This window comes from Rhineura floridana, chromosome 4 (genome assembly GCF_030035675.1).
Source record: "Rhineura floridana isolate rRhiFlo1 chromosome 4, rRhiFlo1.hap2, whole genome shotgun sequence".
Taxonomy (NCBI): Eukaryota; Metazoa; Chordata; class Lepidosauria; order Squamata; family Rhineuridae; genus Rhineura; species Rhineura floridana.
In genome coordinates this window covers 191,284,512-191,356,600 of record NC_084483.1, presented here as the reverse complement: position 1 = coordinate 191,356,600, position 72,089 = coordinate 191,284,512, and the positions used below count along the sequence as shown (strand labels likewise).

The following is a 72,089-nucleotide window of genomic DNA, read 5'->3' as shown; positions in this document are numbered from 1 at the left end:
TCAGAGTTGGCTTCTAGCCAGCAAGCTTCTTTAATTAAAATCTCAGGGGCCTCATAATGCTACAGTGACATCACTACCTCCCCTCCCCATTTCCTCTCTCCACTTAGGGCATTTTTCTACACAATAAACTGCTTTAACAGCTATTCCCTCTCCAGATGCAACTCTGGGAGCTGCAGTACTCAAGGGAGGAGGGAGGCATCAGAAAGTACTCTGCAAATTGTCTCACCCCCTTATATACGCAGTCAATCACTGCGCTTTGCAGATGAGGGCCTCCTGCAGATGCCATCTCATCAGGAGGTCCGTTCCACACAATAACACAGGAAGAGGACCTTTAGTGCTGTGGCACCTACCCTTTGGAATTCACTCCTCACTTCACATCTCTGTTGTCTTTTTGGTGCCTACTGAAAATGTTTTAAAGATGTTTCTAGTGTTCTGTTGCTCGTTTGCCACCCTGGGCTCCTTTTGGGAGGAAGGGTGTGATATAAATTTAACAATAAATAAAATTACAAATCTTTAGGAGGAAACTCTGGGTCACTTCCAGACAATCATTCATTCCGATTTGTCTGTGGAGAGGATAGATGACGTTGTGTCAAGAAAAGGGTATCTCACACTTTCCAGTGCATTTTCCGATTACTTTCCTTATCACAAAAGTCTGACTTTGTGGGGGGGAAGCAGGGTTGTCGTGCAAGACCGCCCAGTCAACTATAATCATGCAACCTGAATTTGCCAGTATGTGATTGAATCCCACCCAAACATATCTACAAGTCTGGAAGCAGTCTATGGTAGCACATCTTGAGAAAACCAGTTTTTAGTACCATTGCTACCCTTAAAGCTATCGACAGCCACCTTTCATATTGTAAAATTCTTGTAGTCCTCCTTACACACACCCCTGCCACCAACACTGTTCAGGTATGTGCCTGTTATCCTTACCAGATGCTGTCTGCAGGGTCACTCCAGCAGGTACTTGGATAGGGCAGGCAAGGCCAGAAGGCAAGGTAAGGATTGCACCACCAGCCCTGGAAGAACTCTGGAGCGAAAGGAAACTCATCAGGAAAATGCAGTTATTTTCTGCACCCAGAGTTGTATGGATTTTGTACAGAGCGGCCCAAGCCCTATTCCACTGAAAGCTGAATTCCGCAACCTGAACCATTTCTGAAAATCAAGGCTGGGCCTCGGCTCAGTGACTCTGCATGCAGAAGGTCCCAGGTTCAGTCCCTGGCTTCTCTAGGTAGGGCTGGGAATAGCCCAGCCTGGCACCATGGAGACCCACTGCCAGTCAGTGTAGACAATATTGAGTTTGACAGACCAAGGATCTAACCCAATATAAGGCATCTTCCTATTCTTGTTGTTTTACACAACAGGAGGAAGAAAAAGCTATTAAGGGCACTGATGCCTTGTCCCTGTGGCCCAGAGAAAATTGTGCTCCCTTTGGTTTTCTGTAACTTCCATCAAGCATTTCCAACATACTTCCAAGGGTACCTTCACAGCTCCATAAGGACTAGAGTCATACGGGGCTTTCTAAATGCAAGCAGAAACTCTGAGGACACAAAGGAGGGAGAGGCGAGACAGCAGCCCTCCCTCCATTGGCTCAGCTTGGACCATCTGTCATTTGACTCCTCCTCCTCTCAGACTTCTCATGCAGTGGCCATGAACCCTGAATTTCCTTGTTTTTCTCTTCCCTTTATCACCCTTCTATATTGTGTCTATTAAATTGTAAGCAGTCACTTTAAATAATGTGTTAAATAATGTTACTTTAAACATTGTGTCTATTAAATTGTAAACTGTTACTTTTTTATAATTGGGGGTGGGCACCCTCAGGCCTGGAGGCTGAATTTGGCCCTGCAGGCTCTCAACATGGCCCAGGCCACACTCCTCACTGGACCGGCTTTGCACCCTGAGTATTTTTGCTTGGCTGAAATTAACTCCAATAACACCTCTTGCTTGTCTGGATGGAGGACAGACACGGGCATGTGAGCATGTGTAGAAACTACCCCACTGTACAAAAGTAAGATTTACATTTATTGCTCTGCCACTTTGGCCTCTGGTCCTGCCACCACTGACATGTGCCCCCCAGAAGGTTGCTCAGAAGAAAATGTGGCCCTCAGGCTGAAAAAGATTCCCCACTCTGCTACTGCGAATGGTCCTGGGAACATTAGCAGAGAACAGGTTGTGTCTAGACTTGCCCATCTATGACCCGAAAGCTTCATCCATTCATGCAGAGAACCAGGATCCAAAAGAGGCACTCTGATTTTCACCTAACCCCTCTTCCCTCTGCAACCTCCCATGCTATTCCAGTGGGTCCCCCAACCCTCCAAGAGCTGCAGAGGGAAGACAGAACCTGTGAAAATCACTGCCTCCTGTCCGCGTCTAGAGCAGAGGTTCATGGACCCCAAGGGCTTCAGGGGGTCCATGAAATGAGTGCCAAAAAAAAAAAAATCAATTTCCAATGCAATAGAATAAACTGTATTGTAAATTTTTGTGTTCACGTGCATTTTTTCTGGGAAGCTTTCATCAGGTTCTCAAAGGGGTCCTGACTCAAAAAAGATGAAGAACTACTGTTCTAGAGCAAGCGGAACCCTGTGATGTGACCTAATCCATGGTATAGATAAGTGTCACAAAAACATTAATTCAATACATAAACACAGTCCAATAAAATGCAAGTTGCTTTCAAACGCTTTCAGCAGACAAGCAATTAAATTAATACAATAAATGAAACAAATATCAAATGGACCAAGAGAGTCCCACATCTACAAATGTGTTTAGAATGGCAGACAAAGTGGCATAATGGTCACCCCATCCCAAATCAACACTAAACTCTTTTAAAACTGACTAGTCATCTCTGCAATTACTGGTGCTTGCAATATGAATGGCTATTGCTGGATTACAGCTGGCATTTTGCAAGGCTCTTTATAACTACCAAAATTTGTTGAACAGGGAAAAACTTTGCCTTTTATGGAATCATAAAAATTACAAGGCCATGCTAAAACTACATACCAATTCTGCAGTTGCTGATGATGATGCTGTTGCAGTAAAATGTCTAATTCCTCTGCTAGCAGCAACACCTAAAGGGATATTGTTTAAATAAAAATGTCAAAAGGGCATCGTTGAAAGTTTTTAATTCCCCACAATGTAGATTTCTCCCACTGTATATTGCCATTGTATTGCAAAAAAAAAAATCCAATATTTTGGAGAAGCAAGTTTGTTGCGCAAGACCTCCCAATCCACTCCAGCTACGCAACCTGAATTTGCTGATACGTGATTTAATCCCACCCCAAAATAGCAACAGGCGGGAAGCGGCCAGACTCGTACACTTCGTGTGAAAATAAGGCAGCTAAAGCCAATTTTCTCTTAATTTAATCTTTCATCAATTCAGCTCAGCACTGTGACTAGTAACTGCAATCCTATATCCAGAATTTTGCTGTCAAAAACCTCTCAGTGTTTATTCAGAAGTAAATCCAAAGGAGTTTACACTCAGCTAAAAGGGTATAGGATTGTGTCAGCGAATGTATGGCAAAGCAGATGTTGATTTGTAGAAGTGGAAACTACAGCTCCCATTCGTCCCTGTGGCCAAGTGGAGACTGATGACTTCAATGTCAATAGGGCAGTGAAACCGCTCCGGTTTTAGTCTAACCTTTCAAGGAGCTACATATTAGCTACCAGGCTAAGTTCAATGTTCTGGTTTTGGTCTACAAAGCCCTATACAGCTTGGGATCAGCTTATATACCCAGTCAATCTCTGTGCTCTGCAGGTGAGGGCCTCCTGCAGATACCATCTCATCTGGAGGTCCGTTCTGCACAACATAGGAAATGGACCTTTACTGTAGTGGCACCTACCCTGTGGAATTCCCTCCCCTTAAATATTAGACAGGCAACATCTTTGTAACCTTTTGGTGCCTTCTGAAGACCTTCCTCTTTCAACAAGCCTTTTAAATAGAGACCTTATCCCTGTCTGCGTCTGTGTTGAAATTGCTTTTTACAGTTTGGTCTATGACCATAAATAAAAAAATCAATCAATCAAATTGCTTTTTAATACGTTTTTAAAGCTTTTTTTAAGAGTTTTTTTTAAAAAATATGTTTTTAAAGATGTTTTGTTTTGACATGTTTTTAAGGATGTTTTGTTGTAATATATTTTAAAGTCTGTTTTATGCTGTTTTAAGAATGTTTTTAGTGCTTTCATTTGCCACCCTGGGCTCCTACTGGAAGGAAGGGTGGAATATAAATCTAATAAATAAATAAATAAATAAATAAGGAGCTGTCCAAGGTTCAGAACCTGTTTGGGGGATGGGTTTCAGAACCTTGGACAGCACCCTGAAAGTTTGTGCTAAAATCCAAAGTGGATTCACTGCCCCACTGACATCACAGCCACCGGAATGCACTGACTGGCTGTGCTGGCTAGGTTTGATGGGAATTGGAATCAAATAGCACCAGGAGGGCACCATGTTGGCTATCCCTAGTCTAGCTCTGTATTGTTGGCTGAGTGGCAGCCATTATTTCCCATCATCTGCAACCTGTTCTTCTAACTGGAGATGCCAGCCAAGAATTCCACATGGGACTATCTGCGTGCAAAGCGTATGCTCTGACATTACCACTGAGCCTGCCCTCCCCCATCGTAGTGCAGGAAGAGACCATCCATCAACCTGTTGATGTCTGCAGAGCTTGGTGGAAGTTGGGAGGCAGGTGCAGTGTGAATTGGGGTGGAAGGTGACTGTGGCGGAAGAAGCCTTCTGTCGCTTTAGACTGCATCACTTTAGTCTCCCAGCGCTGCAAGAAAGGAAGTTGCTTTTTAAAACATACATACACACACACACAGGTGAAAATATCCAGTTTTAGCCAGCTGAATTCTCTGTTTCCCAACAGGATCTCACATATGCCTCTCTCTCTCTCTCTCTCTCTCTCTCTCTCTCTCTCTCTCTCTCTCTCTCTCTCTCTCTCTCTCTCTCTCTCTCCCTCCCTCTCCCTCTCCCTCTCCCCCTCTCTCTCCCCCCCCCCTCTCTCTCCCCCCCCTCTCTCTCCCCCCCTCTCCTCATGGGTGATCAGGGATAGGAGAGCTAAATCCAAGCTCAGTCCTTTGCAGGGTAGGGATGGGCCCAGAAGCAAAAAGGTTTTAGATAGCAGTTATCCAAATAACTGGGGTAAACCCTTGTAGGTTTCTATTCTGCTTTTAGGGAATCTGATGCAGGATTAGTGGTTAATTATCGTGCCTGCTTATGGGAGTCTGCTTCCACTATGCTCTCCTGGTATATTTGTGAACAAACAAATGTTACAAAGACATTGTAAGGCTCCAGTGCGGGAAACTACACCTTGCTGCAGTAACCCTGGACTTTCCGCTGCTTGGGAAAGTGAGGAGCACCTAACATTATAACAACCATACCCATTTGGAAGTCATCCCAACAGACTTTAAGCAACAGAGGCAAGAATTTTGCATGGAAATTGCAAGGCAGAGCACAGGTATCTGAACACAACTGAGAACATACTGGTGGCTGCAAAATCCAATAACCTGATCTTTCACTTTAGGACACGTTCCTCATCCCATCATTGATAAATTAAGTCAGACCTCACAGGGTTGTTGTGAGGATAAACTGGGGAAGGGAGAAGCATGTATACCACTTTGAGCTCCTTGGATTAAAGGTACACTATAAAGATAAGGAAAAAAATGTGACTTGCGTCTGGAATCCTTCCCCGATGCCCCTGTGTTGACCAGTAAATATGGACTAAGCAATCAATGGCAACCAGTCATGTCATAGTGAATACCGAGGTGCAGGTTGCTCTTCATGAGAACCCCCCATAGCCTCTTTGAAGACTATACAATAAAAATCCATTTCGGGCCAATAGCTTCAATACCAAGCCAGCTCACTTGGCATTCATGTTCAGCTTGAGGAGTTCTGTTAGACTCAAAAGTTTGCTCACTGTTCTGTGACATTTTGGTTGGTCATAATAAAGGGACTTCTGGAATTTGTCAAAATAAAAAGTGATAGTTTAACCCTCAAGCCAGACATGCTAATGTAACCTTCCACTTAGCTTATTTGGTGAATTTCTCTCTTATTTATTTGGTGAGCAGAGGACTGGCAAATGGTACCCCCAGAAGATCACATATGATTGTCTCTGGTGTAAAATAATTGATGGGGCTTCATCCCTGCCTAATCCCTGTTCCACTACACTGCTGAAGGCAAAGGTAAACATTTGGGCCACTCCGCCTAAGATAGGCATGCAAGCTACTTGCTTCTGACTAGGAATGTGAAAGAGAGGCAGGGCAGAAGAAATAGAGCCTTGCAAACTAGAGCCATTCAACGAACCCGCTTCAGCTCTATCAGGACCTGTTCATCTACACCTTCTTCCGCAAAGACATCCCGGACACCTTCAATCACATCGTCGATAACCGATTTGTAGAATTTAGGCTGTGCAACAGAGGAATTGCAGAGAGGGGGAAATGTTAAGAGGGTCATTCTCTGTGTGCTGCAGCTCCACAGGACAGCATAGGTAGCTGCCTTATATCAACTCAGACCATTGACTCATATAACTCAGTATTGTAGTGGTCTGGGCTCTCGGGGGGTCTTAGACACCTTACTTTTTTGGGAGCAGGCTCCCAATGTCTCCAACATTCTACGAGGCAATCAGCATGAAAGGGAAGTGTATTAGCTATTGAGAAGAGTCTTCTAACATGCTTCCTTGTCCTTTCCTGCTGATTGAAACCAATGAGAGTGAAAGGTGGTGAGTCAACCACAGAGAAGATTCTTCTCAGTAGCTAACACTTTCATGCCTATTGGCTCCTAGGGATGTCTGTTGTTGTGCAAGAAGGCATTAACAAGGACCTCATTCTCAACCCTACAGCAAAAAAGGAGGCGTGGCTGTGATTATCACAAAGGGACTCTGCACGTTTGAATTTGTCATTATGCTCCTGATTGTCTACACTGACCGGCGGCAGCAGCAGCTCTTCAGAGTTTCAGACAGGGTACACTCCCAGTCCTGCCTGGAGACGCCAGGGATTGAACCTGGGATCTTCTGCAGGCAAGGCAGATGCTCTGCCACTGAGCTACAGCCCTTCTGTTGTACTAGAGAAACAGTATTGGGCACAGAACTGAGGAATCTCTATTTTTGTTCCTTTTTAAATAACCACAGGCTTGGTTTTTATGGCTGCAAAACAACGTTTGACCATGGGTGGGTAATGACCGTCAAAGTCTCGGAAACCAGATGAGCATCTGAATAAGATTTGCAGTGTTGAGGGTGCTTGCAGGCTACAGCACAATCCTATACATGATTACTCAGAAGTATGTTCCACTGTGTTCAGTACGCTTTGCTTTCCAGGTAAAAGCACAGAGGATTGCAACCTTAATTCAGTTTCCATCTCATCTCTTTCAAAGGGGCTGAGACAGGTTAACAACAGTTCTTCTCTTTTTAAAGCAACACACACACAATACTATACACACAAAATACCCAGTTAAATTAAAATGACCCCACACCTGTCCAGCGCAGCAGCAAAACCACCCAGGCAAACATGGAATGGCTGTGAGCTCCTCTCCATGAGTTCACGATAAGCCATAGTTTGGCTCAGCATGACGTGCAAAGGAAGACATTAATTTCACATTTTACCACATTTCCCAGCAAATAAAGATAGAGCCTCTCTTTGCAACATTACGCATCTCTCTCTCTCTCTCTCTCTCTCTCTCTCTCTCTCTCTCTCTCTCTCTCTCTCTCTCTCTCTCTCTCTCTCTCAAAAGTGTTTTAAATACATTTCTTCTAATAACAGAAGCTTTCCGACTCATCTCCAGATATGAGTTTTTAGATAAACACATTAACAGTTTTGGAAACATCAACAAATTAAAAGCACACACTAAATTAAAAACACCCCTTCATAAAATATTTTTAAGAACCAGCTTGAGGTGTGATGGCCTCTTCAATAACTATGCCATATGTGTTTTCTTAGAACTGGAATTCTAGATTCATAAAGTGAAAAAAATACACTGATGCTCCTTCCATTGTATTTGATATTTGGAAAGGTATAGCATAAGGACCAAAAATAGGAGATGGAAAGTTCAAATCTTGATTTGGGCCCTAAAGAAAGGGTGCCTTCCAGATGTAGGACTACAATTCCCATACCAATGGTAATACCAATACCAATGGTAAAGGATTATGGGAATTAGAGCTTATAGTCTCCAGTCTGCCATAAAGGGAATAATATTATTAACCTACCTTGCAAGGTTGTTGTAACAATTAGCAATACAATGTGGGTTGAGCCAAAGTGTTTTGAATACTCGACAAGCACAAAATAAACATTAAGCATTATTCATCCATCTTTGGCTTTTGGTCACATACACATCTGCACAAAATCCTGCTTAACAATGTCACAGAGGATCTGAACTGGGAAAGGAATGAAGTCTGGCCCCACGGCCTATCAATCCAGAGAAATTGTAAAGCTGTTTCTTTATCTTTAAACCAAGTCTTCTGAGACTGCATCTCTATGCTAACAAGCGACCCATCAAATTATTTTTCCCCATTCACCAGAACAACAAACTGAACCAGTTTCTGAAATACCTTCAGGGAAAACCCTAAAGGATGGCTTATATATAGTATATATAGTATGTACTGGAGTTGGAGGGGATAACTAACTGGCTCTTTTATCTTCAGGTTCCTTCAAATCTATCCCCACCCTCTAAAAAACATAACAGTCCTGCTGGATCAGGCCAAAGGCCCATCTAGTCCAGCATCTTGTCTTCTGGGAAGCCCACAAGCAGGACCTGAGCGCAACAGCACTCTCTACACTTGTGATTTATTCTAAGCCACTGCTCTATGGAGATTTGATAACGGGCCTTTAGGAGGAAGGAACGGCAAGCCACCTCCAGAAACATTCCGAGGAGGCCAGGTTTGCCCCAGAGCATATAGTATATATAGAACATAAGACAAGCCCTATCAAAGGTCCACCTAGTCCCGTTTCCCAAGGTGCCCAGCCAAATTCTTTTGAGAATCCCATTAAGCAGAACATGAAAACAACAGACCTCCCCTGTTATTGCTGCTCTCTTCCCATCCTCACCCCTGCTACCGCTTCCCCACAACTAGTGTATACGGAGGCTCAAAGTTACGCTGCCTCTAAATATGGGGGCTTTGTTACTGTAACAATGAACGGATGCCAACAGACCTACCACCATGAGCATGAGCAATTGTTACTAGCCGTGTGTCTCTAATCCCTTGCAAAGCCATCTAAACCCGGAGGTTATCTCCCCATCTTGTGACAGTGAACTCAGCAAAACCAATTACACCGCTTTCTAATATAACATAACATAAAGATTATTTATAAGTGAGAGAGATAGAAGAGAGGATATCTAGCACTGGATGCTTTAATCCCAACCTCTTGTGTTTCTCTTCCTCAAAAATGTAGATTTTGCATTACTTTCCAGGTTACATAAAGCTACATCTGCACTACACATTTAAAGCACTGTGATACCATTGTAAAAAGCCATAGTTTCTATGAAAGAATCCTGGGAACTGTAGTTTGTGAAAGATGCTGAGAGTTGTTAGGAGACCCCCAAATCCCCCTCATAAAGCTGCAGTTCTGTGTGGTTTAACAATCAGTCAAACTCTGGAAATGGCAGCTCTGTGGGGGGACTAGGGGCCTCCCAAGAATTCTCAGTGCCCTTAACAAACTACAGTTCCCAGGATTCTCTGGGGGAAGCCAGGCCTGTGTAAAGTGGTTTCATCCTGCTTTAAATGGAATGTGCGGAACTGGCCTGAGTGAGCGATTGCTTGAGTATCACTGAGCTCCTCTTAAGGGAGAGGTCTCCTCAAGCTCCGTCAGTGGTACCATAATGGAAGGGCTTTGGGGTTCAGGGGTCCAGCGCCCCACAAAAGCGCAGGAAAGCCCCCTGACACGGCAAGCTCGGCTTCCTTACCACCTTTTGAAGCCACACATAGGACCACCTAAAGGGAGAGGAGGAAGCTGTAAGCCCATTAAGTCCAGGATGTAAAATTGCCTAACTGCTCCGCTAGGCTTGAAACCTCCTCCTCCTCACTCCCTCCCTCTCACGTTCGCCCTCACCACCGGGTTGTCATGAGCCATCGCTTCTCTTTCTCTCGCGGCTGCTCTTAACCTCCGCGGCCACCTCCAGCGAGCGCTTAAGCCCCCGCAGTTCTTAACGCCCGTCCTCGCGCGCCCCCTGGCAGTTCCCGGGGCAACTGCCGAGCACCCAGCCTCTTTCTCTTCCCGATGCTCTCCGCTTCCAGGCTTCCCTCTCGGCAGAATGGGAGACCCGATTACCGATGCCCACCCACATCATCCACCCCGCAAGCAGAAGGACATCGTGGCGTGGACATCGTAGCTAGGCAAAAGCCAAAAGAGGGGTTTCCTTTGAGATAAACGACCGGCGGGAGGGAAGAGAGCTCTGTCCCAGACCCGACTTACATTAGGGGAGCTCACCCCGACGTAATCAGAACTGGGGTGAATGGCCGCGTTGTTTCTGGCCCTGTGAAGAGTGCGGCAGCGGCGAAGAAGCACGCGCTGTCGCTTGTCTGGAGTTCTTTTCCAGGCCCGTTTTCTGAAAATTAACCCCCCCCCCCCCACACACACACACACTGCAGATTCAATGGTTAGACTTGAGGGGGGGGGGGCGACCCGGCGACGACTCTACCCTCCTCAGGCTATCCTATTACCTGGGAGTAACCCTATTCAGCCCAATGGGATTTAATTCTAAATAGACATGTCTAGAATTGCCCTGTTAGTTGTCATTGACAATGAGCATCTGAGAATTGCAGCCCTGCGTGCAGCCAGAGCCCCATGTATGCTTTCTGGGGAGCAGGTCCTTTGTGTTCAGCGCAGGATTGGGGCCTATCAGCCCGATCTTATATGTTGCCTGTTTACACGGGCGGAGTCAGAGGCTGGACGGAACAATGGTATGACTCGCTATAAAGCAGCTTCCAGTCTTCTTAAATTGCCAATTCAAAGGCAGTTTACTCCCCAATCAAAGGGAGGCGTAGGGACCGCAGTCCTTTTCAGGCCAGTGGCGTGCTTGGGGCTGTTCAGCCATGCCAGGGGTAAGGTGGCAGGGTTTGAACTGATGCCTACCAGCACTCTTATCAGCTTAGGTGGCCAACTTTTAAAAAAACTGACCTTGCACCTGTGCCTTTAACACAACCTGACCCAGAAGCTACACAGGTGAAACTTTGTTCCCTTTCTTGTTTTATCTCCATCGCACCAGGAAACAGTCTGCCTGCTAAAGACCAGCATGGCCTGAGGCCATCAAGGCACAGCTGCAGCAGGGACAGTAAAATGGTAGCTCTCTTCCTCTCACCCTAGCCAGCCAAATAGATGGCTTGCCTTCAGTGGCATTAGATTTACAGGGAGGGATCGTGATATCCTAATGGGGCAGGAAAGAGTTTACTGTCGGGATGACAGTAAAGAATAGGGATCCAGTTCCTTGTTGTACAGAATAATTTTTTGAAAGGGTAGATTTTGTCACCCCACCCTGACCCATTGTGCCGTGGCAAGCTGAAAATCCTTCTTAGGAACATTGGAAGCTGTCTTACACTGAGTCAGGCCCACTAGTCCATCTCAATACTGTCTACACTGACTGGCAGCAGCTCTCCATGGTTTCAGGCTGAAAACATGCATCTTGGGAAGGCCAAGTTTGTTTTTTCCAACAGCTAGAGTCATTGCTTAAGTAGCAACATATTGTAATCAGTCTGATTTTACATCAAATTGCAGTGTCAGATTCAACTGTTAATGCACCCAAAATAGAAATAGAACATAACCTCCAATTTGAAACACAAAAGGCTGTTTTCACCATCATATGACATTGACCAATAAAAAGGCTTTGAAAATAATGAAAATAAATTTGACACAGATTTCAAGGATGAATGAGAGAAATATAATTTTCCAGGTTAGATTCTCTGTAGAAACAGTAGTAACACAGGAAAGAAGCAAAGTAAGAAGAACCCCAACAACCTTACAAAAATGTAATTATCTTTGGAGATGGCAGGTGTTGCCACCACTCATCATATGCTCAGAGGCACGTTACCAAATTCTTCCAAGCTACACAGGAAGTGGATTAGACTGTGAAAGACCAACCCAAATGGTGTTTGCATTTTGACAAATTTGTAGGGCAGTACAATATCTCAGAGAGGAGGTCAGGTCTCCTGCTCCCCTGGTGCATTCACTATAGCTGTCCAGTTTCCCTGCTTTTTAATGTTTGATAGAAATAGCTGTTGGCTATAGGTATGTTGTTGAACCGCAAGGTTTTTTTTGCCTATTAGTGAATAAATAAATAGCTCCATGCCATCAACAGCTTCTCTTGCTGATTTTTGCATATCCAACCTCTTTTAAAGGGAAAAGTACAGACTGGGCTGGTTTTATTCCTGCCTCCATATCCAAAATCACAAATTGATGCAGAAATGTGCAGAACCAAATTTAAGATTAGAAAAATGAGAAACCAAGATAAACTGAAACTGACAGATCATTCCATTCCTAATGAAGACTGAGGAAAAAAACTTGCATGGAATCCTTTAAAAAAATGAGAAGGGCATACAGGTCAGCCAGCAAGCCACTTGCTTCTTCTCCAGCAACCTATGTATCTGTTCCTAATTCTCATTAATTCCAGATCTTCTTGAAGACAAAGTTGGCTGAGATGTTGTGCTTACATTGGAAAGAGATGCCCACAATGCCTGCAAAAATAACAGAAACAGTGATGGGATCTGTCTTGCCTCTCCAGCAAAGATTATTTGGGAAGGCGTGTCTGATGGTCTTTCACTACAAAATGCGCAATCCTGGGCAAAACTTACTTAGGGGTCACCCCCATTGAACTTGGCGGGGCTTCCCTGCTTCATCTGGGCTGTGAATGTCTCTCTCTTTGGTGCTTTGAACATTCCCAAATGCATGAAGCGTTCCCCTGCAATAGACAATTAAGTCTTCTCCTGGCAGCCTGACTTGCTTGGATAAAGTTTATGCAGTAGCTAGACTATGGCCTTCTTTACTGAGCATTTGTCCTGATGTGCTTGCAGAGAGCTTATAGTGAGCATTCATCTTGCATTCATCCCGACTTTACACATCTTTCCATTGATCATTCATCCACCCCACCCCTTTCCAAACCACTCTAAGTCTGATAGTTTTTTATGGATTTTTTGCACTAGGGTAACAGAGCACTTAATCCACTTTAATTGTGCATACTTAACATTCCTGTATGCAAGGAATGTGGGGAACATTTGGTCCTCCAGATATTGTTGAACTACAACTCCCATCAGCCCCAGCAAGCATGGCCGATGGCTAGGGATGATGGGAGTTGTAGTCCAGCAACAGCTGGAGGACCAAAGGTTCCCCACTATGATGTATGTGCTTGAGTCCCTCCTGCAAAATACTATAGCTGAAGACACCGTTAGGAGCACAATGCATAATTAAAATGATGGAATTTGCTTCCATGAAATGTGATGATAGGTGCTACCTTAGATGTTATTAGAGAACAAGCCATCAATGGCTACTAGTCATCAACGGCTCTATATTCAGAGGCAGGGTGCCACTGACTACTATCTGGGTAATAGAAGGGAGCGCTATTACCTTTGAGCCCTGCTTATGAGCTTCTCTAAGTCATCCTCATCAGGGCCTTCTCAGCAGTGGCACCCCAGTCTTGGAATTCCATCCTTGAGGAAGTACATTGTCATCTTTCCTGTTGGCCTTTTCAAGACATACTTTTTTACCCAGCCATTGCAATATAGTAGTGTAGTTTTTGGCCGTGTAGTTCATGTAGATAAAGAGTTTTTGTTTTGTTTTTATCAAGAACATCTGATTTCTAAAATGGCTCTGAGGCAAAGAATTCTGGGGAAAGAAATCTTATCTGAGATGGGGCCTCTGAGAGGCATGACTTTGCAGTTCTCACAGCTGAAGCTAGTTAATTAGGTCCAAGCAAGAACACCGGCTTATCAGTGGAGACTGGTACTTCAAAGCCACAGGCCTGGGAAAGTTGGGGAGTGCATGACAGTTAGGCGCAAAAACTCCAGAAATGTTTCATCATCAGAAAGCCCTCTTATTAGCTAATTAATTCCTGGCTGTTGCTGGGCACTTTCCCATAAGAATAGGATTCAGACCTTAGGTCTTTGTTCCCGTATGGTTGCTGATGCTACCTGTGTAGGGTTCAATCTTTCATCCACTATCCAGGCTATACATCTCTAGGGAGATATGGAACTATGAAGCTATTTTGCTGTTTACCTCTTTGTAAGTATAGACTAAGCTAGACAGTTTTGTTGTTTTATTTTATGACTCTCTTACGAGGAAAGGTTGCAGCATTTGGGGCTTTTTAGTTTAGAGAAAAGGCGGGTCAGAGGAGACATGATAGAAGTGTATAAAATGATGCATGGCATTGAGAAAGTGGATAGAGAAAAGTTCTTCTCCCTCTCTCATAATACTAGAACTCGTGGACATTCAAAGAAGCTGAATGTTGGAAGATTCAGGACAGACAAAAGGAAGTACTTCTTTACTCAGCGCATAGTTAAACTATGGAATTTGCTCCCACAAGATGCAGTAATGGCCACCAGCTTGGACGGCTTTAAAAGATTAGACAAATTCATGGAGGACAGGCCTATCAATGGCTACTAGCCATGATGGCTGTGCTCTGCCACCCTAGTCAGAGGCAGCATGCTTCTGAAAACCAGTTGCCGGAAGCCTCAGGAGGGGAGAGTGTTCTTGCACTCGGGTCCTGCTTGCGGGCTTCCCCCAGGCACCTGGTTGGCCACTGTGAGAACAGGATGCTGGACTAGATGGGCCACTGGCCTGATCCAGCAGGCTCTTCTTATGTTCTTATGTTCTTATGTAAGGAATGTAGTTTGGCCCTTGTCTGTTGGAATCCTTGGCAGGTCTATTTCTGGTCCTTTGGGTTTCCCCTTGGCCCAGAGTGGGAGACCAGATTAGGGGTGGTGACAGTCTACCTACCTTACAGGGTTGTTGTTGGTTCACTCAGCCCTTTGCCCTGGGTTTGGGAACTGAGCCCTGGGACTGAACCAGGAGTGGTTCATGACAGTTTTAATATAGTGTTTTTGGCTGACTGAATTTTAATGATGTTGTAGACCGCCCTGGGCTCCCGATTGGGAGGAAGGGGCTGTATTGAAATAAAATGAATCTTTACCATCATCATCTGGTTGGGAAACAGGATGCTGGACTCAGTGGCTCTTTGATCTAATCCCACAGATCAGACCAAATGTTACATTCTTAGTAGGATCCGACATACATTTGCACTAAGTTCCTGCACTTTCAGGGCTCATTAGCAAGAAGCAATCAAGTTAATAATAATAATAATAATTAATAATAATAATAATAGGAGAGGGTTGTCTTCACATGGCATATCCCAGTATGCTGTTGTGTGAATCTCGATAGCTCATTCTTGCAGCTGTGTGATAGCACCATCTGCTGGCTATAGTGGGAGATGCTCATCTTCTGCACAATGCGCCAGCCCGTGTTCAGTTGTTGATTTAAGCTGAATTACACATCCTTTTAAAAAGAAGGGATTTTAATGAAAACCCTGACAGTCTTGTAATTATAGAGCTGGGCTAACACCTCCATGTACCAGAAGGCAGCAGCATCTATAATAATATGGTAAACTGAAGCCTCACAAATGAGACAAAGAGCAAAGGCAATTTTCTCCTAAAGCAGTTCTGCATCGCAACAAAATATGCTTAATAGCACTGTCAACACGCCGACTTCAGTGGCACCGGCTCATTCAGCTGTGCGTGTACATCCCCATCAGCTGCACAAGCGAGTTTTGCATGCAGAGCTATTGAAACCCAGTTGAAAAGCTTGCGGGATCATTAGGACACTCTCTCTGGGAGCCATCTGGAAAAGCACGCACCAACACAAGGATGCACTTCTTTTCCAAATGAGCACTTTGTGCCTTACGGAAATACAATGCAGTTGTAAGGAGGAACCACAGCCTGCAGAATCTTGTATGGCCCCCAATGAGGCAAATGGTGTTTTGGCAGAAAGCGTGCTGAGGAAATGGTTGACTTGCTGTTACAAGCTCTGGGAGGCCTAGATTCTCCAATTAGGGCTGGATTTAAACTCGTTGTGGCCCTAAGCTATAACATGAGTGAGGCCCTTCCCTCTTCAACAATTATGTGCATTACTTATAGGGTTAGCGCAGTTGACACCGACACACCGGCTGTTTTCTGCAAGAATCCAAAAGGCCACGTGTACAACTTTCTATAGAATTGTTTACTGTTGTCGGCAAGTGAGCTGCGATGATGATATTCAATATCTACCAAAAATTATCTTCATTTTGTATGATGTTTATGGTTTCCCGGTGGCAATGTTGTAAACTTTCCCCCCCCTTTCTTTCTAACTCAAGACCCCTCGTAATGTGAGGCCCTAAGCTGTAGCTTGTGTAGCTTGTATGTAAATCCAGCCCTGTCTCCAATGCACCATTATGGAACTAGGGTCCCCACGCGTGTAATGGCACCCCAGTTCCATGTATTTCTGGAAGAGACTGATCACCTGGATCTTTTTTTTTTAACTCCCCATCTGATTTTGGGACAGAATCTCCCTTCGTCACCATGCACTGGGAGTTCGAGGGAGGCAGGGGATTTATTAGGGGTAGCCTGGGGGCAGAGCCCCAGCTGTCCTAAATTGGGCCCAGTATCCCCTCTGCCTTCTCTTTAACCTATTATTTATTTGCTTATTACTACTACTACTTTGCATACAATGCTGCTGCAAAATGCTGTTCCAGTGAGACCCCACCAATCAGTCACCTTAATTTGTCCAGATGCAAATTGAGTATCAGAGGCCTGTGCCCTGCATCTTTTAGGTACCTAGCAACGAGGGATGTCGGAAGGCATCATTTTCCATTCCATCCTGTATTCATTGCATGCAGCACTGTTTCCATTTCGCTGCAATTCATCTTCCAGCAAAAACTACATTATTTGTCTTGCTGTCCATTGTGGCAAAATTATGTAACTTCTGGAATGAATTATGGACTTTACATAAATTATGCTGTCATTACAGTATTCCGCCCCATTCATTTCAGTGCAAAGAAATGCAGTGCAAATGGGGAAATATTTGAACTGTACATGTATCATTTGCAGACTGAAAGCAACAACAGCCAAACCTAGTCATATGTGCTGGATTGATTTCTGTTCCGGACATGGAGCAAATACATGAACATTGGCAGTATCCACTTCCACTGGAATTCTCCACCATTTCTACTGGCAACACCCCTGGGTAGGGGAGAGTGGCCCTTTTGGTTCTTCCCAATCTCTCAATGGCTTTCAGCCCTTCTGACAAACTTTCTAGGCTGTCTTGCTGGAACGGGACTGAGGGTGCTTTCAGGCAGCCTGTTTATTGAGAATTGATCCCGATTTATTTGTTGGGAGATTAGGGTCACATCCACCTCATACATTTAAAGTACACAGCTCCCCCCAAAGAATCCTAGGAACTGTAGTTTATTTAACAAATTGAGTAGGCATTCATTCTGATTTGCTTGGTGGGCAGTTAGATGACAAAGCAAGTGTCATTGCACACTTTCCAGCCCATTTTACCTTCGGTTTCCTAATCACAAAACGTCTGACTGGGGGAGTGGGAGGAGTGGGTTTGTTGCACAAGACCTCCCAGGCACATATAATTGTGGAACTGGAATCTGCCCATATGTGGTTGAATCCCACCCCAAAATAGCTGCAGTCTGGAAGTGCCCTGAGAGGCATTGCCTTGTCTTGGCTGGTGTTATTCCTGCATGGTAAATCCCAGAAAGTGGTGATGCGGGAGGAAGATTGCTGCTTTAGGCTATAGCTCAGGGTGGGGAACCTTTTTCAGCTTGAGAGACACATTTCCTTCTAAGCAACCTTCCATGGACCACACATCACGGAGGTGGAGCTAAAAGCAAAAGTGGGTGGAGCAGCCAATGTTAAATTTATCTATATTCGGCAGGGTCTTTCTACACATGCTCACATATACCTTTGGATCCTCCAACCAGATAAGCAAGAGGCATTGGCACTTAAAGCACTCACATGCATCCTACCCCCCAAGAATCCTGAGAACTGTAGTTTACCCTTCACAGAGCAATAATTTTCAGCACCCTTAACAAACTACAGTTCCCAGGATTTCTTAGGGGGTGGATGGAAGAGAATATGCTTTAACTATATGGTGTGCATGTAGCAGCAACCAATGACACATCATCATCTTTCATTTGTTGGTTGCCTCATATCCAATGGTCTCTAAGCACTTACAACAGATTTAAAAACATACAATATAACAAAAATTTAAAGACATACAATATAAACTTAAAACCCAAATGAAAGAAACTAACACCTCAAGGGCCAAAGGCCTGAAAAGGAAGGTATTTGCCTGGAGCGTAAAGATGGATAAATAAGGTGCCAGGCATTTCTCCCTTTAAAGAGCATTCCGCAGCCGGAGGGGCTGCCACTGAAAAGGCCCATTCTTATGTTGCCACCCTCCGAGTCTCCCATGGAAGGGGCACATGAAGAAGGGCCTTTACTGACAAGTGAAGGGTTAGTTCATGTGGGGAGAGGTGGTCCTTGAGATAATGTGGTCCTGAACCACATAAGGCTTTATAGCCCAGAATCTAATTGGTAGCCCCTGCAGCGATGCCAGAATTGGTGTTATATATACCAACCAATTCACTCGTCAGAAAGCTGGCTGCTGAATTCTGCACTAGCTGAAGTTGCTGAACCGTCTTCAAAGGCAGCCCACATTGCAGTAATCTAACCAAGAGGTGACCAGAGCGTAGACAACCCAAATTAAGCTATCCCTGTCCAGACAGGTGCACTGCTGGGCCACCATTCAAAGCTGATAGAAGGCACTCCCCGCCACTGAGGCCACTTGAGCCTCAAGCAACGGTAATGGCTACCCAACCTACATATTTGCTCTTTCAGAGGGAATGTAACCCAATCCAGAGCAAACCACAATCCATCCATCTGGTCTAGAGAACCACCCACTAACAGTGCCTTAGTCTTGTCTGGATTAAGCTTCAGTTGATTGGCTCTCATCCAGTCCATTATCGAGGCAAGACACCAATTTAGAACATCTACTGCCACATCTGCAAGTATAAAGGTGAGAGTTGTGTGTCCTCAGCCTATTGCTGACAGCATACTCCAAGATTCTGGATTCCACTCAGCAGTTTCATGTAAATACTAAATAGCATGGGGGATAGACCTGAACAGCATTCCAGCCAGGCATAAGATTGTGGCCTGAGGAGCTGGAGTTCAATACAGTCAATACTGTTTATTCCCCATCTATGGCTAAATTTTCCAAGTAATAATTCTGGTCATCTGATTTAAAGCCTATTACTGTAATCTAGCATGAAAAATGCTGTTGCCAGGTTTAAATCTGTCAAGGGGAGAGAGGGAGGGACAGGTACACATACTGAGAACATGGGGTGTTACCTCCCTTCAAAATGTTTCTAGGCCAGAGAGGTGGCTCAAAGAAAGGAAGGCAGTACACAGACAGAGAGAATGACAAAGCCAGCGACTGAACAGTGGCTTGTGCTAACACATTTAATCATAAGCAATTTTTAAATTGTCCTTTACTTAACCGTGAGGCTGAATTTAAAATGGGGGTGGGGAGCTTTAAACATTTGCAGTGTATAGAGTTGCTCACTGTTAATTATTTATACTTTTCACTCTGCTTGATAGCTAATGATGATTTATATTTAATGTCAGAATTTTTTATTTTTTATTCTTTGGGGGGGGAAGATGAGATTGGACTGCCTTTAAGAGCTGTGATCTTTTTTAGATCTGTTCATGATAGGTGACTAATGCCCTCTTCTGTTTTAAGTAAGTATTGCTCAAACAGCACAAAATTCATGAATATTGGTTTGCATTTAAACCTTACAGGCAGTGTGGCCTATCAATTGCAAGGGCTGGTCTACATCTTTGCCAAACTCTGCGCAGGAAAGCAACACAATTTGGAGGGTGAGAAGGGTGGTTGGGGTCAAGGGCCTACCTTGCCCACTGCTTTTCCCTGCTAATTTCCCTGCTTTCCACCTTCAAGCCAGGATTCCCAGACCTGCATGAGCTGCATCAAATGGAAAAAATGGTCAATAGGGGGAGGGCATATAATCTTCCCCAACTCTTTGCAAATGGTGCCATCTGCCATTTTTCAGTACAGAAACAGCAATCAATGTTTCCAATCTGATCCATTTTCAGTTTGCATCCAGAAGACTGCCACCCACCCAGATTGAACAATAGAGTGACCTAACATTCCCAGGCAGATTCATTGATTTGCCTCTTCTCTAATGCAACAACCTAGATAGGTTTCAACAAACTAAACACCAATGGTGGAATCATTAGTTGTGGAGGTACTGCCTACTGGAGCTTGGTATATATTGCAGCAAAATGCAGAGATGAGTAGTCTGGTAAGATTGGAAGTTGAAAGAAACTTCAAGTTTCTTATACTGGAAAATAAAGGCATTCTGAATGCAGACATACATGTGGCCATTGTAGAGTCAATGTAGAGTCAACTCGCACACACTATCACTCTCTGACTAGCTAGAAAGAGGAAGTAAAGCCTGAGAAAAACAAACAAGCTGTTACTACAGAAGAAATCAGCATGGGAAAGAATCACCTTTCTGCCTATCACCCTACCCCCACTGCTTCAGGTTACTTGTTACAAGCATTGTTGTTTTACTCCCAACACTCCCTCGACCAGTGGTGGAAAACTCTTGCCACTGTGGATGCACCACCAGCAGTGCAACACTGACTATAAGTGCTAAAAGGAACATTATGGATGGGTTTGGATCCACTGGATCCTTCCCCAGACATGCTCCTGAAATGCTAGCCCTGAAATGGGCAAAGTTATTTTTCCCTATGGTTAGAAGCAAGGCTGGCCCAAGCCATTTTCCTGCTCAAGACAAAGGACAAGATGGTACCTCTCCCAATCCATGTACAAAAGCCTGGCAGTTGAATCTTACTTCAGCACTGGTGGTGGGACAGTGTCCTCCACTTGAGGGCAGCAGACTCAGCTTAGGGAGTACAGGGCAGGTCACATGACACACACAGCTCTGTCCACGCCCACCTCTCAGAACCTGCCGCCTGACTCACTCTGCCTAACGGTAGGGCCAGCCCTGGTTGGAACCAATGGGGGGGATTTGAAGGAAAATGACAAGAAAAGGGGGCAGCAACCTACTCCTTTTGCTATGGCTACTATTGGCAGGGCTAAGGAATTGTTGGTTTCTCTACCATTGATTCTCCCCCTCCTGGCCTGGCCAACCTCCACAGGACTGCTCTGCCTGACAGGCACAACAAACGAAAAAAATACAATAAACACACACCCCTTGACACAGCACTGTCACGGGAGGCCCAGGTTCTAACAGTGGCATGGGATGCCCTTTTCCAGCTAGTATTTGTTTTCTATCCTACCTTTCCTCCCAAAGGAGCCATGGGCAGCACACAAAACAGCAAAACAACACAATTAAAAATAAAATTTAAAATATTATATAAAATATTAAGAACATCTAAAACCAACTATGGCTGCTCCTGGACCATGACAGGCCAGCAACAGTAATCCATACTCTGGTAAATTCCCAGCTAGATTAATGTAGCATGTGGGGCTACCATTGAAGATGGGCCAGAAAGTGGAAGATATGGCCACCAGAACCCTGAATACACCAGTGAGATGTAATCACATGACATCAGTGTTAAAGGCGTTGCACTGGCTTCCTGTACATTGCCAGGCCCAATTCAAGTACTGACTTTAATGCATAAAGCTCTAAACAACTCAACACCCAGAGATCTGAAAGGGCATCTTCTCCTATAATCAAACCACCTACCTATGTAAAGATTGGTAGGAGAGAATCTCCTTGTGGTCTTGCCAACAAAGCATGCCCATTGTGTGGTTAGCTGGGAGAGGGCCTTCTCAGTGGATGCGCCTCAGGTGTAGAACTCCCTCCCTCCTGAGGTTTCACTGATGATGATGATGATTAACTTTATTTATACCCCGCCGTTTTTCCAAATTGGAACTCACGGCGGCTTCCAGATAAAAAACAGATACAATTAAAACCTACCAAAGTTAAAAGCATATAATACATAAATAAATAAATATAGACAGATATAATTAAAAAATGAACTCTGATTTAAAATAGCATTAAACTGTTTCTGATAATTAAAAACTATACTCATAAAATCAGAGTAATTAAAAAATAAACAAGCAAGAACAATATAACCTCCTTTTGGGCCATACGTTTGAAGCACATTTAAAGCATATTGCTTCCCCCAAAGAATCCTGGGAACTGTAGTCTGCCCTTCACAGTTACAATTCCCAGCATCCTTACCTACAGTTACCAGGATTCTTTGGGAGTAGTCATGTGCTTTAAATGCAAGGTATGGACATTACCTTAAGTTCAGTTCTCCACATTTCTGTATCAGTTTGCAATTTTTAAAAAAAGTCCTCATGAAAATTCATCAGCATTTTGGTGTACAATTTTGCCTAACACACATTTTTGCAAGCAAATGCATTTTGCATATTATTTTCACAAATATATGCATTTTTATGCAAGCTAGTATACACATTTCTGTACACATTATGGTTGCAGAACTATCACAGAATTCAGAGAAGTGCAAATTATACAGAGAAGTTTATTATCCATTTTGCATATTGTTTTGGAAAGTGCAAGTTAAGTAGGTTCTAATTAAAATTCAAACTGAACCAAATTTCTCCTCCTTCCCTACTTCTCACACATTGATTATGCTTACTCACACTGATTGTGGCTGGTCATTTGGACCATCAAGAATTGGCACAAAGATTACTACTGCACCATAAGGGTTTGCAGGTGTTGGGTGCACATCCAGCAAGGCCAGCATTCACACAACTGGCTCTAACTAATTTCTTACTTCATTCGGTTCATGCATCTTTTTTCCCCTTTCTTGCAATCCTAAATTTACATACTGAGGCCTGTCAGTATCATACAGTATGCAGCACAACAATAAACCGGAACAGAAAGATTATAGTCTTTATATATCTAGGATTGAATGAAAACATGCAATCATGCAATTGCAGATGTCAATGGCAGGCGTTCATTCTGCCAGCTTTGTCAATCAACAGACAGTAAGTGTTTAGTAACCACTGCATCAACAACAGAGGCAGATTAGATTTTGATAAACCCAGATTGCAGGAAAGCCAGCTTCTGGAAACCCAAATGTGGAGTCTGAATTTCAGATGAGGCTGAAGAGTTTCTAGTCCCCTACTTGATCCAGGACGGATATAGGAAGGGAGTTGGTTTATTTACTTCTGTCTCCCACCCAGATGACTCATCAGATTCCCCTTCCTGAGAATGGCTGAAAGTTTTAGGTCAAGGAATGGGTCTAGGGAATTACAACTGATTTATTGGTGGCCAGAGCTACCTACTGTTTCAGGTCTCCACAAGTAGTTAATTTACCGTGCATAATATGCACATCACTGCCCAAACTATGCAAAATTATTACCTAATGTTCAGTTAGTACTGCCACTGCTGTTCTCAGGTTTAGGCTTCAAATGCAGAGACAAAGAATTGGAAGGTTTCTTTTACCTGCCATTCCGGCTAAGAGCATACCACCACCCCATGGTTAAAAAGTGAAGGATACTCATAAATTGTCTGTCCTCCCGCCCCTAAAAAAAGTGAAAGGGACATTAAACCCAAATGCAGAGGTGCACATTAGGAATAATAAATAAGTAAAATTATGGGTAAAACTTCCAAAGACCTCTCCCACCCACCCAAGGTTAAAGATGCGGTTGGGAAGTTGGGGAAAAAGATGCCAAACTGGTTCTGTAGGATCAAAGCCATTCTCATTTGGCTGGTTCACATTTATAATTATTTATTATTATTTAATTTGTATCCCAGCAGGAGCCCAGGACAGCAAACAAAGCACTAAAAACTTTTAAACATCATAAAAACAGATCTTAAAATACATTAAAAACAGCGTTAAAAATATTTTTAAAAACAACTTTAAAAAAGGGTTAAAAACATTATTAAAGCATATTAAGCAATTCTAACACAGACACAGACTGGGATAGGTCTCAACCTAAAAGGCTTGTTGAAAGAGGAAAGTTTTCAAAAGGCTCCGAAAAGATAGCAGATGGCACCTGCCTAATATTCAAATTACATTTATACCCTGCCTTTTCTTTCATAATCAAATCCAAGGCAGCATACATGTGCTACCCAGGTAATCTCCCATCCAGGCACTGTCCAGACCCAGACCTGCTTAGCTTCATCAAGATGGTGGCCTATGTGCCTCTAGGATATGAAATGAGCCACAGAAAGACAATGCAATGATTTTAAAAGTTTTTGTAAGATAAACCTGGAAAATTCCAGAATGAAGGGGCAGAAGTGACAATTATTACTACAAGGTGTGTGTATTGCATGTGTATCGCAGGCAAGCAAGAAGCAAGAGTACTGGGAGAAGGGAAGCTAATGTGGATTGGTCCCAGTGCTTCCTTGGAAGGGATCAATGCCTCTCTCCCTCTCAATGCCTGAGGTTCTCCCTCCACACAAAGGTCTCAATAATGCCCACTCCCAAAGTTAACAAGTAGACCTTCTAAGATGCATACAGTCCACACAACAATAGGGCCTTTGTTGTTTTGGGGGCTTTGCTGTTTGTGACTGCTGAACAGGTTTAGTATGTATAATTACTGACAACACCAACACAATGCTTTTTTTCTTTAATATGTGACTTTTAATTTAAAACCATAAAAGACTTGCGAGTAAAACTTTGGTCTGCTTTAGAACTTATACTACGTTCTAGTATAAATACTTCTCATATTAGTAGTACCGTCCTAGTGACACCAATCCAACACTGTTTTCATTAGCTAAATGCTTATGCACTTAGGTCCACTAAAGAGAAGTGTTTTTAAGAATAGTATGGAACACGGCCAAATTCTCATCTACATAAAACTTAGTCTTTACTTTATGATTAACATATACCTAGTTCCTTCACACTTCCTCATACCCCATAAATTTATCATCCTCCTAACTCCGGACTTTTCAGTGTGTCAATATCCACTTTCCAAAACTAGCCAGCATACTCTAAATTACACACGGCACTTTAAAAAGCATGGGCAGATTGGGGATAGCAAATCAAAGTTCTCAAAAGACAGGATACTAAAAGCTGTTCTCTTTTGTAGTTTGCAGACATGGGCATTCATCAACTATGCCATCAACTATGGACTTATATGAGCAAAAGATGGCAAAAACAAACACGCCTTGCTTTAAAGCTCATGGACCCACAGATAAACTTAACTACTGATGTGTGTAACCAGAAGTATGCACTGCTTCGCTAACCGATGTGCATGCAAAGCAGCACACTTGCACCACCCTTCATAAGTGATGGTGTGCTCAGTTCTGTTCAGCCAATGATCTAAAATGAACAGTTAGACCTTTGGAATGCTGCATTGGAAACAGGGTCCATCCCCCTTTCCAAAATACATTCAGCATACTCCATATTTGAACTGTACATGTGCATTTTAAGCTGTTTATATTATTATTATTTATTTGATTTATATCCCACCCTTTCTCCCAGTAGGAGCCCAGGGCAGCAAACAAAAGCACTAAAAACACTTCAATACATCATAAAAACAGACTTTAAAATATATTAAAACAAACCCACCATTAAAAACATATTAAAACAAAACATCTTTAAAAACATTTTAAAAAAGCTTTAAAAACGTCTAGTTTTTAAAAAAATAAGGTTTAAAAGCATATTAAAGAGCAATTACAACACAAACACAGACTGGGATAAGGGCTCTACTTAAAAGGCTTGTTGAAAGAGGAAGGTCTTCAGTAGGCACCGAAAAGATAACAGGGATGGTACCTGTCTAATATTTAAGGGGAGGGAATTTCAAAGGGTAGGTGCCACTATACTAAATGTCCATTTCCTATGTTGTGTGGAACAGACCTCTTGATAAGATGGTATTCACAGGAGGCCCTCACCTGCAGAGCACAGTGATCAACTGGGCATATAAGGGATAAGACGGTCTTTCAGGTATCCTGGTCCCGAGCTGTATAGGGCTTTGTACACCAAAACTAGAACCTTGAACTTAGCCCGGTAGCTAATAGCTAGCCATTATAGCCTGATACTTTATATCAAAGTATATGAATCTGGAAAGGGTAATGTCTTGTATACCAGAGTACAAAATAATTGTATTGAAATAAATGGTGTTTGAGCTATCAGATGAGTTCGAAAATGACAGCCTGAATGTGAAAGACAAATTGTTTAGTGTTTGAGCCCCAATATGACCTAAAGCAAGAACCAACATTTTTCTTCCATTTCTCCCCCACACCCCCAGTTCCCACAGCTCCTAGGACAAGAAAAAACCCATCTAAAAAACAGCATATAGCTGGGCTATTATCACCAAAAGGCTCTTTTGACATTTCAAGATAATTTACTAGTAAAATGAGATTAGAGAAGCTGTGCTATCTTCAAAATTAACTGTTGGGACAATGCTACATAGAGAACTGAGACTGTAACTTAATATCCACTTCCACTGAACTGGAATTATAATATAAACTATGTTTTCCCAGATTAATAAAACTCAATTTATTCTAAATCATTTTCCCTTTGGGGTGAATTAACTGAAGTGTTAAGGTCCATATTTAATATCTGCAGTAGGGACAAAATATTAAAGTGAGATGAAGTGTGCTATTATAGCTTTATTCCAAAAAGACTTACATGCAACAGACATATCATCTTCTAGAGCAATTGCAATAAAGCAAAAAAGCCATCAATACAAATTAAAACAAAGACAGACACTTCTCTGGCTTCTAGATTATACAACATAGGCCTAAAAAAATGAAGATGTCTCTTCCAAGAGGATAAATAGATCTGGCCTACAAGTTTAAAAGTCAGCATCTAAAAGGTTAAGGTGACAGTGGTTGTCAAAGCATTTACAGTTTCATCTTCCCTTCAGAATCAGGAGTGTTCTACTGCACACCCCTTAAGCAAACTCCAGCTCACAAGGAAGCACAAGGGAACATCTTGCTTTCCATGTTCGTCTGTACAGTCTCCTGGATTTACAGCTTCTCTGACTAGCACTTCAGGATATGCTTTTGTTCCAGATCTAACATCTGTTCCTATTGGAGATCCAAAGTAATTTGTAACAGTTGGCAATGGGTTAAAAATAACTCTGTTCCATTCAAGATCCTGAAATTAAAACGTTGCCTCATCCTTTCAGGGCAAGAACTTTTATTACCCACAACACCCTTTTTTCCATAAGCCCAGGCAGAGTGTCCTTCCAAAGAGTGAAAAGGAAAAGGCTCAAACAACAGAGGCCAAAGGAGGAGACCATATGAGCTGTTTGTGTGCCATTTTCTAAGAAATGCAGAATCAGTATAAATTTTGTAGGAAAGATCTGCAAGCAGTGGATTAGATTCCCGATAGTTCTTGCCAAAGGAACTATTCTTAAAAATCCATGTAGATTTTGCATTCTAATGTAACATTTTCCATATGTATATTCTGTAGAGGGATTATATATTGCAATTACTCAAAAATCTAATTTATGAGCCACTGAAAGTATTAACCACTCTGCCAAGTGACATCCCTTTTTAGTATATTTTGGGATTGCATTCTTTACCAACACTGGGGAAAATAGTACATAGGATTACTTGGATAAACTACATATAAATATGTAATACATAACTTAATTTGAAAATTATAATTTCTTTCTAGACCATACCAAAAGCAGAAACATTTTGATGTTATGTCTAAATGCTTCATGGTCAATTGCCTTATAAAACTTCGTATCAGATTCCACTAATTTTCAAGATAGTGCACAGAGTCAATTCATAGTATTAGCTTTTTAGAGGACAACATTAGCCAGTAAAGTAAAGGTTAGGAGCACAAGATTCCAATAGCATATGGTATTTCAGCAAGATGACCTGCAGGATTTATGCTGAAGTCCACTGCCTTTGCCAGCAATATATATAAAGCATATTTTCCCACAATCCACTAGTAGACTAGCAATCCAGTGCTGCTTCTTTCTTCAGTTCCCTTCCTATCTACTGCATCTGACAACTGCCACACTTGTTGGGATCTTCACCATCAAGCCTAATCCATTTCTTCTCAATTTCAACCTGTGGTATGAAAACAAAAGGACTTGCAATTAAAAAACAGCAACAATATTATTTTAATTTATTTATTTATTACATTTATACCCCGCCTTTCTTTTCATGATGGAAACCCAAGGCAGCTTACATATGGTTCCCAGGCGGTCTCCCATCCAGACACTGACCAGACCTGACACTGCTTAGCTTCAGCAGGGAGCTGGCCGCATGTGCCTTCAGTGAAGCTCTTGACATTGTACCTACTAGGCCAATAGCCAGCATTCCAACCTTATTAAGAAAATATTAAGAAAACAGTGACAATAATAAACCAGGAATTGTGGAACTAGCAATCATCTGCTTTTAGCTAATTCTAGAAGAGTACCCATGGTTTTTTTGCAGTACCAAAACACCAGGAATCCTGTAGCACTTTATCAAAGAGTAAAAAATAGTGCAGGATGATGTTTAACAGACAAGGGGCTCCTCCAGACATCCTTTTTAGTGAACATTCATGTTGATTTGTGCTCATGATACTGTTAGGGTAGTCATTAACAATTCTGCTTTCAATACTGTTTCCACCTGCAAATGTTTTGGGACTGTCATACTGCTTCATTTCCAATCTGTAAATATCTTGTAACATAACATTTTGTGCCACAAATGTTCTGGGGTTTTTTTGTCCCTCTTGTTGGGCTATAGCCCCTCCAGACAGCAATAACATAGTAGCATTGGGGAAGCATCGCAAAATAACTACTAAAGCAGAATAAATCTGCCAGTAATGCACTATTATTGCATCAAGAACACTGCAGAATACACCCAAAGTTAAATGCCAATCTGGAGGGGTCCAAAGTCTACTTTATCAGGTATGTGCCCCAAATAGAAAACAGAATATAAAAACAAGGGGAAAGCAACATACCCCTAGGTTCAGGTTACAACAACAGCAATTTACTAAGGCCCCTCAAGGCTCCCTTGCTAGGGTAGAGCTGAAAACCTAAGTTTCCACAGGCTTATCACTCCTAGGATTCAGCTCGTGAGCTGTAAATTTTACAAGATTATACTCCACCGGGATTTGGCTGCTGGCACAGAATGCCTTTGCTGTGTCCTTGTTACGGTTTTAGTTGATGCTTTAGTAAATGGATAAATGGGTAGTACTTATCTTCTCTTTGTACAGCTGCCTGCCTTGCTTGTTACCGTGACGTTCCATCAAGTTAAAAAACCAACTAAGACGACAAGTTTACCTGGCAGTTGTAACATGCTTTCTGTATCACTTGTTTCTGGGGTTGGACGTCGCTCTCAATGCCCAATGATTTCACTTCAGTTCTAGAAACACATACATCAGGCACAACAAACTGCACCGTGGCAAAGGGATACCAGTCAGAGGGGATTTCCTGATCTGATCCGAGTTCTAGCTTGTAAGACAAACTGTGTGGATGATCTGGACCTTGGGAAGAAAACAAGAGGGAATGTCATAGGAATCTTTAAAGACAAATAGTTGAGAAAACAATTAAGTCACAGGAGGATTTTTGCTAAGGAATTATAGTGGAGCCATCCAATGAGAGAGAAAAGCAGCTTGGCAGGTCACAAGCACTTCCAATCTCAGGTTAATGGGACCTCACAATGATATTTGCTCTGGTTTAAACTGGCTCTTCATAACATGGAAGACTAGAAACACTTTTATACTACATGAAATTATTCACCATTTTAGTATACTCCTTCTGTAATAACCTCCTCCAAACACCGTCATTCTTACACAGTCAACCTTCCTGCAAAGTATGAAAACAACTGAAGAACTGATAGCTGTAAGCTGAGAAATAAAGGTAAGGAAAATAAGCACTCCTCAATTTGCATCTTTATTCTTATGAAAAGTGCTTTTCCTTAGTGCTTATAAAAGGAAAAAAGGGAAGGAGGGAGGGAGGGAAGATGCATAAAGCATAAAGGCTTCCAACCTGCCACTTAGGATTAGTTCACACACAAGACCGTCACACACAAGTACTGCCTGAGCATACACACTTGTACAACAATGTACATATATGATTGACATAGATGATTATGTGCATAGCCCAGCTTCAGGTACATAACAGCTATATTTTATGAGTTGCATCCATCTAAGAGTAGACCCATTGAAATTAAGGGATCCAAGTTAGCCATGGACATTAGCATCATGTGTCCCCATTTTCAGAAGAGGTGGAGACGAACTGGAACTGGCAGAACAGTGAGTGTGTTTCTAACATTAAAATTAATGTTACAGGACTTGACATCAGCCATCAGTAAGTGCTCCTGCAACAAGCCTGTGGCAGAGATTCCATGGAGATGCTCATGATTCAGCTGAATCTGATGGAATTTACTTCAGAGAGCATCTTAAAGACTGCAGGCAATATTGAGGTAATCACTAAAAATCTAAAATGGGAAATTAAAATGTCAGATTTGTTGAACAGAATGGAGAGTGTATTTGGGTACAAGAAAGATGGAGTAAACTGAGAATTTTATCTTCAGTGAAGGACATACTACACATTACAAACTTGTATAATTAAACCTGAACTGATACTTTTGTAATAAAAACAGCTTCAAGGTGGAAGCTCTCTGGAGTAGAAATAGGGCGGGGGGGGGGGAAGGGATTAGTAACTCTCTCTTCCTGCCCTTGCATGTCTGCTCCAAGTTACCCCCACCACAAACAGCACCTATACAGGGTTTCATAGAGGCATTTGCATGTAATGTTTGGCCCTGTTTTTAAAACACTATTTATACAGCACTTTATTAGGGGTGCACGTTTAGTCAAACAATCTAGTTATTTATAAATCTTTTGACTGTTTAGTTGGGGCATTTTTCAAATCAGGCATATCAAGAAGGATTTCAAATACAAGTTTGTACAAAAAGGGCAGGAGATAGGCAACACTTTAGAAGTAGTATTTTCTCTTCAGTTTTTTTGTGTTTTTTTACTCAAAAGGCAAATTTATTCAGATTAATCACTCTATTAATGCATACAATTTATCAACTAAGATTTTATGCAGGCAGTAGCCCTTTTTAATGTACATAACACTTTACAATCTCTTATTACTATTTTATACAGTAGGTCACTGTTCCAACTTCAAAGACACTCTCCCAGCCTCAGGTCCTTTCATCTGCAATAGGAGAAAAATGTAACAACACAATAAGGAATGAAATAATGTAAGGGAAGAGCATTGAACATTGAGAAAAAGCTCCATATAAATGCCAGGTAGTATTATTTAAGCAATAATTCTAACTGTTCAGGCAATCCTTGGGGCTGCATGGATTGTTAGCTAATACCCATAAATGATATGGAGACCAACTGGAAATCCCAGAAAATAAACATTTAATGCCTCTCCCTGGCATTCTACCTGGAACATCCACAGCATTTATGAGAGCAAAGGTGGGATTTTTACTCTTAATTTTGTTTCCATATTATTTTACTGTGAAGTTGAGGGGGGTGAGGGGAAGGTGAGGCTATACTGCCAAGAAAGTGTTTCCTGGAACAAGGCAGCAATATCTGCAGAAGTTATTGGAAAATCCAGCGTGAAAATACTGTAGCCCATAGGAATTCTTTTAAAAATGGGTAAGAATGATTCTAATTAAGGGATCGTTGTTTCAATTTGGATCTGAAGTTTATTTCTTCCATAGTTTGGATTTGAAGTCACATTTCTCCCATGTTTACATCCTATCAACAATGACCATGCTTTAGAAAGCTATTTTAGCAAGCTGCCATCTTCTTCCTTATAAAAAGCTGTATTTGTTCTGGTAGTGAAACATTTATGCATTCTGGATGAATGCATATTAGATGTGGAGTTTTAAAAACCTGGGACTATGTGGAATGGAAATCCACTCATGTAACGGAACTTGCAGTTTCTCTTCTTCCCCCTCTAGTATCTTACATGCCCTCAGAATCTGCTCTGGAGAGTCCCCAACACTCCAGAGCAAATTTTCAGAGCACACATCTGCACAGGGGACGAGATAAAAGAAGTTATCTTGTGTGAGCAGACACCCACTCATGCTACACTGGTTCTCACCCACTGTCATTATGTATTTAGTTTTACTGTCTAGCAGAGTACATTCTACACTCAACCCAGGGACATCGGGCTTTATCCACATGGGAGCATACCTTTGTACTAAGGAGGCTGCTTTTACTGTCGTCATAGATTTGCAAGGTCCACATTTGGTAGCTTCAAATCCGCTCTTTTCCATTCACACTAGTAGGCGTTTCTCTGTGAAGGATTAGTGTCACTGTTTCCTTGTGTCCCCATCCTCTAATTTTATATGTTTACTTCCTCAGGTTCAAGGCTGAAGCAGGGAGAGTGCCTTTGTGTGAAATTGACAAGCAAAATGAAACTGACTATACCCTCCTCCCCTTTTCCATTGTCCCAGCCTGAGTGAAAGGCACAAGGGGGAGTAAGTGAAAAGGCAAAGTAGGCTGCAGTTGTGGCAGCTTTTGTGGGCGGCAGACATGCGATGGGGCATGAAAAGAGCCCGCCTGCTAAAAAACATCAAAGCCAAGCACCTACAAGGAGGAGAGCAGCGTAGCTGAGATCTTTTTTCCTTTCCTATTTGCATTATAATTGGATTGGGTTAATACGGATTTAAAGGGGAAAACTGTGTGATACCTTCTGCTTGCCTGCAACATCATGTGAACCATGCGAATTACAAGGGGATGCAAGTAGCACCACACACACACTAAATTGCCATGTGGATGCTTGCATACTTAATTTTCCTTTTGTCAAACTGGGAGAAATACGTTACATAAGATGGTAAAACTCTGCACCTCTTTACTATACAAACATTCATTTACTGAGTAAGCTAAATGCCTCAAGAGGGCTACAGTGTGACAACAGTGTAGCAATGTTGGCTGTGGCCTCTCAAAAACTGAGTGGAGAAAGTGTCTTAGTATCTATACGGTAGGCTGTAAACGTGCATTTGATCTAGGCCTTATCTTCTTTTCCTTGTCTGCCATTGTGCTTGACCTTTAAAAGAAACAATAAACAGACTTTCCTGTCACAATTGATTACAGTTGTTTGTAATTTAAAACTATAACATCCATCCCACTGCAGTGACAAGAGAACTTATTCTGTATTATTGAAAGCTGTTTTAAAGATATGGCATTTTCATCTTTCACATCCCCAACATATCTAAATATACTTACATACATTGTTGGGAGGGAAAGATGAACCATCCTAATCACCAAAGGGCATTTCATTGATAATGTTTTTTCTTCAGAGAACTAGCTAGTATGTATGTGTGAAAACTGCCACACACAAAGTGGGCCTAATTCAAATACCCTGGTGTACTCCTGGAATCAGATTGCTACAATGACTAATGCACTTTTCACCTGAAAGTTTCAGCTCCTTTAATTTGATGCAGACTCAAGTCATCATTACTTATGCCTTTATATGCTCAAAGGCTTAGCTACTATGATATATATGATACGGGGCTGCCCTATGTTACTGAAAAGCATGACAGCCAACTCTCTAATGACTCTCAGTGAATGGCTAGTAATAGATGGTACCCACCACATGCAAGCTTTTCCCATGGCTAAGTGCCTGACTGCCATATGAACAGGCCCTCATAATAGCATTTTTTAAAAATCATAATTATTGGAGAGTATTTTAAAATTATCTCTAAAGCTACAACTTTTTTAGTGATGCCTATATGCTGAAAACACACCAGCAAGACCATATAAAATCTCAAACTGCTGCATAATCTCAAATTCAACTAAGGCTGAAATTCTTCATATACTTCCCTGCAAATAAGTCCCAAAGGACTCAACAGAACTTACTAGCGAGTAGACACATAGGACTGTGCAGTAAATTAGGTTACTTTCCCCACCACTGGGGAAAAGGTTATAGCATATTTGGCCTTGATAAAAAGCTTGAGTGCTTCTGCCTCACTAGGTATTTTTATAATGAAATATTAGTGGGACAGAAGTGTAACTGGAGGCCTTCTCTTGTCACTGTGGATATTCCAGCACTAACAGACTGAATGCATTAGCTAGTCCACTAGTACAGCACTAGAGGATATTCCTTTCCCAAGTATATCAAGCATGTCAATAGACTTAGCAGAACTCCAGAATCTCAAAAAAACTTTGGCAATACAGCCATCTAACTGTACAACAATGCTGCTCTCTTTTGGTAGATAGAGGCTATGTCAGCAGCTAAAGTAAAAAAAAGGGGGGGGCACTCTTCTTTACACTCTGTATCCCAGAACAGATATTCCCAAAATTCAGAACCAGGTATACCACAGTAAGTATTACTCTGCATAAACACATCTATAGTTCTACCATGTTGTTCCTTTAAGAAACTCAGACCACAGACAAGCATGGATTAGGTATACACTCACTAAGTTTCAAAATGCCAACAGCACTAGTTAACTCCAGTCCATTTATGGAAGAGTTCATAATATAAAGCATGGTGTGCTGCCATGCACAATTGTTTGTCCCATTCCAATAACTATGCTGCATAATTATGCTAAACAAACAATGTTTGCACAGCACACAGAATGCACTTTTTTAAAAACTTGGGTTTTTTTAGTGTGCAGTATACAAAATTTATCAAAGTATTCAACATGTTAATAAAGTATGCAAAATTGACAACAAGAAAGGGCTGTTGTACATTTACATATGTACCACCTTCTGCTCATTTTATTGAGGGATTCTAATTTTTTAGTTGCTCACCAAGTTGCAAAACTCCTAAAAAATTACAATTAGACATTCAATTATTACTTTCAGATTTTTCTTTTAACAATCTTATGTATTTTACATTCTTTAACTTTTTTATTTATTGTTGGTGGGCCATAAATAAAATAAATTTCTAAACCATCTTCAAAGTAATGGAAAAGATCGGTTGGAGAATACCTTCTCTGCATTTCTACTTCCAAGGACAACATAATGATTTCCTGCAATCTGATATGAATTCTTTATTCACCTTTCTCATACATTTGAACATACAGAGGTGCACTTTACACCTGGAAAGGTGATGTCAAATTTATATGGATGTCCAAAATGGAAAAAACATTCGAATTCCAGAACACCTTGCGGACTCTTAATACAATAAATATAATAAATAAAATTTTATTTTTAGGCCGCCTATCTGGCCGAATGAACGGCCACTCTAGGCGGCGTACATAATTAAAAATACCTACAAGCTTCCTTTCCCAAGACCAATATACATTATAGTTTAAGCACTGAATTTACAGAATAGTAACCACTTGGTGAGAGAGATAGGTCCCTGGATCAAACAAAACAAAAATATAAATGAAACTAAATAAACATGATAAAACATGAAGTTGCCTCTTAAGGAGGCCCCCACCCCAAGTCTTCTTAAATGAAATGTGAAGAGCGGGCCTAATGATATTACTTGAGTTGAATCATGTATCTATCAAAGCTGGTTTGTTAGGTTGGTGTGGCATTAAGATACACAGATTTCTAAAGCACAGGAATGTGTGCTACATCAAGTGTGTCTTTCTTTTTCTCAGTTCAATATGCCAGTTCAGCATCTGCAGTCTCCAATACCATACAGTTACAGGTGCCACATAATACTCATCTCACATTTGTAAGAAATCATTCTTTTAGTGTGGCAGCACTTACTCTTTGGAATGCCTTGCTTATTGACATCAAGCAGGCACCTTCGCTGTATTCTTTTCAGTGCCTGCTTAAAACTTTTTTGTTTAGGAATACCTATACAGACACATAGATATTGATGTGTTTAAAAAATTTTTTTTAGTGTATTGCTGATTGTTCTAAAATGTTTTTAATTGTTTGTAATTGTTTTCACTGATAATTTTAATATTTTTTGTAAACCACTTAGAGCAGCCTTTCCCAACTAGTGTGCCTCCAGATGTTGTTGGACCACAATTCCATTCTTTCCTGCCATTGGCAATGCTGGCTGAGGCTGATGGGAGTTGTGGTCAAACAACATCTGGAGGCACACTGGTTGGGAAAGGCTGACTTAGAGGTTTTCTACAATCAACCAGTATATGAATTTTGTTTTTAAAAAATAATACATTTTAATCAACTGGCCAGTAAGATCTCTAGAGTGCCATATTATTAACCTACTATAAGGAAATGCAATCCCCTTTTAGCACAGTTACACCATTTAAGAAAACCTTTAATCAAATATTTACTTGAGTTTTTATCTGGAAGTCTGTCAATCCTCCACACAATAGCTCTATAGGCACTTTCATATCTGGCCGTTCCAACTGAGACTTGTATTACAGGATCAGATTCAATCTCAGTTAAAGAGCCAAGGCATGTTCTTCTGTTCATTTTCGCTTTCAGAGACTTCTGTCTTTGGAGGTTCATGGTCCAAAGAGTTTTGATCCACTGTGAAGGAATAGGAAAGTGTACCATAATACTTTCACAGGGTTTCATGGAATTTGAACGCACCAAAGCCACAGCAGAAGGGGACATGTTTATGAAAGCCTGGAGTTCGACGTAAGCTCCCTGTACTACCACCATGGCCTTGACAGAAAATGGAAGATCAGCTCCATTATACCATGTCCTGAAACGCATTAGCTCTAACCTACACCCTTCCAGGGGTGTAAATTTAATTACCCTTGACTGCTCAAATTCCTGTTTTTTCACACATTGATGGAAGTGATAGTCGATGATTTCAATCCATTTCTTCGCAGTGTCCTTTTCAAAGTAGAGCTCATCTTTCCTCTGAAGCTCTAAATCATTTAGTGTCAAAAAGCACTCAGGGTTCCCATTCACAAAATTCAAGCAATAAATATGGGTGATGACAGAACTTTCAACTAGCTTCCCTTCTGCTTTAGTGATCCTTCCTGCAAAGTTGTCCACTATCTCAAGGATCATTTCCTGTTCTTCATAGTGTCTTTTTGGTTTTGAAATAACAGGAAGCTTCATTAACTCTTCCTCCACTATCACCAGAAAGTCAGTGAAGTCATTGTAATCCGTCGTCCCCAGCTTCAGCAACTGTTCTATCTCTGGTTCATGAACCACTTCAGCCTTGGGATGATACTTCTTTTTCTCCACATAAGACACATGCTCAATTTTCACAGTATGGATTTTCCCAGAAATACTACAGTTCTCTAGCTTGGGTTCTGAAAGCTTACAAAATGGATGCAGTTGGAATTCTTTGAAAGGTTTTTCAAGGCCCTTTTCATAGTACATTTGTAGGATTCCTCCAGGCAGCACCCTAAGGTATATAGGACCCCACTGCCTTGATGACATCATATTCTTCTTTTCAGGAATCCTTAACATGAAAGGCCAGCCATCTTTTCTTTGGTTGTTGAAGAGGCTGTGTGGAAGGAATGAAAAGAAGCCATCTCCAGTATACATGCACGGCATGGCTGTCACCGTCTTTTCATTATCTGAAATATCAGTTTGCAAGTGCTCAAGCCTCTCACAAATATAGCTGAATGATCCCTGATTGAGGCTTTTCTGATCAAGGAACCTTTCCTTTTTATTGGAAGGGCAACAATCCTTTTCAAAGTTTGCATCCTTCCTGTCCATGCCGATGGATGCATCAGATGAATTGTCTGACCAAAATGGACTAGAAAAAGCACAGTCATTCTGAACATATTGGAAGAATGTTTGCGGTTCTAGTGAATCTTCTAATTTATTTGAGTTTTCCCAATTAGTAGCATTTGCACCATCTATTATTTCAGGGACTAAAAACTCCGAGTGATGCTCAGTCTGAGAGGTACCAGTTAGTTTTTGAGAAGATGGTCCAGGCACTGGGATAAGATTAATGTTGGATGACAACTCTGGAATAGGATAAAGAAGGTGAGTTCCTGATTTGGGAAAGCAAAGGCTTACAGGATAATCTTTGGTAGGTGTACAGAGTGGAGAATTACTAGGAGGTCCAGGGCTGAAGTAATAGTCCACTACAGGAGAGCAGATAGGTGTGTTGCTGGAAGAAGGCGATTGGCTTGAAGAATCATGCACCTTAGGAAAATGGAGTTTAAGCCCATTTGCTCTACAGGCACTATGACTTCCACTTGCTTTCTGAGGTGACTGGAAGAGAGGTTCATCTTCAAAAGTAACCCAGTTTGCAGGATTTGTGGTAAACATCTTGTTGCAACAAGTTAAAGATACTCAGCTGAAGTTTCACTTGCAAATCATCTGTTTAACAAAAGAAAATGGAATAAATAAGAAAATGCCTATTATTTTTATAAGAGCATAAAGATTTCAAGGAACCCTGAATAAAGTAATTGTAATGGGACTGGGGAACACATTCACGCAACTGTATCTATATATATAACTCCCAGCATTTTTTGGCTCTAATAACGAAACTTGTTTTAAATGAGTGTAATAGATATTTGCATCAGCCCTAAATCTCTCACTCCTTAGAGACCAGTGGATTATACCAGTAGATGCCAAATCTAAAGGAAGAGTGTTTTCGCTGTTCCGTATTACCTGTATCGACAAGCTTGTATACAAGGGGATACAGATAGCCATGGATGCAAGGCAAAGGGTTATGTTGTCAGGCATACAAAGAAAACATTATTTCTCCTGTTTGAGTATTCATACTATTTTTTGCACAAAATTGTGTATTAATTTGACATTTTATATATATATATATATATATAAATTGCATATAAATTTGACATCTCCTTTCCAGGTATAAAGTGCACAAAATCTGCAGAGCACGTAGACAACAATGGCTATTTACTGAAGATTCATTCCAGTTTTTTCACATGCCTCCACTGCCATCTTGGGTGATGGTGGCACAACCGGGCGTATTTAAGTGTATGTGCGCACATGGGAAGTCTGGGCCTCTAGTCAAGCACTCCTCTGGATGGGCCAGGTCTCCATCTAGCATCAAAGGCATCTCCCCTGGGCTCACAGGCTGTTTTGTCTCGATGTCAAAGGCCAAACTTGCCCCTGTTGCAGATGGCCCATTCTGAATCTTGTCATAAGATCCAGGGCCCTCACCCTCAGATGGAGCCTGAGCCAGGGCTGGGTCCAAGACCGGAGCCTCCTGGTCATCCTCTGATGAGGACTCCTCTGGCTGGGACCTGACAAATGGGTGTGGAGGCAGAACACTTTCTTCCACTTCAATGTAGCAAACTTTCACACAAAGCAGTGCTCCCCAAACTTTCACACAAAGCCCCCCACAACATGCCAAAACATGCTTGTTTATCTAGTATTAAGAACTGGATAGCATAAGCAGTATGGGGTCATTGCCTTCATCTTTACTAACCAGATGTGTCAGCACATCAGTTCACTATGCAAATATCAGACTATGCCCTTCCTCTTAGCAGGAGCCCAGGGCGGCATTTATGATATAATTACCACTTTTTTGCCTAGTAAACAGGTATCCACATGTAGCATTACTATTATTTAGTAATTCATTTATATACTACTTAATGCCAAAATAAGCTTCTAAGGAGTTTGCAAGTATAAAAACCAATTACACAGATATTAAAATATAAACATCATAATTAAAATACACAATAAAACAATCCCATTAAAGCACCACAGCAATTAAAACAGGTCAAGAAAAGGAAATGCATATGCTTTGAAGGTATCGTCTTCAAAAGTGGGCAGAATGTCCATACATTTGTACTTCAGCAGAGGCAGCATTCTATAACACTGGTGCTACCAGTGAAAAAGCTCATCTATTACCCTGTGCTTTATCAATTACAGCAAAGCCTCTGACTGTGTAGATCATGAAAAACTATGGAATGCTTTAAAAGAAATGGAGGTGCCACAGCATCTGATTGTCCTCATGCACAACCTATACTCTGCACAAGAGGCTACTGTAAGGACGGAATATGGAGAAACTGACTGGTTCCCTATCAGAAAGGGTGTGAGACAGGGGTGTATTTTATCACCCTATTTATTTAATCTATACGCAGAACATATCATACGGAAAGCAGGATTGGACCAAGATGAAGGAGGTGTGGAAATTGGAGGGAGAAATATCAATAATATAAGATATGCAGATGATACCATCCTACTAGCAGAAACCAATGATTTGAAACAAATGCTGATGAAAGTTAAAGAGGAAAGCACAAAAGCAGGACTGCAGCTAAACATCAAAAAGACTAAAGTAATGACAACAGAAGATTTAAGTAACTTTAAGGTTGACAATGAGGGACATTGAACTTGTCAAGGATTATCAATACCTCGGCACAGTCATTAACCAAAATGGAGACAATAGTCAAGAAATCAGAAGAAGGCTAGGACTGGGGAGGGCAGCTGTGAGAGAACTAGAAAAGGTCCTCAAATGCAAAGATGTATCACTGAACACTAAAGTCAGGATCATCCAGACCATGGTATTTCTGATCTCTATGTATGGATGGGAAAGTGGACAGTCAAAAAAGCAGATAAGAGAAAAATCAACTCATTTGAAATGTGGTGTTGGAGGAGAGCTTTGCAGATACCATGGACTGCAAAAAGACAAATAATTGGGTGTTAGAACAAATTAAACCAGAACTATCACTAGAAGCTAAAATGATGAAACTTAAGTAGGTTATCATACTTTGGACACATCATGAGAAGACATGATTCACTAGAAAAGACAATAATGCTGGGAAAAACAGAAGGAAGTAGAAAAAGAGGAAGGCCAAACAAGAGATGGATTGATTCCATAAAGGAAGCCACAGACCTGAACTTACAAGATCTGAACAGGGTGGTTCGTGACAGATGCTCTTGGAGGTCGTTGATTCATAGGGTCGCCAGAAGTCGCAGTCGACTTGGAGGCACATAACATCACTATAAGGCAACAATCATTAAGCTGTGACAAGACTAATCAGGTTCCATTTGTCGTTCTGAATCCCCATACTAGGCAATGGAGGAGTAAGTCACTCTTTCAGGTAACCTCGTGCAGAGCAGTTTAGAGCTTCATACGTATAGACCTTAAAGCTGGCTCGATAGGCAGCCAGTGCAGATCCTTTAGCATGATATGGTATGTACTGGTAAAGGCCACCATTCACTATCTGATCCACAGCATACTGCACCAGCTGCAGTATTGCCTATTTTGGGAAACATGTCACTTGTTGGACAAATAAAGAAGTGAATTTCATGTTTTCCACAAATACATTTCAACTCTGATCAACTGCTATTCGCTGGTAGCTTGCTTTCAGCTCTATATATTGCTATACAGAGTCACTGATTCAGATAAGGTCATGGCACTGGGGAAAGGGGTGAGACTCATTGTCATTGCTATCATTGTGTAGTTCCTATTAATAAAGCAAGTCCTATATCATTCTGCATCCTAATTTGTGATACAAATGCTCAGCTCCATTAGGAAAGACACCATATGTTTTGTTATGGTTTAATACAATCAACAAAACATTTCATCTAGCACTAAATCTTGAAACTATCAGAGGAAGGGAAAGCTTTTCATTTAAGTAGTAACACAGGCATTAGATGCCTTACTGCTCACATGCTACTGCAATGTTTGGCAACCCCACAGTGATAAGTTTCCATTAGAATTCCTATCTTTAGACTGAATTTTACAGCAATGGAGACTGCACAATAGAAATCTGGTGCTCTTTCAAACCATTTCATACAATAACACAGACCTACTTCTAGCAGACGCAATTGCTAGCCAGGTTTTCTGTAGCAACTCTATACAAATTATGCAGGAAACACCACTGATGTTACACCAGCATTACTAGGAATTATTTGAAGCCCACCTCCCACATCACCAAAGCGTCCTTTATCACAGATGACCAAGTACAAGGACTTTATTAGGGACAGGGAGAGAGAGGGAACTGAGAAACCAACAAGACTACACAGTTCCTACAGCCAGTGGCTTGCTACAGCTATGTACTGTCATAACCTTATTTCAGTCAGCAGATATTGACTGACATCCCAAAAGCTGCTTAAGCTCATACAAGGAGCTCACAGTCAACTACTAACATTTCTCACTCCTTCTCCCTCCCCCTTTTAACCAGCTGATCCTAATAACATATCACAAACTGCTTCTGAAGCTTCCCTGGTCTTTTCAAAAGCAGCTGGCTAGGCAACATAAGAGGTTTTCAAACATTTCCCACCGCAAAGTGTTCACTGAACACATGGCGAGAGTGTAAAGCCATGTATGCTGGCCACACTCCCAACATCCACTGGTCATGTTCAATGTTAGTGTGAAAGGGGCCTAGCACATATAGTTTATGGGGCTGCTACATGGTCAGAAACCTGGGGTGATCAGGCTTCCCAACTGCATGGAGGAATCTACATTTCCTTCCATGCCTTCATCAGAGAACAGGACAAACAAATGTGACCATACTACCCTTCTAGGTGTTCAGTATATATACTTGTGGGGAGGTGGGCAGACTTGTGCACATCCCTATACAGCAATGGCCTTTAACTGGTGTGTTGGGACCCGCTACCAGGTCATGGCCTGATCCAAGGTGGGATGCAGCATCAGCATTACCACCATTCAAATATATGGTAAAAAATTAAGAAATGGATCCCCAAATGCGTCTTTGGGTTAAAGATGTATCCCATGTCTGAAAAAGTTGAAGACTGCTCTTTAAAAAAACACAAGGAAGAAAGCAATCAGATGCAAGTCTTTAAGCCAGTTACAAGTCTGGGAAGAGATGCCTTGTACCAGTGGCCCCCACCCCTTTCCACAGTGACCATACTGATTATCAGGAGTCCAAATTGCCAGCAGCAACCAGAAATTTAATTCTAGCAACTAGCAAAGAAAGCCTTTTCAGAAGAATACCCAAATCGTGAATTCCATCCTGACAGAGATTAGACTGGCCCCTTGTCCTTTAGGTTAGCAATTAAGTTATTTTTGTTACACCAGGCTTTTAATGCGAGTTTTATTTTTTTCCAGTTATGTTTTTTTTATTTTGGCTGTGAATAGTTTTCTTGCTGGGGTGGGGGCTCTTTTTAGAGACAAAAGGCAGTATGTAAATATTTTATTTTGGAAAAAAATCCAGGACATTTTGCTGCAGGGATAATTAATATTTTAAGCCCCCAGCAACATTTGGAACATATGCCCCAGTGTGCATTAGTGTCATGGATTAGAAGGGAAGGGTTGCAATAAGCACACACTCATCACTCCACCCATACAATAACTCCTCACTGGGCAGAAAGCACCAAAAAAAGGGATGCACTTTGCCACTGTGGAACAGGAAGCAAAAAAACCAAACTTCACTAGCTACTAGAAACAATCATTGGCTACAAATACCAGCCAAAATTTGTGGACTGAGGGAGGGAGAAACAGACAGACAGAACACATAGCTTTACACCCAATGCATTTGTTCCTCTCATCCAATGAAAATCTGGAAATTCTTTAAAAATGCTTCTATTCCATTTTACTTATTCAGAATTCAGCTAATTCGTGTTAGCTTTGAATCTGTTCAGTGATTGCTGCTGTAGTTACTACTTTGCTTCAGATGCTGAACACAGGGTCCAGAGAGCAAACAAACGTGCCATGAGGCATCCAATAGCATTTTTAGTTTACATAAAAATAAAGCTACTGAGTTTAGCTTGCATTCCTCCCCCTACTTACCCACTCTCCCCACAGCATAAGCCCAATATTGTGCTTTTACTTGAACTGTAAAATACAACAGAGAAGGCTGGAATACAAGGAGCTGCAATGACAAAGCATGAGAAGACCTTACACAGCATTATTCCTGATGGATGCAATACACACAGAGCTCACTGGGCCCAATATAGGAGTTAATAGCAGAGGTTCATGTTGCATCCACTGTGGATAGGAAGCAAGGTCAAAGTCATACTGGGGTTTGTCCAAACCAGATCTGACTCACCTACAACTTATTATGTATCTATTTCACTTGTTGTTGTTGTTATGTGCCTTCAAGTCAACTATGACTTATAGTGACCCTATGAATCTGCGACCTCCAAGCGCATCTGTCATGAACCACCCTGCTCAGATCTTGTAAGTTCAGGTCTGTGGCTTCCTTTACGGAATCAATCCATCTCTTGTTTGGCCTTCCTCTTTTTCTACTCCCTTCTGTTTTTCCTAGCATTATTGTCTTTTCTAGTTAATCATGTCTTCTCATGATGTGTCCAAAGTATGATGATCTCAGTTTCATCATTTTAGCTTCTAATGATAGTTCTGGTTTAATTTGCTCTAACACCCAATTATTTGTCTTTTTGCAGTCCAGAGTATGTGCAAAGCTCTCCTCCAACACCACATTTCAAATGAGTTGATTTTTTTCACTGTCCAACTTTCACATCCATACATAGAGATCGGAAATACCATGGTCTGAATGATTCTGATTTTAGTGTTCAGTGATACATCTTTGCATCTGAGGACCTTTTCTAGTTCTCTCACAGCTGCCCTCCCCAGTCCTAGCCTTCTTCTGATTTCTTGACTATTATCTCCATTTTGGTTAATGACAATGCCAAGGTATTGATAATCCTTGACAAGTTCAATGTCCTCATTGTCAACCTTAAAGTTACATAAATCTTCTGTTGTCATTACTTTAGTCTTTTTGATGTTCAGCTGTAGTCCTGCTTTTGTGCTTTCCTCATTAATTTTCATCAGCATTCGTTTCAAATCGTTACAGGTTTCTGCTAGTAGTATGATATCGTCTGCATATCTTAAATTATTGATATTTCTCCCTCCAATTTCCACACCTCCTTCCTCTTGGTCCAATCTCGCTTTCCGTATATGTTCTGTGTACAGATTAAACAAGTTGGGTGATAAAATATTCCATATTCTGTCCTTACAGTAGCCTCTTGTTCAGTGTATATGTCGCGCATCAGGACAATGAGATGCTGTGGCACCCCCATTTCTTTTAAAGCATTCCATAGTTTTTCATGATCTACACAGTCAAAGGCTTTGCTGTAGTCTATAAAGCACAAGGTGAATTTCTTCTGAAATTCCTTGGACTGTTCCATTATTCAACCTATGTTTGTGATATGACCTCTGGTGCCTCTTCCCTTTCTAAATCCAGCTTGGATGTCTGGCATTTCTCGCTCCATATATGGTAAGAGCCTTTGTTGTAGAATCTTAAGGATTGCTTTACTTGCATGGGATATTAAGGCAATAGTTCGGTAATTACTGCATTCCCTGGGATCCCCTTCTTTGGAATTGGGATGTATATTGAATGCTTCCAGTCTGTGGGCCATTGTTTAGTTTTCCATATTAGTTGACAATTTTTGTCAAAATTTGGACAGATTCAGTCTCAGTAGCTTGCAGCAACTGTATTGGTATGCCATCTGTTCCTGGTGATTTGTTTCTTCCAAGTATTTTAAGAGCAGCTTTCACCTCACATTCTAAAATTTCTGGTTCTTCATCATACGGTTCCTCCGTGAGTGAATCTGTCATCCTAGCATCTCTTTTATAGAGTTCTTCAGTGTATTGCTTCCATCTTCCTTTTATTTTATCTCGGCCAGTCAGTGTGTTCCCCTGTTGATTATTCAACATCCCTACTCTTGGTTTAAATGTCTCTTTCATTTTTCTAATATTTTGGAATAGGGCTCCTGTTCTTCCCTTTTTGTTGTCCTCTTCTATTTCTATACAATAACCATTGTAGTAGTTTTCTTTGTCCCTACATACTAGCCACTGTATTGTTGCATTTAGGGTTCTGACCGTGTTTCTGTCTCCTTTTACTTTTGCTTTCCTTCTCTCTTTAACCATTTGAAGAGTTTCTTCAATCATCCATTGAGGTCTTTCCCTCCTTTTAACTAGAGGTATTTTCTGTTTGCATTCTTCCCTGATAATGTCTCTGACTTCACTCCACAGTTCTTCTGGTTCTCTGTCAACTAAGTTTAAAGCCTCAAATCTGTTCCTTATTTGATTTTTATATTCTTCTGGGATGTTTTTTAAATTGTATTTTGGCATTATGATTGCTTTGTTGGTCTTCTTTACCTTTACTCCGATTTTTGATACGACCAGTTCAAGATCTGTACCCGTCTGCTGTATATATACATAAAATCCAAATAAATATGTAAACACACACAAAAAGAAAAAAAGGGGTTTACATACTTGCAAACAGCAGAAAGACAGGCATGTCCCTGAGCCTCTCATATGTGTGGAAGCACTAGTGTGCATGCACAGATCATAATTCAAACACACAAAACCTGATACTCTAATACTGATACAATGAGTGTCCTGTCCGAACCCACTGAAGTCAGACACGAACGTGGAGGTGTGCTTTTTTAAAAATAGATTTAATAGAAAGTTTCAATTCAGAGTGCTTCATGAATCAGCTTACAGGTTACACAGAATTCAGCATCATTACTAAGAGTAATTAAGCAAAACTACACTGCGCTAAGATGTTGTCGCAGCAACTAGACACATCCCCTCACCATGCTTAAGAAAGGATGGACGGGCATTCTGCTTGCATGAACTGAGTGTCACTGTTGAGAACACGTGCACATATGAGAGCTCCTCCTCAGAGGGGCCATGGGGGCTCACTGAGTTTGCCGGCACAATAACCTCCATGAATGTGATGAGGGTGGCTTCCCTGCCTCAGCAAGATCCTCCCCAACAGAAGAAGAGGGCTGTGCTGTGGCAGCAGCAAAGTGGGCATTAGAATGGGGTGATTGTTGGGCAAAGAGGTAACTACCTGACTGGGCTGAGCCTCCTCACCGGTAACTGGAGCTGTCACTGTCCATGGTGCGAGAGCTTTCAGAGTCCAGCACACCTGTAGGCCCATTACTGAAACCATCATCCAATTCAAAGTGCTCCTCCTTGTTCTCGCCACTCCATGCCCTTTCTGTGGGGCTCATAACATTGAGTAAGTGCAAACCCTGCTAAATTTATTAGGCTATTTGCATGGTATGTTCAATCAACAACTTGCACCATACTGCATTGAGTAAGTGCAAACCCTGCTAAATTTATTAGGCTATTTGCATGGTATGTTCAATCAACAACTTGCACCATGCTGCCATTCTGAAAAGTTGGAGAAGCATGTCACTACTTTTCAAGTAGAACACATGTCAAGCCTGTCTGGACAACAATCCTATGACCTATGGACAATACAATGCTATAACTATAAACTAGGGTCACTTGTAGTGTTAGCTTTTTATTATCTACTAGTCTGAATTGGACTGCAGCTTCCTATGCCCAGATTGCACAGATCAGAGCCACACAGGATTAAATCCAACCTGCACAGATGAAATACAACACTTCAGTACTCTTGTCTGCACTGTTCCTCCACAGTCTCTGAAAGAGATCCATATTGAATTATCCTTAGGACCAAACCCCATTCCTTCTACATGCAAAGACGCTACCACCCTTTTAAAATCAGTCTGCTAGGTTCCAATTACTCAAAAACCTTAGAGCAACACAACTGTCTCCTGTTATTAATTGAGAAAAGGTAGAAGTTCATATGTGTGTGTTAAGCAAGGATAAAATGCCAGTCTTAACTCAGAATTTCCTGCTAGTTTGATTTACATTCCAAATATTGCTAATGTTCAACTTCTGGCTACACTTTGTCATGGCAGACAAGCTATTTTTATCCTTTTCCTTAACCACAACTATTTATACTGAATAGCAATACCCTCTTTTCCATCACAACACACAAAACAGAAAAATACTTCTAGACATTTTGCGCAATAAAAATAATGGCCAAACATTCTCTGACCTGGTACCCCTCAAGTTATAAACATTCCAAGATTCACAAATACCTTTTAGTTCCAGCAATTCTTTAAAAAAAAAAGCTTAAGAGTGTTGTGATTTTTCAGATAAAAGAGCAAGTTTCATTTGAATATTAGGAAAAATCCACCAGTAAGCAGGATTCAGTGAAACTTAGGTCTGCTTGTGTATTCTTCATATATTTTGGAAATTGGCACAGAATTCAGCATCACAGAGACCAAACAAGATGTGAAACAAGAAAAATAGGTTTCCTACATTTTTAAAAAAGTTAAAAGCAGCCATAGAAACCACCAATTCAGAAAAAATCCCTGGCTCTGGGGAAGGGGGAATTTAACTGTTTATCACACATACACACCACTTCCCTAATTTAAAGTATCCTCCCTGAAGCTGCTATGCTGCACGGGTCCATTATACCTTTATAATATCCTGTTGTAGACCACTTTGATGGCCTGCTGTGAAGCAGTTTATAAATTTGTAAAATAGATAGATATGCTTTCCCACATGGGACAAACAACATCGGGAAGTAAGGCATGATTTGAAGTAGGTAAATTGCATGGATATCGCTAGAAGCTAAAATGATAAAACTGAGGTTATCATATTTTGAACACATCATGAGAAGACATGATTCACTAGAAAAGACAATAATGCTGGAAAAAACAGAAGGGAGCAGAAAAAGAGGAAAACCAAAGAAGAGATGGACTGATTCCATAAAGGAACCTGAACTTACAAGATCCAAACAGGGTGGTTTACAACAGATGCTATTGGAAGTTGTTGATTCATAGGGTCGCCATAAGTCATAATCAACTTGAGGGCACATAACACACACGCAAATTGCATGGAGTGTTAAAAAGTCCTGCACAATCACTGCAGCTCCAACTCAAATTAGGCCCCCACCAATCACATCTAGTTTGGTCCAGGGAATCTCAACTTCGATCAGAATGCAATTGCTTTTGACAACAAAGGAGCTTGGCTGACAGCTTGCCTGAAATCTAAAGTAAGTTTAAAAGAAAGCAGCTGAGATGGCTATCAATTGATAGCACAGTAGTGTCAATGAAGAGAGGCTTAACATGAGAAAATTCTATCTTTGTACAAATTATATTGATACAAGCTGGAAGGTAAATTTCTAAACACTTCTTGGCTCCTACAAGTAGCCTTGCACACTAATTACTGGGCAGCGGCAGGGATAGAGGTGGAGGGAGAGAGTTACCAGCTCTTTAAAGTGGGTTGGCAAGAAGACCTTTTATTAGCCACAGATAAGCTGATGGCAAGGTTGCTGCAAACACTGAAAAGGAGGAAAAATAGGAATAATCACTAGTAGTTTGCATAAGCCCATTCATTATCCAGAATTAAAGCTAGCTTTTAAAAAAGCTAACTGGCAACTAAGTAGGAACGCTGGTCAGCAGGCAATCTAGTACAGTCATTCTTCCCAGCCCTTCTGACTATATTTTAACCACCATGAATATTGGTTGGCAACAGAAAATGCTGACAACTTCAAGCACAGTGACTAGCACAAACAAGCCTGCCCTAAAACCGCTGTCCTTTCTAAATCAGCAGAACAGAAGTTAAGCATTTTGTAAACAAGGACAAGTATTTAAACAACCTAGCCACATGATCAATTATCTTCAAATGTGTTTGTGGGATGCTGAAATTCCAAAACCTCTCCCTTTCTAAGCATTTTGCAGTGCCAAATGCTCCCTCCTGCCACCTTTGAAGCTTTTCTGACAAAATTTTCCACTCTCATTGACTGCAGCAGGGACTCTGTGCCGGCTGAGAATTTTGATCCAAGATTTGCAGCTTGGCAATCAGAAACTGACCTAATGTCACCACAGAGTCATTTGTTCTGAGGTTGACCATCTTGGCACTGTTTTACATAGTTTTCATAAAGCTGCATGAAAGCGTCTATACAGCAATACAGACAGATATATCTAAATGGTAACCGTAAGCATGGGATGGAATAAACTCAGATAGTCTAGTTGGAAACAATCCTGGATTTGGAATATGGGATTTGAACACCTGACCAGCTCTGGTTAGGTAAGTGTCTTGGCCTCAGTCTCATCAGTAAAACAAAATTAAGGACATATTTGTTACTAGCTATGATGGTATTAAAGATGCCTGCACTTTTGGAACATCACCTCCAAACTTCCTTCTGTCAATTTTGATGGAGACTGTGATAATCACTTTAGAGCAGGTTAGCTAACAGCAGCTAGCTGTTCTACCTGAATGCAGGGAACATGCACAGAAGTTTATATATGGTCAGATGTATTAAGAATTCCAGCTTGGGCAGAGAGAGATCTACATGATCTTAACATTTCCTCTACCCTATGAAAGTGGCATATGGCTTGTTGTATTAGGTGTCACTACAAAATTTAATATATACAATATCTCAAATAATATTTGCCACTTCCAATATTTGTGTTCCCTAGGCAACAGGCTCTTCTGCCTAGATAGGTCTCTGTTTGAATCAGGAAAGAAACTCAGTTTAAACGAAAAATACTGCCAAGGTAGTAACAAGAACACACAAGGAAAAATAGCCAGCAAGCACAAGCACTCAGGTACACTCACTTTTCCACCTAAAAAAATACTGAAACAGAGAACACCATATTCTCCTGAGCCAACAGTTGGAAAAAAGTCAATAAAATAAAATAAATGCAGTGTTACCCAGAACCAGGGGTGGTTATCACCTCCAAAAAGGGGGACAGACATAAGTCCTGCATACCCTAGCAAGCCACTCCAATAACTCTTTCCCTTCACTCCAGTCATCCAAAGTTCCTCCTATCTGCTCCACACAAGTTTCTCACGCAAGTCCCTCTTATCAGCCAAGAGTATCAGATACAGGAAACAAATTGGGGGATATTGCCCTCATGTCCTACTTGGGCTGTGAACATACTAGTCTCCTACAGCAAAGCATTTCTATTGGCCACACCTGGAGGGGGAATGGGTTGATCTGCTGATCAGTTGCAAAATCTCTTTGAAGCGAATTTTTAAAATATGCACTTGAACTGATTTCACCAGGTTTTATAGTAAAAAGGGGCAGCTTGACTAGCGTTGTGCACCCCCGTTTTCAGAAAAGAGGTGGAGATGCACCAGAACCAGCAGAACAGCCAGTGTATCTCTCCCTTGTAAGCTTCCCAAAGATATTTGGCTAGCCGCTATTGGAAACAGAGTAGATAAAAACAAACGACTTGCCCAAGACAACAAACTGTGAACAAAGCAAAGCTGAATCTGAACCTCAAGCCAAGCTCCCAAAATAATTTCCTTGCCAATTAAGTTTCTCCCAAAACACTTCACCATTTTATTTCACCTCAAAATATTTTTTATTTCCAAATTAATTTCCCAATAGATTTCACCCCACTTTTCATCCCTATTTGTTCCCACTCCCCACCACCTGGGGGAAAAAACACACATCAGCTCCAGATCAGAATGCATGTGGTCTCTTGCCTCATCCAGTTTAAAGAACAAAGGAGCAAAACACAAGATTAGTGACAGATTTCCATTGTTCTCCAACAGCCGTTAGGGAGAAAAACAGTCTTGTGGCACTTTAAAATCTTTGATTTTGCTTCAACAGACTAACATGGCTACCTTTTAGAAATCTTTGGGGACAGACAATTTTTTGTGCCAGTGTACTGGCATGGGAGCCTCAAACATTTTTACCCTTTTCAAAGCAGCAGGTTCAGCACACTGTGTAAGCAACTACAACTGCCCATAACAGAGAAAGCAAGCCTAGAGGAAAGTCAGCATATAGCACCAAAGGAGAAAACAGGCTGAATCTTTGGAGTTTGAGAAAGTTACTCCTCAGATCCAGCCCCGTCACATGGAATCTGATTTGCTAGTGACTAGCAACTAGTCCTAAACAGTTCCTTATGAATATTTCTAAAACTGTTGTGTACAAACCCTTCAAATGAACATCTTTCCAAAATTTTAAAAGTATCACTCATTGCAGAGCTGTATTGTTTAGTATGCAAGTATTTCTACTATAAAGAAAAAAGAGCAAACTTTTTATATGTGGAATAAGGTAAGATTTTTTAAAATAAGCATAGCCCTCCAAATGAAGTGCATCCCTACAGGTCCACCCTCAAGGTCGCCCATCATAGTTTAGCAACCACCCTCTTCATCCTAATCAGGGCACCTGGAATAGTGTGGGGCTAAATTTTTCCTCCTTTGCTAAGCATGCTTATACCAGATAAATAAAAGAATGCCCAATTATGCACTCACAGTCACAAATGCAGGTTATAACCACTGTTCACCTTTGGATCAAAGCATTGGGGTGAGGAGGAACCATCATTTTGCCACAACCCACTCAGTTGTCAGGCCAACACTAGATAAAATAACTATGCTAACCAGCACTGTCCACCATTGGTGGATAAAACCGAGAATTCAAGCCGCTTCCAGCAGCTGCAATAACAGGAAAAAGTGATGGCAGTTGTTCCAGCCTAATTAATCCAGAGGGGAAAAAGAAGGGGATGACATGCAATGTTGACCAGCAAAGGAAGTTATGAAATAAAAGGAACATCCAACAGGTATGAAGAAAATGGAGTTACAGGGCTTTGGAGATCATCTAGTATAACCCATTACTCAGTGTGGGATCTGCATTGAAGGATACTACTAACCAGCATCCCTGCCGGATGGCTGTTCAGCTTCTGCTTAAATACCTCCAGTGTAGGACAGCAAGCCACCTCCCACAGTTAAACAGGTCTTCTCATTAGGAAGTTTCTCCTAATGTTTAGTCACAATCTGCTTCCCTGAAACTTTCATCCATTGGTTCTGGTTTTGCCCGTTGGAGCAACAAAGAATAAGTAATAAAGAGACCCCCCCCCAGTTCTTTTTTCAAGCAAAGGTATAGGGGTGGTAACTCCAGTTCTACTATGTTTCATGCACACGTGTCTGCAAGGTCTGAAACTAAGAGCAACTTTAAATTTAACGGGCACACTTTAAAACGAAGGAGATGGTTAACCTGTAGACTAAAAGCCAAACTGCTTTTGTAACAGCAGAGGTTCTTTCATAAAATCAAAACTGAACAAGCCAATCCTATGGTTTTTTACCTGGAAATAAAGTTTCACTGTGTTCCATAGGGCTTACTCTCAGGGTAAGTGAACCAAGGATTACAACACAATCAACCAGAGTGTCTCGGAGCACCTTAACCACTTATGAAAACTTTACACCGGGCTAGAGTCTACTGAATTAGATTTTTTTGATTTGTTTTTTAAGTGAACACTGGGGTTGCAAACGCAAAACGGACGCCTGCAAGAATTCGAACACCGCTTCACAGGGTTCAAAACCATCTGCCCTGTTGGCAATGGCAATAAACGAAGCCCCCCCCCTCCTCCGCTTGAAAGTAGGGGACCCTCTTTCTTACCTCCCTCCCAACTATTAGTCCTTTGGGGCACACATCCAGAACAGAATTTACACACCAAACGCAGCGGAGCTGGCTGCTTACATTTGGAAGAAAAACTGAAATACACATTTGCATCTAAATAGGGAGGGAGGGAGAGGAGGCATTTAAGTCCAGGTTCTTTAAAAAAAAATCACCTAACTACTGCACCATCATGCTCTTCTTCCCAGACCGGGGCTCCAGCAGCCTCCCTGGAGTTGAAAGGCAGGTACCTCCTCATTCCTGCACAGGCACCCTCCCTCCTCAGACATCTTGCGCCACGCGGGACCCCCGTGCCCCTCTCTCTCCAAAGCGCAGTGCTTCCTTACCGGTCTCCGTCAGAGGTCCGAGCGCGCTGAGGGAGCGAGAAAGACAGTCAGAAAGAGACTGTGCTGTGGAAGAGGCTTAAGGGTAAAGAGGAGGAGGAAGCGCTGCCCTATACCTCCTCCTCCTCTTCCCCTCACGAGCTGGCCGGGGCCCAAGCTCCAGTCCAGCCGCCCCTGGCGCGGAGCCAAAGCGCGCAGCGTAGAGGACTTGCTCCCTTCTCGCCTAATTTTAGGACAGACAGACGGACAGGCTGACTCCCCTCCCGCGCGCGCGCGCGCGCGCTTCGTTTAACTGTCAAATCAACCAGCTCGTGAGGGGAGAGGGACAGAGAGCGCATGCGCTCCTTTTCTCTCGCTCTTCCCCCCCCCCCCTGCGCGCGCTATTTCACTCCTAGACAACGGGAGGGAGTTGGGGAGGTTAAGGCCGAAGGAGGGGGGACATACAGGGGAAACGGGGCATGAGCAGGGACTAAGCTCCGCCTAACGTGTCTGGCCGTCTTGAGCACTCCGTGCGCAGGCGCTCTGACTTTGAGGAGTTATAGGCGCTTTTTGGGCTTGAGGCAAAAAAATAAAACACTCTTGTGAGAGGCAAAATGAGGTTGGAACTGCTCGTGACTGCAGCAGAGGTCGGGGTGAACTGCCTGCATACTATTACTATTTAAAGTAATGCAGTGTTTAGTTTCTGTGTATCCCATCCTTCCTCCCAGAAGGAGCCCAGGGCGGCAAACAACACTAAAAATATATTCAAAACATCTTAAAAAGAAAAGTTCTTCTTAAACATCTTTAAGAATAAATCTTTAAAACATCTATACAAAAAATTAAAAACAATTCCAGCACAGACTCAGACTGGGATAAGGCCTCTACTTAAAAGGCTTGTTGTAAGAGGAAGGTCTTCGTAGGCGCGGAAAAGACAACGGTGCCTGTCTAGTATTTAAGGGGAGGGAATTCCAAAGGTGAGTGCCACAACACTAGAGGTCCAGTGATGAAGTGCTTCCCCTGAAACGTCTGCAAGCGATTTAAAATAAAACTATAAACAATAAAATAAAAAATATATAATACAAATACAATTTCTATGGGTTAAAAATATTCACTTAAAAGGCTTGTTGGAAATGGAAGGTCTTCAGTAGGTACTGAAAAGACAATGAAGAGGGTACATCCTGTCTGAAATATAATTGGAGGTTGTTCAAAAGGGTGAGTGCCACCACATTTAAAACACATTATCTTCCCCATGCCAGGTTGGCACCTGGCTGAGGGCCCCTGAGGCTTAGGATGGAAGGATGAACCTCCCACTTGGCAATCCATGGCAACATCAGGTCAGAGCTTGGAAAAGTTACTTTTTTTGAACTACAACTCTCATCAGCCCCAGCCAGCATGGCCACTGGATTGGGCTGATGGGAGTTGTAGTTCAAAAAAGTAACTTTTCCAAGCTCTGCATCAGGTGATGAGACTCGGCAGATTGCAAAGTGGGAGCTTGCGGGCAACCCCAAGCACCTCCCCCCCCCGATACAGGAGGTGTGAGGCTTAAATCAGCCTGCCGCACCTACCTCTTGCGTCAGCGCACAAGTCTGCCATCACCCAAGATGGTGGTGGGAGTGTCCCTAGGGGGTTGATGCCCCCACTGCCATCTTGGATGATGGCAGGCATGCACGCTGATGTGACAGGTGGGTGGGCAAGCTTATTTAAGCCCTGTGCTGCCTGTATCAGGCAGGGGTGTTCAGCTGTATGGTGCTGTGAGCCTGAGGCAGGCTGGTGCCAGCCCTGATCTTCCCCCAAAGAATCCTGGGAATTGTAGTTTGTTGGTAGCTCTCGGGGGGATAAACTGCAATCCCCAGGATTCCTTGGATAAAATAATATGCTTTTAATGTGTGGTGTGTATGCAGTAGTCCATTTCCTGCATCATACAGAATAAACCTCCTGATGGGATGGCATCTGTCAGCAGGCATTGATGGATTGGGTATACAAGGGACACGTGTGTATGTGGCGCCTTTTAGGGCAAAGCCCTCTTGAGGTGGCTTACAAAAGAGAACTGAAACCATCAAGCAATTTAAAAAATATTCTCATTCCTTATTTATTGCCAACTAGCACAGCAAGCAGGCACAATTTATTTATGGAAATATTGCTATGCCACCTTTTCAGGTCATAAGTATGGTGCTTTTAAAGTGGCCTACATCTCTTCACTCTCAAGGGTAGAGAACCTTTGGCTCCACCAGATGTTACTGAACTTCAGCTTCCACCACCCCTGGCCATTGCTTGTAGGGACTGATGGGACTTGTAGTTCAGCAAAATCTGGAGGGCCAAAGGTTCCCCACTCGTGGTCTAACTGCAGATGTGGGAATCACATGTTTGAGTGCTCCCTTAGCTTAAAAACTCATCACAAAGAGAAAGCTGACAAAGCAAGGGAAGACTAGAGCAGCAGCTTTTGCATTTCTATGCTAGTTTTCCAGTTGTAGTGAGGGTGTGTATGTGCACATACACACACACAAAAGTGTGCTTGACATGGGAGAAACAATCAGTAGTGGTATGCTGAACCTCTAACAGCTGGTATAGCACAGAGGAGAGCCTGGCTGGAAGTCCAGAGTCTGAGTTCAAATCCCCGCTCGTGTCTCCTGGGTGTCAAGGGCCAACTAAAGATCACCCCCACAGTGAGTGGCTCAGGGGTTACATGCCCTGCCACCTGTGCAGCCGTGGGCAAGCTGCATAGTCCCAAGGAGGTCAGTTGCCCCCATCTGGCAGTTGTGGACAAGGAAGGGGCTGGCTTGTGCAGCTGAGCAAGCCCTAGCCAGCTAGGGAGGACTAGCCTTAGAGGGAGGCAATGGTAAACCCCTTCTGAATACCGCTTACCATGAAATCCCTATTCATAGGGTCGCCATAAGTCGGGATCAACTTGAAGGCAGTCCATTTCCATTCCATGCTGTACCTCAGCACTCTAGTACCACTTTATTCTGTTGAATGGGACTCAGAATGGGACTCAGATTCTGCTAATCATGAAGAGAATATTTTCCTCTTTGTGAAGCTCTTCAGCTGTTAAATTCCTGCCTATCATCACACAGCTGTTAATTGGAGATGTCCCATGCATTAAGATGCAAATAATGAGCTGGGGAAACCACAGAGTCTCATGGGCACCTTTAAGACATACAAAGTTTTTCTGGCATAACCTTGCATGGGTTACAGTATGTTTCATCAGATACATTTAACTGTCGTCCTGAGTGCGAGCATTTAAGTGTTGTCTGGGTGTAAGCAGATTGTAAACAATGAGGTCAGAGGAAACCTAATGCAGAAAAGTACAGACATTAAGCAGATCCACACCATATCTTTAAAGCACATCCAACACACATTTAAAGCACCTATCTTCCCCCAAAGAATATTAGGAATTGTAGTTAGTTAAGGGTGCTGGAAAGCTGTAGTTCTGTGAGGGAGAAACCACAGTTCCCAGGATTCTTTGGGGGAAGTCATGCACAAAATTAGTGACTTGAGTTTCATTTCCTCAGTTGGGTTAGTAATCCTCATCTGGCCCCCACAAGAAGTTGTGCACTGTATTTCCTGAACAAAAAATACATATGTATACTTGTTCCCTGTCACAATTGCCATTCTCTGCAAGACTCTAGTTCTTTTGCAGGCCTATGCATATTTGTTTCGAAATAAGCCTCATGAAGTTCAGTGGGCCATATTCCCAGGAAAGCAAGCACAGGATTGCAGCCCAAGTTTTTACATATCAAGACTAATTTATTCTGCTGCATTGGCTACTTTAAATCTTAACCAACCTCCAGCTGAATTATACTTGAAAAGAAACAATTACTGCAAGGAGCTGTGTCCAAACAGCTCAACTCTTGCAAAGCTCTTTTACCACTGAGGCTGCAGGACTGGTCCTACTATTAGGCAGAGTGAGATGACAGATGCTGGGGGTGGAGGAGCAATGGTGAGTTGTTGAGGAGACAGGGCTGTGTGCATTGTGCACAGTTTGCCCTGCCAGGTGTGGGGAGCCTTTAGCCCTTCAATGTTGTTGAATTACAACTCCCATCAGCCCTAGCAAGCATGGCTAATGTCCAGGCATGATGGGACTTATAGTTCAGTAACGTCTGGAGGCCTAAAGGCTTCCCAGACCTGGCCTAAGCTAACCTGCTGCCCTTAGATGTGGAGGGGTCTGTCCTGTTGCCACTGCTGAAGTACAATTCAACCACCAGTCTAGCTGGCTTCAGTACATGGAATTGTGAGGGGACACCATTTTGGTTTTTGTCTCATGCATCAAAATGCCTGTAGATGGCCCTGGGAGGCTGCAAGACTTAAAACACATTTACTAGGGAGTAAGTCCCACTGAATCAAAGTAGACTTACTCATGAGTAAACATGAATAGGCTTGTAGGCCACATATGTACTAGGATCCTTTTCTCCAAACTTTTAATTGCATATCCTTCCACTGCCAATGTTGTGTAGCAGAGCTTGGAAAAGTTACTTTTTTGAACTACAACTCCCATCAGCCCCAGCCACCATGGCCACTGGATTGGGCTGGTGGGAGTTGTAGTTCAAAAAAAGTAACTTTTCCAAGCTCTGTTGTGTAGACCTCTTCCCCAACCGCAGCATCCGGCTGTTCATCAAAATCAACTATGCCATTTTTTTTCTTTTCAGTCTTGCCAAATGCTAGTGGTCCCTTTATTTGGCCCTAATAATTTAGTCACATCTTCTAAGGAGACAATTTTACAGGTTTTTAATACCTCTGTTAAATAGTACCACCACCCCAACTCCCCTCAAGTGCATTCCTTGTTTCAGAAAGGGTGCGCCTAGTTAAGTTGAGTTAATGGGCAAGTTTCTGTCCTTAATGCGTAATAGCACATATAAAACAGAAAACAGTGAGGATTTGGGAAACAATTTTATTTTTTCCCGCCTACTGCTATTTAGCACTGCCCCCAAAGGTCAAGTCTTTTGTAGGTACGAGATAATAATGGTGTTCTCTTATGTGCCCACCTCCACTCACTGCAAAGATTCTTTCAAACAATTACTCCTTGTTCTGAAACTTAAACAAGCAGAGAATGGGCCTGCTGAATTTAAAAGCTGCAGGGGCATTAATCTGCCATTACAACCTAATCTTGTTTCATTTCCTGTCCTTTCTCCAGTTTACATTAAAAGCGCTGAAGCATCAAATCACTTAAAGGTTTATAGATTTACACAAGTATTTGGGCCAAAAGTGCAGCTCTATTCTTGTTAAGCCCCTGCATGTAACTCTTTTTTCCCCAAAACTGTGCTGCCACCACCACCCTCCCATATAAAAATGCTCACACCATATTACAAAAATGTGTTACATGTTAAATTTAATTTTTATGACACCTCCGTTGCTATCCAATCAACTTTTTTGCTTCATGAGGCCAAACTGACTATACCATATACGGGTAACTAATCTGTTAACCGTTTCTTGATAAAGACACATTATAGTTACTGATCAGCATCTAGTCGTTTTCGGGGGGATATATTTTGAACTGGACAGTGGCTGGAAGACCTCTGATTCAGTGCTGCATAAGCCAAGGCATATGCAAGGGATCTCTTTTCCCACTCCTTTCCTCAAACAGCAGCAGAGATCCTCCAAATCTCTGCCAGCAAATAAAGTGGTACATCCATAGATCCAATAAAGTTATTGATTTAATTTAAGCAATTAATTATTGATTATTATTACTTTAATCTTGCTGAAGGAAGCAAGAGGCTTGGCCCCTACTCTTTCCATGTCTCCTCCTTTTAACCCACTGTTTTTTCCCTTCTTTTTATCCAACAGTTCCATTCAGTATTAGCTGAACACAAATTTATCAGAAAATATTTTTCTTAGAAGTAAATATATAGCGGGGTTGGGGGGGGCGTGTGGCTGTTCTGAAATTCTGCCACCAACAGTATCCAGAGGATATTAAGTGAACTCTACCACCTCCCAACATCACCACCTGCAAATAAGATGCGTAATTTTGTGGTGGCCATATTCGCACAGCCCTACTTGGGCTGTTCATTTGAACTGGGAAGCAGAACTGAGGGAGAGGGCATTTAATCCTTTCTCCCATCTAACTCCTCACCCTGAATATTCTAGCCATGAGAGTATATTGAGTATATTGAATGTTTCCAGTCTGTGGGCCATTGTTTAGTTTTCCATATTTCTTAATTGTTGTAAACTGCCCAGAGAGCTTCGGCTCTGGGGCGGTGTAATATTTGCAAGATTTTAAATGAACCACAAATGCTGGTTAGAAGGAACAAACTTTACTTCGCAGTGTGTTGCTGCATAGCCAAAAACTCTACTTTCGTTTTCCTACTGGTCCCACCCCCAACTCATTCCCCCATACAATTACTTCTAATTCACTTGAGTTCCTACTCATATTACATCTCCCTTTTTATTTTTAAGAAAAAGATAGAAACTACTGTCTGTATCGAATTGGTTTTCTGATCACTCTGCCTCTTGATGTAGTAACAGGTAGCTCAGAGTCCAAAATCTTCTCTGGTATATCACTGGCACTTTGTGCTACAACTGTTCCACTTTTGTTGTCTTGAGACTCTGATAGGTCTACCTCTGATGGAGGTGCAGTTGCAGTCTCAGTAGTCTCGTCCATTTTTGGTTCACAGCTTGGAGTGCTTTGAAGATCTCTTCTGTTCCTTCGGTAGACAGCTAAATCATCAGTCTGAACCAAAGATGATCTTGGAGTCATGTTTTGTCCAGTCACTCTCGCTGGTTTCCACACTCCATTTTGCCGAACATTAACAGAATCACCAACCTGCAAAGGTGTTAAAGGCTTTGAACCTTTGTCAAAGTAAAGCTTCTGTTTTTCTTGTCTTCTCTTCAGATGTGTCTGTATGTCACCTTTTACCTGCTGAGGTAGTAACAACGGTGCTGAGGTAGGCAACCTGGTTCTTAAACGTCTCCCCATTAAAAGTTGTCCAGGTGAGGCTGTATCTACTGTAGGCATATTTCTGTAATCCAATAAACTAAGATAAGGATCTGTTATTCAGACTAGATTTCTTAAGAATCCTCTTTACTGTTTGGATCGCTCTTTCTGCCATTCCATTTGATTGAGGAAACAGTGAACTGGATGTTGTGTGAACAAAGTCCCAATCTTTGGCAAACATTTTAAAGTCTCTAGAGCAAAACTGAGGGCCATTATCACTGACAACCTCTTCAGGTATACCATATCTTGCAAATATAAATTTGCAGTGTAAAATTACTGATCTACTTGTAGCATCTTCAAGCAAACATATTTCCACATATTTTGAATAATAATCAACCAAAAGTAGATAGTCCTTTCTTTCAAATTCAAACAAGTCCATTCCTAGCTTCTGCCAAGGTCTTCTTGGAATTTCATGAGGTAACATTGGTTCTTTTTGGTTTTTATTTCTGAAGGTGTGACATGTGGCACATGACAGTACCAATTCTTCAATTTTGGCACACCTACCTGGCCAATATACAGCTTCTCATGCCCGCTTTTTACATAATTCAACACCCAGATGACTCTCATGTATAATATTCAATATCTCTTTCCTCAAATCTTGTGGTACTACGATTCTGTCACTTTTAAAAATGAGTCCATCATGAACACTTAATTCCTCTCTGTAATTCCAATAAACACGTATACACTCTGGAACTTCTACTCTTCTATCTGACTACCCCTGCAAAATGGCATTTTTCAGGATTTGCAAAATGCTATCATTTTCAGTAGCCACCTGAAATTCTTTCAGTTTTGATTCGGAGATTGGTAAATAAGATAACATGAGGTTAACAGCAACCTCAGCTTCTTCAGAACTTATTCCTTCACCCTGTTCAAGATATGCCCTGGACAGGGTATCAGCAATTAATTTTTTGCCTGGTCTATAGTACACTTGTAATTGATATTTCTGCAGTGTTAACTGCCATCTTTGGATTCTTGGAGGTGCATTATGCAAAGGTTTTCTGAAAATTGCCTCCAATTGTTTGTGGTCTGTTTCCACAGTCACTTTTTTGCCATAGAGAAATTGATGGAATCTTGTGCATCCAAACACTATTGCCAACATTTCCTTTTCTATTTGAGCATAGTTCTGTTGGGTCGCAGTCATTGCTTTAGAAGCATATGCAACAGGTGCACCTCTTTGCAACAGTACAGCACCTAAGCCTGTAGAACTAGCGTCCACTGACAGAGTTACAGGTTCTTTCACATTATAATATTTCAAAACAGGAGTTTTTGTTAATAGTTCATTCAACTGTGTGAATGCTGTTTCATGAACTGACATCCAGCAAAATTCAACATCTTGGGCCAACAGCTGTCTTAAAGGGGTTGTTACTGTTGACAAATTTGGGATAAACTTTGCTAGGTAAGTCACCATTCCTAGAAATCTTTGAAGATCAGCTTTGTTACTTGGGCTGGGCACTTCAGTGATGGCCTCTATTTTAGATGAATCAGGTTTTAGTCCTTCTTTGGTTAAGATGTGTCTTAGATATTTTATTTCAGTCATGGCAAATTTGCATTTCACTTTGTTCAGTTTCAGATTCCTCTCTCGGCACCTGTCCAGAACTCTCTTCAGTCTCTCATTATGTTTCTGTTTGGTCTTCCCCCACACCAGGATATCATCTATGTAGCATGTGACCCCATCAATACCCTCAAATGTCTGTTAGATCATCCTCTGATAGACCTCAGGATCTTAAGAGATACCAAATGGCATTCTTGTAAATTGGTACCTGCCAAAAGGTGTATTAAATGTGCATAGCCTGGAACTGTTGTCATCTAGCTGAATTTGCCAGAATCCACTACTGGCATCAAGAACCGTAAACAATTCTGCTTCTGCTAGCTTACTGGTAATTTCTTCTACAGTAGGCAATTGAAAATGTTCTCTTAAAATTGCTCTTGGATCTAAACATATTCTTATCTGGTCCCGGCCAGGCTCGTCTACAACCACAATTGAATTCACCCACTCTGTAGGTTCTTTTACCTTAACTATGACTTTTAATTGCTCCATATGAGTCAGTTCCGTTTGGACTATCCCTTAGTGCCACTGGAACCTTCCGAAGTGCATGAATTACAGGTGGAACCTGTGGGTTGATTTTGATGACGTATTTCTCTGGTAAGCAACCTAAGCCTTCAAATACATCTTTGTATTCAACTGCAACATCCCATTGATCTACTGGAGCTCTTTTCATTAAATTAACTCTTTGCATCAAATTTAAATGAGTCACAGCCCGGAGACCGAGTACAGCTTGTGCATCAAAGTCTACTATGTGAAATTCCAACTCAGCTCTTTGATCTTTATATTTGCAATCCAGGTTACATTTACCAGACACATGTAGTCTTTCTCCAGAGTAGGTTATTAAGCTGGCATTTGAATGCTGAAGTGGTTCAGCTTGCAAGGCTTTGTATGTTTTTAAAGACATTGCATTTGCCTGTGCTCCTGTGTCAATCTTAAAGGTCACATACTCGTGATCATTTAAGAGAAGAACCACACACCATTCATCTTCCAGAGCTGTAGAATTCAATGTGCCAATGAAGAAATCATGAGCATTTTTAGTTGTATCTGCTACTGAGAACATTTGTGTACATTGAAGTTTTCTATCTCTAGTTTTACACATTTTAGCAAAACGATTAAGTTTGCCACATCTTCTGCATTCCTTCCCATATGCAGGACAAGCATTTATGTCATGATGACTGATACCAAACTTGTAGCAGGCCTTGGCTGCTTTTACAGGCCTCTGTGGCATTTCCTTTTCTTGGGGGCTGGTAGTAGTGCCAGGGCTCCATTTGCTCTGAGGCTGGCTTACTTTTGGCTTTTCAAAGGTACTTTTGCCCTGTAAGGCATCCATTTGTTTTTCTGTTGCCCCAAAATCTTTCATCTGTTTTGCAGTCACTTCTTCTGCCCTGCATATATTCACTGCACACTCAAGGGTTAAATCACTCTCTATCTATCTATCTATGTTAAATCACTCTCTCTCAGTAACTTGGCTCTCAGTCTGTCTTTCTGAATGCCACACACTATGCGATCCTTAATAAGAGAATCACACAGCTCCCCAAATTCACAGGTCTGAGCCAAAAGCTTCAACTCAGTCACATATTGGTCTATCCTTTCTCCTTCACTCTGTATTCTAGTGAAGAACCTGTGACTTTCATAAGTAACATTTCTTCTGGGCACACAATATGCTTCAAAATTATTCATCAAAGCTTGAATTTTATTTTTATCTGCATCATCATCATCAACCTGGAAAGTATTAAATACCTCTCTTGCTTCTTCACCTGCCACGTGCAGAAATAATGCTGACTGGAGTCTCTCGTCTTTCTTATCTGTTCCACTTGCAAAGCAGTACAATTCAAACCCTTGCTTCCATCTTCTCCAGTTCTCTGCTGCATTTCTTTCAAACACCAACATTCCTGGAGGCTTTAGCTGGTCCATTTATCACTGCCTTATGTTTTTTGGTAGTCTTCTGACACCATGTAATATTTGCAAGATTTTAAATGAACCACAAATGCTGGTTAGAAGGAACAAACTTTACTTCATAGTGTGTTGCTGCATAACCAAAAACTCTACTTTCGTTTTCCTACTGGTCCCACCCACGACTGATTCCCCCATACAATTACTTCTAATTCACTTGAGTTCCTACTCACATTACAGGCGGTATACAAATGCAATAATAAATAAATAAATTATACAGCCACCAGAGTGGCTGTATACTATAGCCAGTAGGGCTATAGCCAGTTCTACCATGTTAAATGAAAATACCCACACACACACCCCTTTCTGGTGCTTTGTATAGTCCCAATTCAAAACAAAAACCTACAAGTGTTATACTGTTGGATTCAGAATCACTTGCTCTACAACTCTGGAAGTTTTCTTGGTGATACGCAACCCCCCCATGGAGAATCCACGGGTTAAAGTGAAAAATGGGAGAGAGAAAAACAAGAAGCCGTTTGGACTTTTTTCTGGGACGGTGTAACAGCCGGAACTTTATAAAAGAAATTGATGCCAAAAACACTGGGATGTGTTAGAGACACTTGAGAACAACGTTTAGCAACAACAAGCATTCCAATAGGATTTTATTAACCCTTTAACAACCAAAATGCCCTCCGGAACGGAATGAAACAGCCCGGAACGGTGACTTCCCAGCGAGCCAGACCTCCTAAATTCACCAGCCCCACATGACTACATGGGATTCATGCAATAAGACACAAAACACCCACGAAAACCATGTTCCGATACCTGTTCCGGGCTAGAATACTCTTTTATGTAAAACAGCCCAGAACGGTGACTTCCCAGCAAGCCAGACCTCCCAAATTCACCAGTCCCACATGACTACATGGGATGCATGCAATAAGACACAAAACTTCCATGAAAACCACGTTCCGATACCCGTTCCGGGCTATAATACGCTTTTACATAAAACAGCCTGGAATGGCGACTTCCCAGCGAGCCAGACCTCCCAAATTCACCAGTCCTACATGGGATTCATGTAATTTATTTATTTATTTATTAAATTTTTATACTGCCCCATAGCCGAAGCTCTCTGGGTGGTTCACAACATCAAAATATCAACATACAATTTAAAACCACACATTAATCAATTTAAAACATAACTCATTAAATTTCCAAATAAACCTATACTAAAATACTGAAATACTAAAAATACTAAAATGCTAAATGCTACAATACTGAAATGCTAAAATGCTAGAATGCCTGGGAGAAGAGGTAGGTCTTAACCTGGCGCCGAAAAGACAACAATGTTGGCGCCAGGCGTACCTCATCAGGGAGATTGTTCCATAATTCGGGGGCCACCACTGAGAAGGCCCTTTTTCTTGTTACCATCCTCCGGGCTTCCCTCTGCGTAGGCACCCAGAGAAGGACCTTCAATATTGAGCGCAGTGTACGGGTAGGTTCATATCGGGAGAGGCGTTCCATCAAGCATCGTGGTCCCAAGCCGTGTAAGGCTTTATAGGTTAAAACCAGCACCTTGAATCGAGCTCGGAAACATACAGGCAGCCAATGCAAGCAGGCCAGAACCGGTGTTATATGTTCGGACTGCCTGGTCCGTGTTAACAATCTGGCCGCTGCATTTTGCACAAGCTGCAGTTTCCGAACCGTCTTCAAAGGCAGCCCCACGTAGAGCGCATTGCAGTAATCTAGTCTAGAGGTTACCAGAGCGTGGACAACTGAAGCAAGGTCATCCCTGTCCAGATAGGGGCGTAGCTGGGCAACCAACCGAAGTTGGTAGAAAGCACTCCGTGCCACCGAGGCTACTTGAGCCTCAAGTGACAGGGATGGTTCTAAAAGTACTCCCAAACTACGAACCTGTTCCTTCAGGGGGAGTGCAACCCCATCCAGGACAGGTTGAGCATCCAACATCTGGTCAGAAGAACCACCCACTAACAGCATCTCAGTCTTGTCTGGATTGAGCCTCAGTTTGTTAGCTCTCATCCAGTCCACTGTCGCAGCCAGGCATCGGTTCAGCACATTGACAGCCTCACCTGAAAAAGATGAAAAGGAGAAGTAGAGCTGCGTGTCATCAGCATATTGATGGCAACGCACCCCAAACCTCCTGATGACCACACCCAGCGGCTTCATATAGATATTAAAAAGCATGGGGGACAGAACTGACCCCTGCGGAACTCCATATTGGAGGGTCCAGGGTATCGAGCAATGCTCCCCAAGCACTACCTTCTGGAGACGACCCGCCAAGTAGGAGGAAAACCACTGCCACGCAGTACCTCCAACTCCCAGCTCAGCGAGCCTCCCCAGGAGGATACCATGGTCGATGGTATCAAAAGCTGCTGAGAGATCAAGGAGAATCAACAGAGTTACACTCCCCCGTCTCTCTCCCGACAAAGGTCATCGTACAGGGCGACCAAGGCTGTCTAATTGCCTGGAGTCCGTAAGTGGATGGATGGGAGAGAACAGGCTGAAGCTGAACCCCGACAAAACCGAGGTGTTGCTGGTGGGGGATAAGAGAAGGTTGGGAAATTTAGACCTGGTGCTTAATGGGGTGAGATTGCCCGTAAAGGACCAGGTCCGCAGTCTCGGGGTCATTTTGGACTCCCAGCTGTCTATGGAGGCGCAGATTTCTGCAGTGAGCCGGGCAGCCTGGTACCAACTTCATCTGGTACAGAGGCTGCGACCCTATCTTCCTATACATCTGCTCCCACAAGTAATACATGCCCTGGTCTCCTCTCGATTAGACTACTGTAATGCGCTCTACGTGGGGTTACCCTTGAAGACGGTCCGGAAACTCCAGCTGGTACAAAATGCGGCGGCACACTTAATAAAGCAGACCCATCGCCGGGACCATATCACCCCAGTGCTGATTGAGTGACACTGGCTGCCAGTTGTATACCGGGCCCAATTCAAGGTGTTGGTATTAACCTTTAAAACCCTATACGGTTCCGGCCCAGTTTATCTGAAGGAACGCCTCCAGTATCACCAAATATGCCGCCAAATGAGATCAGCCTCACAAGACTTTCTCTCGGTCCCACCGGTGAAAACAGCTAGGCTGGTGCGGACCAGGGAGAGGGCTTTTTCGATCGTGGCCCCCACCCTCTGGAACTTGCTTCCCTTTGACCTTCGGCATGCCCCCTCCCTGATGACCTTTCGCCGCACCTTAAAAACCTGGCTTTTCAGGCAGGCCTATGGGATCTCTGGGGTGGGTTAGGTTTTATACTGTATCAGTGTAGGATGGTTTTTTAGATGATATGATATTAATACTGTGATTGTTATGAATATGTTGATATTGTATTTTATATTGTGTACGTTGCCCAGAGTGTCCATTAAGTCGGACAGATGGGCAACTAATAAATAAAATTTTATTATTATTATTATATAATAAGACCCAAAACTTCCACGAAAACCACATTCCAATACCCGTTCCGGGCTATAGTATGCTTTTACGTAAAACAGCCCAGAATGGCGACTTCCCAATGAGCCAGACCTCCGAAATTCACCAGTCCCACATGACTACATGGGATTCATGCAATAAGACACAAAACATCCAAGAAAACCACATTCCGATACCTGTTCCGGGCTATAATACGCTTTTATGTAAAACAGCCCAGAATGGCAACTTCCCAATCAGCCAGACCCACCAAATTCACCAGTCCAGCATGACTACATGGGATTCATGCAATAAGACACAAAACTTCCACATAAGCCACGTTCCATGCAATAATACATCTTTCTGAACAGAGCCCAGAACAACATCTGAACCAGCCAAGTCAAACAAATGCACCAGTCATGCATAACTGTATGAGTCAATGCTCTGGGCCATAAGCTTTCACAGCAACCACTGTTACCAAATTCTTCCAAGCTACACAGGAAGTGGATTGGACTGTGAAAGACGAGCCCAAATGGTGTTTACATTTTGACAAATTTGTAGGGCAGTACAATATCTCAGAGAGGAGTTCAGGTCTCCTGCTCCCCTGGTGCATTCACTACAGCTGTCCAATTTCCCTGCTTTTTAAAGTTTGATAGAAATAGCTGTGGGTTATAGGTACGTTCTTAAACCGCAAGGTTTTTTGCCTATTAGTGAATAAATAAATATTTCTTGACAGATTTTTGTCAAAATTTGGACAGATTCAGTCTCAGTAGCTTGTAGCAATTCTATTGGTATGCCATCTGCTCCTGGTGATTTGTTTCTTCCAAGTATTTTAAGAGCAGCTGTCACCTCACATTCTAAAATTTCTGGTTCTTCATCATACGGTTCCTCCATGAATGAATCTGTCATCCTAGCATCTCTTTTATAGAGTTCTTCAGTGTATTGCTTCCATCTTCCTTTTATTTTATCTCGGCCAGTCAGCGTGTTCCAAATTCAAATTTGCTTTATTTGCTTTTAGCCATAGGCCATTGCATAACAAACTATGACAATAAAATACAATGCAATAAAATACAATTATATCCAGACAAGACAGTTTCAAAATGACCAAAAATTTAATGCTGTTGGGCTTTGACAAATTTTGCTCTAATGTTTTTGGCGGCAAGGGCAAAATTGGCCACCGCGATTGTGACTGTATTTTGGTTGTCTGCCAATAGATCAGCTATTAAGATATCTGGGGGAAGCCCCGCCCTAGGGCTAATCAAGGGATCCAAGAATTTGTGTCTGGGGTTGTTATACAGTGGGCACTTTAACATATAATGAACAAGGTCCTCTGTCGCCTTGTTTTCACAGACACAATAATGCTCCAATCTCGGAATTCCCTTGTATCTGCCCTCCAAAAAGGCTGTAGTCATCGTCTGGAACCTAATTTCCGTAAAAGCTCTACGTATCGGGGGACTAGTTAGGATAGTAAAATAAGAAGAGATGGCGTGATTTATTTTAAAAAGGGGGAACCACCGCAAAAAGGTGGATGCCACAATGGAAGTCCTGTCTTGGTCCGCATCAAAGTTGAGAATCCAATTGCGCAGCTCCAGTGGAGAGAAAGTTAAAAGGTTACTAGACAAGAAATTATAAAAGTCAATTAGACCTCTAGTGGCTTGGGCCCAACCCCCTATCTGTAGTTGTTCTTGCCAACAAAGTCTGACAATAGAGAATTCGTCCAACATTGAAATTTTCCTCCAAAACCTTAGAGCTGCCAGATCAATTTTGGCTGTCAATGAAGGAAGGCCTAATTCAGCCCTTACATGAGCAGAAGGGGACCCACGAGGGAGTCCCAAAATCTGTCTCAGGAAGGAATTTTGAAGGGGCTCAAGGATAGATTTAAGTGAGTGGCCCCAAAGTTCTGCCCCATAAAGCAATTTGGGTAAGGCTTTAACAGTGAAAATTTTCAACATAGGAGCAATTAAGTGACCCCCGCGGGTATAAAAAAACCTTTTCAATTGTCCTAGTAGTCTGGCACCTAATAATTTGATATCTTCAGCATGAGGTTTCCATGAGAGTTTGGTGTTAAAAGTTATGCCAAGATATTTAAAGGACTGGACTTGATCTAAGGATATCCCATTCAGAGTCCAGTTTATTTTGGCCTTACTGTATTTCCCGCAGACCATAATTTTTGATTTTGAATGATTTACCTGCAAATGCTGAGCCTGGCAATAATCCTCTAAGCAGATTAACATTCTTTTTAGGCCAATTTTGTTTAAAGAAAAAAGGACCAGATCGTCTGCATAAAGTAAAGATGAAATTTTTTTTGTGCCCACAGAGGGGGGAAAGAAATTAGGAGAGGACAATGTGGGAATAATGTTGTTTATAAAATAATTAAAAAGGAAAGGAGCCAATAAGCATCCTTGCTTAACCCCTTTTATTGCAGGAATTTCACGAGAGAGGGCACCATTCCTACCTAAGCGCACTCTTAGGAAATTGGATTGGTGGAGCGATTTAATTAGCCACACAAGTCTCTTATCAGCGTTAGATTGTCCCAGCTTATGCCACAAGAGCTCCCTATCCACCGAATCGAAAGCCGAAGCGAAATCTATAAACGCCACATAGATCGATGTGCTCGGTCCTTTTAAGGGTTTAGTTATTAAATGGTGTAAAATATAGGCTTGGTCCATTGTCCTCCTGCCCTTTCTAAAACCCGCCTGTTCCTGGTGTATGATCGAATACTTACTGTCCCATTCCATAAGTTTATTCAAAAGGAAACGCCCATATAGTTTGGCAGTGATGTCAAGGAGGCTAATGGGCCTATAATTACGGGGGTCTGAAGGATCTCCTTTCTTAAAAATAGGTACTATTATACTAGTACGCCAACCCGGAGGGAAAGCTCCCGTGTTGTTAATGTGTGTAAAAAGGGTGGAAGTCAGTGTGTTCCCCTGTTGATTATTCAACATCCCTACTCTTGGTTTAAATTTCTCTTTCATTTTTCTAATATTTTGGAATAGGGCTCCTGTTCTTCCCTTTTTGTTGTCCTCTTCTATTTCTATACAATAACCATTGTAGTAGTTTTCTTTGTCCCTACATACTAGCCACTGTATTGTTGCATTTAGGGTTCTGACCGTGTTTCTGTCTCCTTTTACTTTTGCTTTCCTTCTCTCTTTAACCATTTGAAGAGTTTCTTCAGTCATCCATTGAGGTCTTTCCCTCCTTTTAACTAGAGGTATTTTCTGTTTGCATTCTTCCCTGATAATGTCTCTGACTTCACTCCACAGTTCTTCTGGTTCTCCGTCTGCAAAGTTTAAAGCCTCAAATCTGTTCCTTATTTGATTTTTATATTCTTCTGGGATGTTTTTTAAATTGTATTTTGGCATTATGGTTGCTTTGTTCTTCTTCTTTAGTTTTACTATGATTTTTGATACGACCAGTTCATGATCTGTACCGCAGTCTGCTCCTGGTCTTGTTTTCGCAGAAAGTATGGAATTTCTCCATCTTCTGCTACAATTATATAATCAATTTGATTCCTATATTGACCATTTGGTGATGTCCACGTGTACAGTCATCTTTTCAGTTGCTCAAAAAATGTGTTTGCAAGAAACAAATTATTGGCTTCACAGAATTCAATAAGTCTTTCTCCTGCTTCATTTCTGGCTTTAAGAAAATTGACTAATGGTTCTTACTGAGCATGCCTGCGCTATCATAGACTCCAATGTTAATTTTGTTAAATTAATTACAAATCAGCCATGCATTGTTTTAAGTTTTAAATTGCAGAAGAAGAAAGTCAGAGTATGGGGCAAAGTCAGTAACAGGATTGCATGTATGCTGTGAACATGGCTAATTTTTAATTAATTTCAACAAATTATGAGACCACTGGCAGAAACAAGTCCAACAGGGGTTTGGATTATTTTACTCGTTTTAGATTTTGAACTCTGGATTCTCTCTTCATGTTTTGTGTATCACCACGAAAACTTAAAGGGTTATTAAGCAAGTGTTTCTGAATTCAGCACTATAAGTTTTGTAAGATTTTGATATGAAATGAACTTATCGGAAGCAGCAGAATGGCAAGGGGGTATTTTCAATTTAACATGGCGGAATGTGAAAAAAATCCACGCTGGCTATATATGCAGCCACTCTTGTGGCTATATAATAAAGTGATGTGGTCTCCTCAGTTTCACCATGATTTGCCGGTGCATGATTATGACTGTCCAGGGTTTCTGGCAGCAATTCAAAATGCAGGTGGTGGGTCTTTTACAGCAGAGCTTGGAAAAGTTACTTTTTTGAACTACAACTCCCATCAGCCCAATCCAGTGGCCATGCTGGCTGGGGCTGATGGGAGTTGTAGTTCAAAAAAGTAACTTTTCCGAGCTCTGTTTTACAGTTATACAGAATAAGCTTGCAAGTTTCTTCTGCTCCCTGAAATGATGCCATAATAGGCTCAGGTGAGGAAAGGATGACCAATAAATCAGTTTCTAAGCCAGTCCACCTTGCACACAAGTTTCCTTTGAACCTTCCAATAAAATTCCAAAACCAGAAAAATCTTTCCTTTCTGCTTCCCTCAAGTGTCTTGACTAATCCAAAGAAAACTACCAATATGGCTGAATGGCAGGAAGAAAAGAAACAGGTCAGGGATCTATATAGGCCAGATAACACTTGCTCCCACAAGAATACAGGGGGTTGGAGCAGGCTTGAAGAATAGCAGCATGGAACAGTCCAGTGAGCAGAATATGAGAAGGCTGGGAGACCAGGGTTCAAATCCCCACACAGCCATGAAGCTCACTGGGTGACCTTGGGCCAGTCACTGCCTCTCAGCCTCAGAGGGAGGCAATGGTAAACCCCCTCTGAATACCCCTTACCATGAAAACCCTATGAACAGGGTGGCCATAAGTCGGGACCAACTTGAAGTCAGTCCATTTCAATTTGCAAACGAAGTGGGACTGAAAGACAAGCAGCCTTTGGAAAGGAGTTTCCTGATTAGTGTTAGCTCTAATGCAAACAGTGAGCTTCTTAAGGACAGGGGTGAATGGAAGAGACATTAATTTGTTTTAATATTGTATTTTAATGAATTTTTAATTGTTGTGAGCTGACCTGGGAGGACCTTATGGTGAAGGGAGGGTAATAAATCAGAATAATAATAATATGACAGAGGACACAGGTAGTGAGCGGTCAGC

The 72,089-nt window shown here is 41.9% G+C and overlaps 2 protein-coding genes across 5 annotated transcripts in view; both read right to left on the bottom strand.

Moving 5' to 3' along the window:
• GTF2A1L (general transcription factor IIA subunit 1 like) overlaps nucleotides 1-10,217 on the bottom strand; it is a 14,870-nt gene extending 4,653 nt beyond the window's left edge. The window contains exons 1-5 of one of the 2 annotated variants that reach the window (XM_061625654.1): nucleotides 10,027-10,217; nucleotides 6,293-6,394; nucleotides 4,637-4,760; nucleotides 2,995-3,062; nucleotides 931-1,027 (exon numbers count right to left, since the gene is read on the bottom strand). In XM_061625654.1, coding sequence (XP_061481638.1) covers nucleotides 931-1,027; nucleotides 2,995-3,062; nucleotides 4,637-4,760; nucleotides 6,293-6,394; nucleotides 10,027-10,047 — 412 coding nt within the window. In that variant the 5' untranslated portion in view covers nucleotides 10,048-10,217. The remainder of the gene's footprint in view (nucleotides 1-930; nucleotides 1,028-2,994; nucleotides 3,063-4,636; nucleotides 4,761-6,292; nucleotides 6,395-10,026) is intronic. The other variant, XM_061625653.1, reaches the window with a different exon arrangement.
• Nucleotides 10,218-26,288: 16,071 nt separating this feature from the next.
• STON1 (stonin 1) lies at nucleotides 26,289-53,657 on the bottom strand. Of its 3 annotated transcripts, none has more exons than XM_061625650.1 (4): nucleotides 53,170-53,657; nucleotides 36,095-38,057; nucleotides 29,209-29,411; nucleotides 26,289-28,006 (listed from the first exon to the last, which is right to left on the bottom strand). In XM_061625650.1, the coding sequence occupies exons 2-4, from the start codon at nucleotides 38,004-38,006 to the stop codon at nucleotides 27,932-27,934; spliced, it is 2,190 nt and encodes a 729-aa protein (XP_061481634.1). In that variant the 5' UTR covers nucleotides 38,007-38,057; nucleotides 53,170-53,657; the 3' UTR covers nucleotides 26,289-27,931. The 3 variants fall into 3 exon arrangements, with proteins under 3 accessions (XP_061481634.1, XP_061481635.1, XP_061481636.1); XM_061625651.1 differs by lacking the exon at nucleotides 53,170-53,657 and adding an exon at nucleotides 52,999-53,160; XM_061625652.1 differs by lacking the exon at nucleotides 53,170-53,657 and adding an exon at nucleotides 52,826-52,892.
• Nucleotides 53,658-72,089: the final 18,432 nt, after the last annotated feature.

What these genes read in the sequence shown, in the direction of transcription:
- STON1 (XM_061625650.1), bottom strand. Translation starts at nt 38,006, where the DNA reads ATGTTTACCACAAATCCTGCAAACTGGGTTACTTTTGAAGATGAACCT. An exon ending in ACTTCCAGATAAAAACTCAA is followed by an intron (nt 29,412 to 36,094) that starts GTAAATATTTGA and finishes TTTCTTCCCAAG; the next exon opens with GTCCAGATCATCCACACAGT. An exon ending in AAGCATGTTACAACTGCCAG is followed by an intron (nt 28,007 to 29,208) that starts GTAAACTTGTCG and finishes TTCATACCACAG; the next exon opens with GTTGAAATTGAGAAGAAATG.